Consider the following 71,320-nt stretch of genomic DNA (forward strand, 5'->3'; position numbering starts at 1 on the left):
ACAAGACACCAGCCTTTCGTTTGCCCTGTTGCCGCCCCTTAAATTAACCTCATTCAGTTTGTCAAGCTGTCCGTCAGTCTGCATAACATTCCCGATGCAACGCTCCTGTGAAAATTTCAGTCGATAACTCGCCCTTTCAAGTGGAGACCATGATCTCTGAGCCTCACAGCCACCGTTTGCAGATTGGCCAACAAATGGGAGACAGGGAAATGACGGCTCACCCCCCTGCAGCAACCTCCAAGCAGGAACCAGAGCAGCGGCTTTGGCGCTTTAGAGGACACAAGGCTTGGGTTCAGGGACACGGGGGAATGAAGGATGCCCGTGTCACCCATCAGCTGGGCTAAGGCACAGCGCAGCCTGCTCCGCTCTCAGGTGGACACGTGCGCGTCACCCTGACACCCGACTGCATCCCAGGCTTTATCTCCACAATTATTCAGTCCCCTCTGCTTCCCGTCAAGGAGCTGCCAGGCAGCGTAAGGCAGCCAAGGGCAAAACTTCAACTGGGGCAGCAAAAGAGCGGCAGAGCAGGCAGCTGCTGAGGGCCAGGGCGCAGCTCGGGCACATCTCGCCCACGCCCGCGCTGCTCCCATCAGGCAGCCTCAGCAGCACCGTGCCCGGAGTCTGTCTGAAGAGCCTTTGGTGAAGCGGCTGACGGAGCAGGTTCCCAGGACCTGCCTCCTGGCACGTCTCCATGAGAGCAGCAGCTGCCCTGAAAAGCAGAGATGCGCACCATGGGGGAACTCAGCCCCGTGGAGTCAGCAGGGGGGATCATCACACACACAGAGTCACAGAGCGGCTGGGGCTGGCGAGACCTCTGGAGATCATCTGGTCCAAGCCACTGCTCAAGCAGAGCCCGTCTTTATTGCAGGGAAAGAAACCGTCCCTGAGCCGCCTCGTGTTACTGCTCTAGTGACTGATCAGCCCCAGGACTGGCAGAGATGGCGGTGAAGCACGACAGGCTTTATTGCCCAGTCCCATGGGTTAGGGCCCTGAGGCAACGGAGGGGCAGATGTACCCTGCAAGCCCCCCGGCTACACCGCGAGCTGCCCGGGGAGGAGGGAGGCATTGCACCGGGGCAGCAGGACCCGAACAGCTCTGCGGGTCACTGCCTGCGACAGGCATGCAAACCCATCATTTCAACACCAGTACCAGCCATCCCTGGTGGCTTGCTCTCGCCACAGATGGAAAGCGGGTTTTCATGGTGGATTCAAAGAAAGCTGCCCTGGGAAACCCTCCCCCACTTGGAGGTTACCGTTGTCCCCCAAACAGCTGGAAAAGCAGCAAGGAGGAAATGTGCCCCCCTCCCCCTTGGCCCAGGAGGCTGAGCCTGGCCTCTCGCACGCTGCCTGATGCTTTACCCGCAGACCCAACCAAGCCCACAGAGCCAGGCCTGGGTGAACCAGCTCCACAAATCCAGCCCACCTAGCGTGGAGCAGAACAAACCTCCTCCCAACCCTGTTTTTAAGCCCCTCACAGATCCCACCTCCAGTGAGCGGCACATCCCACCCAGCGTCCGCACAGGAGCCCTCCCTGGCTGCACCAGCCCTGCCCCCCCCTGCCAGGGCAGCGACCCAACCGCCTCCTGCCACCTGCCACGCAGCTTGTCAGCTGCAGCCTCCATCAGTTCAACGGCCTTTCCCTGCGGCTGGCCTCCGGAGATGCCCTGCAACGCGACGGAGCCCACACGCTCTGTAGCTACACAACCCTTACCGTTATATTTTTGTGCAACACCACAGCTGGTTGGGCCCCCAGCAGGTGTGAAACTCACCTCACCACAGGCAGGCTGAGGACAAACTTCACACCCCAGACTCTGTCACAAACAGCAGTCTGACACAAAGCAAACGCAGACCTAATGGGGAAAGCGTCGGGAAATCCATGCCCGTCCAGGAGCAAAGGGCCACAGGGGCCTCTTGATCTCAGAGCTCCAAAGACACGACTCTCCGTTAAATACCACCCAGAAAACAGAGGGAAAACTTGTAAAGATGATCCAGACTCATTTCTGCACAAACATCTATGCAAGCTGTCTATTTTACTGAGGGGTGCCCCAGCTAAAACTGCCCCCAGAGCCAGGCTCCTCTCGCTGCGTTGGGACGGAATATCTTGCTTTCTCTCCGAGACAGCAATATGGGAACGTTGCATGTAAAAATCAGGCCACAGGCTGCTACAGACCAGTCAATTTTCATTGGGAAATAGCCCCACAGATACTTACCATCTCTACACAGAAGGAAGCAGGGATGACAGCCTGATTGGAGAGGTGGAGAGTTTTGGACGCATCTTGTAGAACTTCAATACTGCTGGAATTTATCTCACTCAGATGCACGTAGACAACCCGTCCTTCTCCAATGCTCACTAAACAGATATTCTGCTCCAGGAAGCAGGTAGGAAAGAAAAAAGAAAAGCAGGGGAAGTTAAAAAATATGAGACAGCTCTAAGTGTCCTCCTCGACTGGGCGATAAGTACGGCTGTTGGAAGTTTTCAGTGTTGCAAGGCTGAAACAGAAGGCCTGGGGCAAGTGCAGGCTCGGGAGTGACCCCATCTGAAAGCCACAAGCTCCCGTTCTCAGGGGACAGAGAAACCCTGGGTCCCACGCTCTCCTTTCCAGACCTCCTCCACAGTTAGCTCTCCTTTCTCTGCCTTGTGCCTGCTCCCGCTCCTTCTGCCGCTCAGCCTTGCCCCAAACCTCCCTGACCGCTGCTGCTGCACAGCGACACTTGGACAGTTACTTCTCTGACATTCCCAAAAATGCACCTCTGAAAACCAGCACAAGCCAGAAGCGAAGCAGGCTCTTCAGAGCAGAGATCGTGCAAGTTATGGCCTCTGATGTGTGCTTATGTGTATTCCTGGTATGGCATGAATAACAGGCATTAATTATTCATTACATCATTCAAGTGGTGTTTTTTCTCTTGACAGTCAGAACCAAAAGCTTTCTCCTTGCAGAACTGGCACAGACTACTGGAGGAGGAACACAGATCCCTTTGCTAAACCACCTTCCCACATCATTAAAAACAACGAGAATTTGTGCACTCTTGCGGTGGATTTCACTGGTTCCAAACACCTCAACACTTCAACAGGATCTGAATGCATAGAACTCCCAACACTGACCAGACGCCGTATGATTCACTGGAGGGCACAGAGTACGATTTAACCGAAAAAGAAACCAGCTTCCATGATGTAAAACCTTTAATGATGTCTGGCTCAAGGAAGTGGTATTGACCGCTGTCAGAATCACCAGCCCAACTCAGCCAGAAGCAGCAGCATCCAGAAATGCTCATCCCTTGGCAGGGCACTGCTGCGTGCAACTAAGAGCCAAAAACGTCACCTACCAAGGCTGGGGCCTCCAAAATAAGGAACTGAAGCCATGCACGATGATGCATGTCTGGGCGATGCTGCCCAAAGCTCCCGGGAAGGAGGAGCTGCAGGGAAGAGCTGCGCCTCGCCAGCCAGCTCAGCTTCCCGGTGACAGCGGGACAGCAGCAGCAAAGGCAGGGCAGAGCCCTTTGGGGATGAGCGGAACAACATCTGGAGGATGCCCAGGAGAGCTGCCTTCTGTCAGCCTGTGTACTAACACCACGCATCCTCACCACCAAGGAGAGGGCTTCAAAAACCCCAACCCCTTCATCTACAGGGTTCTAAAAGGGACAAGGAAAATGCCATGCAACAGCGTTACAGGCAACATGGCACAGGGAAAGGCAGCAACAAGCGATGGCAGCTCTGCCACCAGTAACGCCAGCGCTGGGATTTACCAGCTCCTTCATGCAGATGACACACGCCAGACTGGAGCTGGCACGCGTTCACCTGCAAACAAAATACCCGACAACGGAGCTGTGGAGGGACTCTGCACAACCTGGATGAAAGATCTGTACCACGTTCTGCCTGAAACGGTGGTAAAGACCAGGCATCGACACTGGGCACCCCAGCCTAAGGCAAGAACGAGCTTTGAAGTTCTACTGGAACACACTGCAGCGATTCCCAAGGTCAGACTTGCAGCCGTACGGGTAGGATCTGCCACCAGCGCAGGACACGTAACAAGACAGCCAGCTCTTCTGCCAGCCCAGAAAGCTTTGGGTGCGTCAGCTACCAGGGAACTACTGGAACTGCACTGCAACCAGAAGACAGACCTATAGAAAATGCAACGCATCTAGTCCTTTCTTTAGGCACAGCTACGCTTCTCCAGCTGAAATGCTCGCCCTTTGGGCAAAACATTGACACGTTCATGTCCAAACAGAAAAGATTAAGGTAAGGTCAACTTTCAATTTATAAATTGTTAGCCCAAGCGTAAAAGCTTTTCAAGGTACCTGTAGTTCAAAATCCAGCTGACATTTAAACAACTGGTTATTCCAGTGGGGAGAAACCCTCCTCTTTCGGGGAAGCATGCCTTCTGTTTGCAAGCAACTGTTTTGTCAAACGTGAGACTTCCCTGCAAAGCCTGCATTGCCTGGCCTTGCTGTTGACTGGTTTACATGCACATCCCCAGCAGCCAGGGTTGAGATGACCAGTGGCATCCAAGGGATTTGGCATCATCGTTTCAATTCGGTTTATAAAAAGTTTATATCCCTGCAATTGTTTTCAAAATGTCAGCCTTCCTTTCTGTTACAGAAAGCTTCAGGTTCTCGGGAATCCTCTGATATCCCCTTCCGTGCTCAGAGAGAGGACAAGACATTTTAAAACAGCTGCTTCAAAAGTTAGTATCCTTTTAAATTAAAGTTTAATTAACTAAATTTGTTCTCGATTTCAGCCAGTGGAAGCCAGGACACCAGATACAACGTTCTCTTGCCTACACTTTGTTGTTGCTGCTGTATATGCCTGAATGCAAATGTCCTGTAGGAGCCTTTAGTCCAGGAATGCTTTGCCTCACCCCTTTTCAAGCTTGGTAGGGAAAAAAAAAGAAAAGAAAAAAAAGCTTGTGCTCCAGATGCAAGCAGTGTGGAGTCTCATGCGTCTTTGGCTGGGGCTTTTGGCAAAGAGATATGATGGATATTTCTCAGGCGGGATGGACCTGACTTTCAGGAAAGCTTAAATCCAGCTTTACAGAAATCATCATTTCAGCACGGTCTCTTACACCGCTCTTGCTTTAGTGGTATTCAGCGATGTCCCCGTGCGCTCCCGAACAAGAGTTCTAATGAAGCAGCGGTTGCTGCTCATCTCGTAACGCAGGAGAGCGAGAGACCCAGGAATTGCTCTGGGTTTCAGACTGGGCTTGTTATCCCGCCTCACACGTCCGTAATTAAACACCATCTCAGACACTTAGATTTCCACCTAAGAGGACACCACCCTTCTCTAGGCATTAGCTGCTACTTATGCCATGAATCCCTTCTTTCCGTGTCCGCACCAGCCACGTATTGTCACGTTCTCCTTTTCCCTGGCAGAACCCCTGTACACTTTATGCCCACCAAGATGAGTCACACAAAGGCACGCATCTCGCCTAGCACTCACCAGCGGGGATCTTTCATTCCCAAACACTGAGACACTAGCCACAGTGTCCTGCCTTCCTATCGCCTGGGCTTCCAGCATCAACGGGATCTCCACCGAGCTGTGAGGCTGGATAATCCCACACGGCACAGGGCTGGAGTACCACACAGCAGCATCCTCCTTGTGCTCCTATAAGGGACAGAATCAAAGACAACTTCAGAGTGTCCTCTGAGGAAACTTCAAGCTCCTTAACATCTACCACAACGGCAATTCACCCACATTTTTAAAAATCCCTAAGAGAAAGCAGAAAGGCACAACACAAGGAGCAAGATTTGTATGGGCCTAATTAGCATCCTCACAGGGTCCAAAAGCTGCTGCACTCGCAAACGCCCACTCCGGTGCTGGCGGCCTCCTTGCAGCAGCTTTTCACAACCCTCCAAGTTCTCCTGCATGAAAGCACCCCAAAGACTAGAACCGAAACTGCTTTCTGAAGAGTTCAAACCGCTCCTGAAGTTCATATTCAGGTAGCTTCCCGTTCTCTCCAAAACTTTAGGTTTGAATATAAAACAGCAAGGTCTTATCCAAACCCCGTTTTTTTCCTAACAAACCCCTCGATAACGACGTTTGAGGGCAGGAGGCGAACACGACGCCAAGCCTGAGGAAGGACTCCATAGCAGCCTGGAAGATCGCTGTCGTTCACAAGGGTCAGCATCCACTCGCAAGGGAACTTCAGAAAGCACCGTCCAAATGTCAGAACAGGGCTGAGCACGGGCAGTGGAGGAACGACACATCCGGGTGAAGAGATGACCAAAGGGAATTAGAGACACTGAGAGAATGTAGAAGTTGTTTACTCCCCAAACAGCATGAAACAGACACAAGGCATTTGTCTCTGCCAGATAGACATTTCCTACCTCTACGGCAATCGATCACCTCTAACTTCTTCTTACTCAACAGCCTCTTGTAAAGGAGGGGCAGCCCCAGACTCCCGTGGCAGAGGCTGCCCAGTGCCCTGCCCCAGTGCTCTCTCATCAAGCTTTGCCCCTCCCTTGCCCCAGGAGGCCGGCAAGGACCCTCCCACAGTCCCAGCAAGGCACGAGCTCTGCGGGAGCCTTCCCGCTGAGGACCAGCGCTCCCCAAAGCTCAAGGAAAACAAGACTCCCGCATCTCAGTAAAAGCAACTCCCTCCTCTCCCGTACCGCTCTCGCCCTGCCTGAAACCTCAGCCGCTTGCCCCCGCGATGGAGGGCACCAGCACCGCCTGCCTCTCGCAGTGGGTGACCAGCCTCTCCCAGCTCCTGCAGCTGCCTGGGTCCTCCACACACCAGCCCACACACTGACTCTTCCCATTCCCACTCGTTTTACAAAATTGCAGCCCAGGCACCCAGTGGGTGACTCTGCCGGGGAGAGGGAACAGCACCAGCGAACTGCGTCCCTCTCGTCATTAAACTGGCACCCGCTGCGGCGCAACGGCATTGAACGACGCTGCAGCTTTTGGCTTAAGTCTGGGAACGTTCATGCTCAAGAGAACCAGAGAAACCTGAGCTCACCTGCCACACCAAGGACTAGTTTCCCCTCACCACTCCTGCCGTAAGCCCCTTTCCCATTTGCACACGCCTTCATTAACTGAGCCAGACCCCAGCTTTCAGCAGGCTGCTCGCCGCCTTCCAAACAAATGCTGCATTTTGGGCCAACCCAGCACGAGCCCACCGCTTGCAGGGAGAAGCAGGGGCAGTCCTTTGGAGATTCATTACTCCTCAAGTCCCAGACAACAGGCCAATAGTGAATATAATCACTGCTCCCTTAAAAAAATATAAAATAAAAAAAAGACAGAGGCATGGCCCTGAGCACTGAGCACAGGTGCCTCTCAACATGGGCTGCTTTCAAAGCACGGCTGTGCTCACAGCGAGCTGGGCAGAACTAGCTCGTTAAGCAACATTTCTCATTTGGAGCTGAAGCCAGGACACCCCACGCCAGGCAGCGTGCTGGGCATGGGTACGCGGGGAAAGGTGGCCAGCTGCAAGGAAAGCGCCGGTACCTGGCTGTGAGAGGCACGCCAACACCTCCTGGCCAACACCATCCACGCCCACCACCAGCGCCAGCTCGTATCGCCCCACCGTGTTGGAACACAGGGTGACCTGGTAGAGGAGAAGAGCGTCAGATACTTAATCACTGCCAGAAGCCATCAGCCACGCATGGTGTCCTCTGGCTCTCACCCACGGTCAGGAAAGGGAGCGATATTTTGCCTTAGTTCTCCTGCTGGTCCACGTGTAGACCACTGTCTTTCCGAGTAACAAAACTCTTCTGGCGATATCCGATTTATTAAGTACGCCTTGCATACCAGGGCATATGTAAGCTAAATTAAAGCACAATTCATGTTCTACTTGCCACTGGGACCAATTTTTACTCTCGACTACAACAGCATAAATCCAGAGGAAATCTGTTGACTTTCACAGAATGAGTCCAGCTTTACAGTGGGAAGCCGAGGGCAAAACGTGGCCCAGCAGCAGCTGTGCAGCTCATGGCTGCTGGAGCTTTTCCAGTCCTCGTTGCAGTGGATGCAACCATTCTGCTCCACACGAGAGGAAAGATAAGACCGGGAAGAATAGCAAACTGCTTTATGCAATGACATCTTTCTTTTAACAGTCACCTTCTGTCCCCATCCTTCCTCGGCCCACTTTAAATCAAATTGCTCTAAGCAGCTCGGACACGCACGCACGGCTTCTGTGCTTGACCGTAGGGTACATGATCCTTGGCTTACAACTTTGGAAACAAAACGGTGCTCCGCCCCAGAGTACCCCAGCTCACAAAAACCTAACACGAACACCGATCTCTTACTTGCGTTATGCCCAAAGCCAGCAGCACTACAGCTCTCCTGCGCACCAGTGAAGCTTCAGCTCCACCTGCTGAAGCACGTATGGCCGGGCTCGTGCCATACCTGGATACCCAGGGCTCCTTGGGAGCGGACGGTCCCCTTGCAGGGCATTATGGTGAATTCAGTTGGCTTGATGTGATGTTGGGCTCCCTTTCTCCAGGACGGGCAAGTGTTGTCTGATATCTGAGCAAAACTGGTGACGCTGCGCTGTCCTGAGCCTTCGCCAGGGATGCGAAGGTTGAAAGTCATGGGAACCAAGGAGGTGTTAGTGAGGCGACACGGCAGGGTGCGAGGAAAGCCTGGGAAGGTGAGACAAATATCAGTTAAGTCCCCGGCTATCCCGTGATTCCTGGTGTGACTCTCCTGTTAGGATAGACCGGTGCTTGTTGTTTATCTCTTTTCAGTGTGAATGAGAGGTAATGGAGAAGCTCAGGGAGGAGTGAGTTGTGACTGAAGTTGCTTTTTCCATGGATGGCACAGCTTGCTTCCTTGGCAATGGGCAGTGCCGTTGGTGCTGAAGAGCTGTCTCTACCTGTGAGGAGCTCTCTCACCTGCCCCCAAACCAGCCCCAACTCTTTCTCACTGATCAGTGTGCACCCAGACAGAGCATTTATTCTGAAAATTCAGTCTGTAAAATCCCCCATTAACTCCATGAACATTCCCCCAGTTTTCAATATATGAAAGTAGGGCATTGTCATGTAAGGAAAAGAAAGGATGAGACCGGGCACTACAACATGATGCATTGCACTCTAATGCAGTTTCTCTAGGCAGGACCCTTAAGGCATCTCCTGTTTCTGGGCAACCAGACTGAGCACATGACAACTCGGCCCACCTCACTGCAGGCAAACCTGATGCTTCCTTAGAAATGAGCAGGAACTGTGTCTCACCTTACCTAACAAACGGGGACATCACATCCACACTGCCTTTGATTACTGCCCACAAAGCCTGACATCACTTCAGCTCTGACACTTGCTTTCCACAACAGAAAACCAGTGGTACAACCACACTGGGTGAGGGGGTGGCTGTTCTGCAGAGGCAGGACACCAGCCCGCAGCTTGGTCTGGAGCGGACACCAGCTCTGCCAGAAGACACCTCCCATGCCCTGCTTACCAAGTGCTATTTGAATAAAGACAGGGAGGAAAACCACCTGCAGACACAGCAGATAGTTCCTCTGTGCCCAGCAGCAGTGACCATTGCCCACCGCCAGCAATTACTCCGGCAGGGAGGCGGGGGTGGGGCACAGAAAGGACATGCACCGACTGACCCACTGCACAGCCCCAAATGGGACCGAAGTCACCAGATGCAGACAACAGCCAGCAGCACAGTGACAAGAAGCAAAAATACAATAGCTGCCTTCAGCTGAAAAGGCCTTGTTAATGAAATCAGATTAAAGTAGGATGAACCTCCTATTACACAACCGCATTTCTGCCGGTGCGTTTCTTGTGGGTCTATTTATTCAAAAGGAAGCAGAGAAGTGGCCGAGTGGTGATGCAGGGAGAGGGGGAAGTGGCTCAGGGAAAGTATTGAGATTTCCTAGAAAGTCCACGAACCGCATGAAACCACAGAGGCATCCTGGGCACAGAATGATCATGGCCCTTCAATCAATCCCCAACTGATTTCACATGTAAACTTTAGATCATCTCAGTACAAAGCCTTTTCTCTGAGACTCGAGATGGAGAATCAGAATCTGCATTTCAGTGGAGATGCTCTGGGTGCTCAGCCACCGGCTCCGTCAGTGGAGCAGTGCTTCGGCTGGGGAAGGAGAAGGAGCCCACATCTCTGGAGACATCACTGCCCAAACCAATGCCGAGCTACTGCCTGGGCTTATTACCGGGCAGGTGATAACGAGGAGCCCTCACAGCACAAATTAACAGCTCACACTAAAGGTCAAGTGGGTAAGTGGTGTCCTCGCCTTGCAACAGGAACGTTCACCCTGAGCAGCCACAGGCTAGCGTGTGGCTCCAACTCCCTTCTCCTGCAGCCCCATCCCCTGGGCCCTTCTGGGACAAGGGCTTTCACCATCATTCTGCCGCCAAGGATTGGGAGGTTGGGGCTGAGCAGGCTCTGAGGGCACCAGGAAAATCCTGACTTTCTATTCCTTTGGTCCTGTTTGATCTCACGGCAGCAAAATACCACCTGAGCAAGCGGCAGCCCTGGTTCTAACACCCTGAAGGCTGCTGTGGAGGAACACAAGTGACAGACGCTCCCAAAGCGCTTCATTTCAGTAAGGCACAGACCTCCCCACCAGCGGTCCAAGCCCAGGGCACACTCACCAAAGGAGACGTCGCCGAATGGAGGGAAGGTACATGGAAAGGGAAAGTCGGTCCGATGACACAGCCCCTGTAAGGACAAAGGCAGAGGAGGAACTGGCTTGGTTAAAAAGAACTGCAAAGTGTTCGGCTTTCGTTACCACCGGGACGGATAGAAGCTGGTCTCAGCAGCACGGTGGGTTTCAAATCAACCCGTCACCCCTGCGCTCGGCACAGCATCCCTGTGCACAGGAGGCAGCCAAAGCAACGTGGTCAGCAGGTGGCAGCTGCTGAGGTGGCTCAGGGCACCAGGGCAGGCAGGGTACACCCCCAGGTTGCTGCTGGCCCAGTGAAGGACCCTGAACAAGTGATGGCTCTGTGCCTCAGTTTCCCCATCTGTCATGTGACGGGCAGAGCTGTCCATGCAGAAGCAGGTTCATTGTAACTAGCCCTCTCAGCCACAGGTTCCCTGCTTTGGTATCTCTTTGCTGGAACTGGCCTTTCCATGGCCTATATGGACATCTTCCTCAGACCTTATTCCACACTACCATTATGCGTGCAGGATTTTGAGGCACGAATCCACAGGAGCCCCAGACATCTACTGAGAAACGCAGCACAAGCTCTACACAGTGGATGGCGGAATCTTGGTGGAAAGTATCAGCTTGTCACCAGTGCACCGGCTGACACATCCAAGAGCAAGACTATTTGCACCACCAAACATGAGTGTCCTGAAGCCACCACACCAGCCCGCCCATCCCTAAATTCAGAGAGGTTCCAAACTCCCAAACTCACCAACATCCACTGAAATCAGCACTTGAAGCTGCACAACATTCATTAATTTCATGGTTGATGCCAATCAATGCCAGCTCTGCCTCTTGGTGAAAAAAACAAATACAGATCAAGGAGCACAGTGACCCGTGCCTCCTAGTTTTATTCACAGGACTGCCACCGGGTCTCTCGTACACATGAACAGACCCCAGCCTCCCGCAGGAGGGACCTGCACTCACCCGTGGTGTCCCAGTTCCAGCATCCCTTTCTAAAGAGCAAAAGAACAAGCGTTCAGGACCTCGTCAGGTCTGTTTCCAAGCAAAGAGTGATCACCTATGGTTTGGGCATCTTCTGACTGCACAATCAAAAAGCACTCAAAATCTGACTTTCAGGAGTTTCAATCCCATGCTAATTCTCGATTCCTGGAGCTGAATCCGTTCCTGAGAACAAGTTAGGTAGCAAATCCCTTCTGGCAATGAGGTTCCCTCTCCAAGGACCTCACGTAATCAGACTTAACCTGCCAAGCCCCAGCATCCTACTCTGGATGGAGCAAAGGGAGCAGACATGCTTTCCGTAATAGCACTTGCCAAAAGACAATAGAAAACTGCCTCCAAACCAGCCACAACTGGGTCTCACACTGGGAAACTGCCAAGGGTGAGCCTTGCAGCGAGGGGGGAAATAACTGCCGTTTCTGCTGAGCACACAGGAGCTGTGCTCAAGGAAGTCAGACCTGAAGGACTGCCCAGAGGGCTCGGCCAAGCAGCCAGCCCAGAGCCCTGTGCGCTACAGCCGGTAACAGCGCAGCTTGCAAGAGAACGGGGGAAGAGGGCAGTCTTTATGGCAACAGCCACATCTTCCAATAGTGCTTCTGAAGGGAGATCGGGGTCCTCGCAGAGCAGGAAGGAGCACAAGGTAGGAGAGGAACCACCTGCACTCCCACCGCTGTTCCTTCCCCTGCAGCCCCGTGTCCCACCAGCCAGCTCATCTCCACTCAAAAGAACTGGGAGTTTTTCCCTCCCTGGAGAACTAAATCCAGTGCACAACCCCCCTGAAGAGGGAGGCTCGGCTTGCCCCGGTGGGTGGGCATCTCAAAAGCATTTGAAACAAACAGCTTGAGTTGTGGGGCTGGAGAATGAGAGATAAGGGCTGGACAGGGGTCCTTGGAACAAAGGCAAGACAGAAAGCAAGGAGGCAGATGCCATCTCGAGGAGAGGAGTCTGCAGTGGGAATTACTGTGGAGGCACCCCCCAGGCTCCTGTAACCCTCCTCACCTGACGGTCAAGGTCACGGGCTCAGGGGACCCATCCACACTGAACCGGAATCCTTCTGTGAACTGCCCCAGGGCGGTGGAACTGAAGGAGATCTGGATGACTTGGAGGACATCTGGTAAAACGATGCCCTCCTGGGGGAGAAAGGAGAAGCAGGAGCCCAGAGCGGTCGCCGGAAGGACCAACTTGGAGGGGGCATCAATGACTCCTTTGTTAAACAGGATCACCTGCAGCAGCAAGAAAGCAAAATGGAAATACATGAGGAATCTTCTTTCCTTACAGAAGGCTGATTTGTTTTCTAATTAAACTTCTACAAAAGGCAGAAGATGCTGTGTGCTGCTGCTTGGCTGAAGCCAAAGAAAACACAACAGGACAGTTTCTGCCTTTGGGTTTTTGCATGCAAAAAACCCCAGTGATAACTTCACATAAACAAAGTCACTCTGGGTTTATTCCACTGACACAGAGCAGTCCGCTTGGACTTGCAGGGCTGAGGATGTGCTCAGCATCACCAAGGCGATGCAGACCTGCCCCAAAGAGCAGCAAAGGGCGGTCGCAGCATTACAGCGAATCGTCACCTAACTGCTCCCGCTCCAGATGAGCCCAGTCCTGCCAAGGGCAAAACACATTCAGCTCCCGTTACAGCCAGCAAGTTTACTGGATGTAGAAAATACCTTGGGACAGCCCCATAACCAGCTTCAGCAGCACTCCCCGACTCTGCTAGGGTACGTCAGTGAGGCGCATTTTGTTCTTTTCTTTGATCTGAGAGTCTCTTTGTCTTTGCTCAACCAGACATGTCAAGAAAGGATGAGAGTGAGGGGCATAGCAGCTCCACCTGCTCTAAAGAATCTCTTTCATAAATATTCACAGCCATCATCTACTAATTTACCATTATTTACTGTTCCAACAAGCTACACAATCCTGCAGCATTTGCTGAGATTCAGCAAGAAATGCCCACACCTGCCTGTGAGTATCAGCACACTGGTGGTCACCAAACCTACCCAAAGCAAAGCTCTACAGTTTCCGAAGGCTGCAGGTGAAATCCGGCCATTTCTGTGGACTTATCTACCTGCTTGGCAGTTATTTTCCCTAAGTTTTGTCCTCGCAAAACCTGTCAGAAAAACTGAGACAGAAGCAGAGGTACAGCCCTTATTTTTTTAATTTTGCAGCTGCTGTTGAAAACATTCCTGTATTCAAATTCTGCACTGGTAACTTGGAAACTACTCATATGTTTTACACCTTAATTACAAATTGCACTTAGGGATCCTACACTGAAGTTTACCTCCAGTCTGGCTACTTAATACAGCACTTGGAGTATCATCTACTTATTCACATTTTCTCCAGTAATGAAACCAACACATTGATATATATAGAATCAATAAAGAATCAGCATTAAAAAATGCATACATACAGTGCACAATATTTTGGCAAGAAAACACCTTAACGTGTCCTTCCCTGCAACAGTCAAGCTTTTGAAAGTGTCTGGCACCATGTACTGCCTCATTTTCTACCGCCTCCAGTTGCTGTATCTTGGGGGTTTTTTTGGTTGGTTTTTTTTTGAGAAAACTTGCCACCATCGGCGGGGGGAGGCAAATACCCAGAAAGCTCCTTTGCTTCATTTCCAGAACTGCCCTGCTCTGTTCATAGAGCCAGAGGGGCACCAGGTCTGAAGGGTGGCAGGAGGCTGCTCAGCAGGGACAGCGCTCCCGGTGCCTGCGCGGGCAGCTCTGCGCGGGGAGGCTGCCCGGCTTCCCTCCGGCGCCAGGAGCCAGCAAGTTGCGCTTCACTGAAAGGTGTTTGCAACGGACTCGAGTCGGAACACAACACCTTTGTTCCAGCTGCTTTTTAACCGCCAGGGTACCAGGGCGCAGTGCATCTAGGGCTGAAACAAAAGCCTCTGGATCCTGACCTTTTTGACCCGGTGTTGCTATCATGTGTCAAGGGCTGGATTTTCTGCATGAAGCCTCCCAGCTGGTCTCAAAGGGAGGTTGCCAAAACGCAGGGATCGGGGCTTTGTGGACAACATACACACCTTTCAGACCCCATCAAAACTATCCAGATTCTGCAAAAACTCCCACATTTAACTTACATCAAATAATGCGTGCACATAACTGCCTGTGTTGCCAGAAATCCAGCAGGTGCACAAAGCTCACTGCTGCCCCAGGGGCCATCAGGATCCACCCCAACCCCAGCAAGCCCCACTGCTCACCTCGTAGCTGGGGGCTGACGCAACAAAAACCTTCCCGATGTCCAGCTGGTCAAAGCTGAAGCGCAGCTGGGGCCCTATGCCGCTCCCTTTGATGCGCAGGGGCAGCCTGGTCTCACGGCCTGGGGAGAGGTTGCCATGTCAGTACAGAATTCCTTCGGTTCGCCTGGATTTTCCAGGCAGCCTCAGAGCCAGTCCCCGACTCCGGGCTGGGTGGCACCAGCACTAGATGCTCCGCGAGAAGATACGGGACCCTTCTCTTCCCTCAGCAGATCAACTTTGTGGCTGGTTTCTAACTTCTGACGGAGCCCTTGGGCTGGTTTGTAACTTAGCAATCAGTTTGCACCCTCAGAAAGTGATGCTGCGTATAAAACATGATTTCTGAATTCCTTCCCATGCACTTAAACGAGCTTTGAAATCCATTCAGAGAAGGCACAAAGCTCACAAAACAGAGCCGGAGAGAAAAATCTGCTGTCTGTATCGCTGCAATCGGAGACGACCGCACGGGAGCTGAGAAGTATGAGCCCAAGCAAGGCAGAGCAGCCTGCTGACAGCGATACCCCAGCAGCCTGCTGACAGCGACACGCGCACCCGAGCGCTGCCTCAAGCAGGCAGAGCATCTCAGCCACCACCTGCGCCTAACGTAGGGCTCCGTACCGGGGTGCTCCAGGGCTCACCGCCTGCAGCAGCGCCTTGTTAAGACGGGGCTTTACGGTCTCCAGAGAGCAGCACTCACCTGTTCCCACCATCAAACCAAGAGCTCAGCTTTGTAAAGACGCCCCACCTGAAGCATACTGAGCAGTTACGGAAAACCAGCCTCCTCGCTACTGAAACCAGATAAGCTCTAAGTGTACTGCTAACACACATATCCCTTGCTGCAAAGGCAACTGAGACCACAAGGCTTACAGCTGAACTCCAGGATGCTGAGTTTCTTCCTTAAGTCTGCTAAGATGGCATAGTGCAGGATCTTTCAGTCTGAAGCCTTTCTTGAACCACTGGAGCAGCCTAAAGTGCCTGAATTCTAGCTCAGATTTTGGCTTAGGTCCCCCTGCTGTTATAGATTTGCTAATAAGTTAAGATTGATTGACTTTATTTGATTGATTATTTGATTTTATAAAATCAATCATGTAATAGAAATATAAGAGGATAAGAAAATATATTTTAATGAAACTTATAGTTATAGTAAAAAGCGGCTATAGAAAATCCTCTGTACAGCCCCGTACCAAGGCCGGAGGAATTGGTCAGAATCACCTAGTAGGAATGTTTAGAACTTAGATAACAGACTTAAGATTTGAGATGATTGTTTATATGTAACCTAGGAGGATGTACTAAAATGTCAAAATGAGAATTTATGTGAACTGGGAAGAGTCGAGTGAAGCAACCCATAGTTGCTGGCCAAGAAACAGTTACCTCAAGTGGCAGGTAATTCCGGCAGGGGGAGATTGAGACCACCGACTCACATACCACCTACCCAAATCGTACCCCAGACCCATTTCCGGACCTTTCTAACCTTTACTGCGCAGAATCGGATATGGGAGGAGAGTATGTTAATGATTTATGGGAAATCTTACGATTATGCATGGATATTTAATGAATATGTATGAATGAGTTCTATACAAGGTGTATGATTTTGAACCATGGTGTGCGTCGATCGTGAGGGGACTCACTCACGCACCCGGCCGTCCATAAAGAAATGTCTGCTTATCTACATCACATTGGTGTCGATAAGTTCTTCATTCCGAGATTTCGGTAACACTGCCATCCCATTCTACTCTTGTACGGAAAGCGAGTAGCACAAGGAGCAGAAGATAGCCCCAGAAGTTGTACACAACCGTCACTGTGGCTTTTGTGCAAAACTATTCCTCTATCCTTTGAGGTCCTTTTGTGTGACACCCACCATTAACTAAAGCTTAGGGACTGAAAGTTGATTCCTTTTTTTATAAAAGTCTGCTGCTTAGTCATTCCAGAATGTCCAAACCAACTTCTTATTGCAAAGAGCAGCCCACGTGTGACTAGATCACAACTCGGAAAAAACCCTCCTGGAACAGCCTTTTCAGTGATCCCTGACTTTGGGCTTGCAACCGTGGCACGGGGATGTTTGATCACATCCAAAGCCAGAAAGGAAGAGCTAGGGAGCTTTTGCTGAATTCAGTGGTTTTTCAGCGGATCCAGCCGCAGCCCAGCTGACAGCAGAGATGAGTTACACTTCACAGCTCAGGCACGCATCAGAGGGCTGTGTACTTCTATTGCACAGACACCCGAAAAGAGGCAGTACTGGGTGCTCGCTGTTCAGAAGATTTTTCCATCTTGCATCACATGTGGCCTAATTTTCATTAAAAACTTGATGTTCTAAACCATCAAAGCTCTTAGGAAATGACAAAGATTTCCAAGGGACAAGTTTTGCCCATAATCATGGGTGAGGCATGCCCCACGGCCACTATCATCAAAAAAAATCAGTGGCCATTCTTTCCCTTCTGCAGCAGGCCCTCAGCCTCTCCTGGAAGGTCTGCGGAAGCTATCCTTTCTTCTGCCCCACCATTGATGCTGGAACTTTAGGAAACCCTGGGAGTTTTACGCTCTCTCCTTCCAGGTGAACCTCAGAGAGTGCTCTCCTGAAAGGAGGAGGAGCAGAGTAAAATACAGACCATTCAGGACAGCCGAGAGAAAAAGAAAGAAAAAAGAGAGTATGTCCCGCTCCTCGCTAGCAGCTGGGGCTTCCAGGAGCACCCAGCCGCTGGCCAAGGCCTGGGTACCCCGGGCTGGGACCGTGTGATGCCCCCACCACAGCATGTCTCAGAGCACATGGACCAGGGCATGGAGGGGCCGCAGCCTCCTTGTCCTCAGTCCCAAAGCCACACCTGGTTCTGTGGAGTGAGAATTCGGATCTCAGTCGGGTTAACACCTTGGCACATCATGGAGGGATTACAACTCGGCATTCAAAGAAACAGGGGTGTGGGTGGCCCAACAGCACAGAACTGTTTCCCAAGTCCCTAACTTCTGCTGCTTTCTGGCACTCATTTTTTTGCCCACGGAACGTCCCCAGGTTTTGAGGTTGGTTTTGAACGTGATTCTCAACCAACCACATGAACACAGAGATCCAGCTTTACACGATGTAGGACACGGCAAGTGAAGGAGGGATCAGCACTTAGGATTTTGCTTCTCCCTGCAAAAGCGGCTTAGAAATGGGTTTTGGAAGAAATCAGATGTAACCCAGTACATTTCCATATCCAGAAAAAAACAACAAAAAAAGAATTTTAGGTGATTGAGCCCCCCCACCACGGGCTTCCTTCCAGCACTCAAGAGCCATGGCTTTATTTGCATGAATAACTAAGAAAGTTCATTTTGAGCTTAAACAAAACAAATTTCAAACCACTTCTTAACCGCTGGCTTTGCAAGTTGCACAGTGCTGATGAGTTCTGTAAATCACCTGATCCAGAAGCGTTCGGCTAAGCAATTTATGGAGGCAACTGCAAAAACACACATGGAGGCCAGCCACTTCCCCGTGGGGCTCGAGATCCAACTGCAATTTCACAGTGCTGCACTAGGGCAAAGCTTCTAAATATTCCCTGCAAGGGGCACACGCTGTCTGCAAATCGTCCTCCAAAGGGATCTGTGACTGGCATGCAAATGCACGAGGAAGGCTGTCACACTGCTCAGAGTCGTCAAGAAGCAAAATTAATGACTCCCTAGTTAAAGATCACGGGTTTCTTCTTTAAACTCTTTTTGCACCCTGGGACAGTCTCCACCCTGACGATGTGGAGCGGCTCAGCTCTGTTTTGTGAGGGATGGTGACCTCCTTGAGGTCCTCTCCCAAGGGGCCCATGGAAGAGTTCAGATCTCCTGAGGGACCACGAGGGTTTTTCCAGAGCAGGCTCCTCTTTCTAAACACCGATCGCTTGCCCAGCTCTGTTTCCTGTAACTCCCAGGTTGCATGTAAGTAATTTTCCTATTTCTCTGCCACAACAACAACAAAAGCTCTCCAGGCACAACCCCTGGAGATCCCTGCAGCAAAGTGATGGACAGCCCCACCACCACAGCAAAAATCCCAGGGCCAGGAGCACAGCGCTGAGCCAGGATTCCCTTGGGAGCAACTTTTTAAATCAAGCCTTTCCTTCCACAGCTCTAACAACTGCAGCTGGCGGCCAGGAAGGCGGTTCGTTAACACGAGCCCTGGTTAATTACTGTAGGTGGCATTTGCCAAGTAAACCCTGCGCAATTACCGTATCAATAAAAAGCTGTTTCATGGCCTTTGTATCTGTCAGCTTGGAGCAGTAAGGAATGGCTCGAAGCAGCTGGGTTAGTGATCTCAGCACCCTCCAGAACGGGAGCCTGGCTGCTGGGGACCACGGGCCTCGCACCTCCTTCCTCTTAGATGGGGAAAACCAGAGCGTTCCCTGGATGGAAATCTGACAGGGACCTCCCACTCCTGAAAAACACCTCAAGCAGCACCACACGGACGGAGAGGAAGGACAAGGTAACCTGAACCACGGAGCTTGCTGCAAGCACTCCCTGCCCCATGCCAGCACAGCAAGGCCATCACCTCTGTAAGGGCAAAGGCGGCATAACTCGGTGGGTCAGTGATAACCGCTCCCAGAAAAAGACCTGACAGCACTTCTGTCAGCCGGGAGGAGCATAAAGCTTGTCTAGCAGGCTGCTCGCACTCTGACTTCTGGGGAGGGTGCTCACCCTGCTGAGGACAGCGAGCCCTGTAACACGCGACCCAGATGAAGCATAGACTTGAGCCACGAGGTGACGATTCCCACGCAGGGACAGCAGCACACGTGTGGCACGTTCACAGACACCCTGCGCTCAGCAGGGCTCAGCCACTACGGTCTGGCAGCGCCTGGAGAGCGGGAGGTGACCCAGGGGCAGGGAGCACGATTCACTCAGCTCCTACCGCCTCAGGAGCCCGATGGTGCATCCACGTAATAAAGGCTCATCCTGGAGGTCTACAGGGGCTTAGTGCTCGTCCACCAAAGCTCTTCTGCTGTGTACCTCTCTGCCTTTAGAAACACCTTGCAGCACAACGAATGCATGGTATGAAAGCTCGCTGCTTTGGCTGCTCTGGGATCAGCGGTCGGAGCCAGGCGCGCTAAGCCCTGGCTCTGCACAGACCAGCTGGGAGCCACAGGGACAGCAGGAAGGTGCTGGCACTGCCCTGCTGACCACCGGCTCTTCCTAGGAATTCCGTGGGAACCAACTGGGCTGGAAGAGTATTTGTGCCTCGCCTTTGCTGTGGGTAGCAGGAGGAGGAGAAAGGAGCTGTACCTGAGATGTCGCAGCAGACTGTTGATACACTCTGGCTTCTCGGGGTTTGAAGATCACGTAAATTTCAACTGAAGAATTTGGCCAGACATCTCCCTCCTAAGACAGGAGACAACAAACCATTTACCTTCAAACGTTACATTTCTTGTTTTCAACCACAGCCCTGTAAGCCTTTATTTAGAGCATCAATGACGAGCAAGGAGCAAACAACACTTACAAAATGTGTAAGACTTTGGAAGCAGCTGTGAAAAAAATTAAGTCCCTTACCTTTACTAGCACCCGGTAAAGGCTTGCCTTTTTTTTTTTTTTTTTTTTTTTTTTAATTAGGGCTATAATAAAGGAACTAAACTGGCTGGCTTCGGCATATCAAGGATCTCTTCAGAAGTGCCAGCTGACCTAAAGAAAAGATACGGTTTCCCTCCAAACCTTCCCTTATATCCCTGTGTCACTACAGCCATGTGAACACGTCTTCTCAGATCAGAAGAGATTTAGCAAGTCAAATGGATTTTTCCATTCTTAGTTACAAAGACAGAAAGAAAGAAAACCATGCCTGCCTTCATCATTGCAGAAGAGATCTGTAAACCAGCTCACAAACAAAGGCAAGGTCCCGTCAGGGCTGGCTACCCCGGCCAGGGCTCACTGTCCAAGCCTCCCTCTGCTTGCAGGCAACAACTGGCAGAAGAGGAATATCAGGGCTTTGCAATCTGCTCCAGCTGCCTGCAGGTCTCCACAGGGGGTATGAGACATTGCCCATGACACAAAGCCCTAGTTGTCCTGGCCTCCTCCCGTTCCTGCATCACCGCTGCTGTCGGAAGCGGAACCGGAGCTGGGTCAGTGCCCACGTGGCATTTCTCTGACACTAGAATGTGATCCTGGCTCAAAATAACCCAAACCGAACACCAAAATGGTGAACTTCCGCTGCACAAAAAAAATCCAGCTTCAGCAAGAACCTGGGAGAACCCTGCAAGCGTAAATCTTCAAACAGCGAGGGAGTGGCGATGGGTCCCTGCAGGTGTTATTCCCAGCGGCCGAGGCCCCAGCGGGATGATTTGCCCAACACCACCGAGACCACGGTGATTGCTGCAGTGTTGCTGGCATCTCTCTGTACGCTGTATAACTCACCAGATGTCCTGCCATGCTCCAGGAAGCCAGTCAGTGGTGCAGTAAGATCCTGGTAAGGGACATATCTCCCTACATCCAGGGTGCTGCTGGATCCCAAGGCACAGTCAGATGAGACTGCTCTAAGGCATCAGAGGAGACAAGCCTACGGACGAGCAACACAACCCATCCATTCATATGCACCCGCACAGCTCTCTGCAACAATCCTAACGCAGCATTATTGATGGAGCCTTGCACTCATATCCTCACTCCCAAGAAAACCTGCACCAGCAGTTAACAGACTCAAACCTCTTGAGCTTCTGGCATGAAATCACCATTCTCCAGGATTCAACGTATTTGGACAGAAACTTCAGGCAGTACGGCCACAATCAGCTTCCCTGTATTGTCAGTGAAGCTGCACGCCAGACTGTTTGACTCAAAGGGAGAGGGCAAGAAGAAATCATCAGTTACACATTATTCTACTATTCTGTGGCTAAAAAAAAATTGTGAAGGACATGACTGTTTTGGGAAACCTTTGTCATTTCTCCCTTCATTACTGCTGTATGTCAGACCATAAAACTGGAAAATATTGTGACCTATTTCTCCTGGGAAATGAAAATAGGCTGTTGGAAAGGTTCCTCACATTCCTGCTACCCCACGGGGAAGAAAGAATTGCTGGTTAAAAGGATACACTTCACTACTCACCCTTGCGGGCTACTGCTACATAGGCGTACCAGCCCTAGGACACGGCAGGAGCCAGCGGTCTGCCGCGGCTAGCATATTCTCCGTAAGATGGCAGTTGAGTCAGATCATGGAAAACTACCGTGGATGCTTGCCAGGACAGAAATGCAACTATGCAGTGCTGTGAACACGATATTGCAACACTTCTGGCTTAATGTCAGCCTCAGGCAGGCTGCAGCTGGCAGGTGGCATAAAATACAGACGGTGGATGTATGATGATCCAGCACAAAAACTCCTGCTGTTGTGCCCTGGCTTTGCTACAGCATATGCCAACGTGATACCCGAGGGGACGGCACACCATGACTCACCGCTACAGAAGTGACCTCAATAAGGAGACCAACCATAAATAGATGCAGATCCTATTTCCCCTCCCTCAGCCCCTAAATAATGCGAATCTCCTCAACCTCCACCAGCCTGAAAAGGAAAAAGCTGGTCTTGGAAAGTGGGGCACCACCAACTGTCGGCCTGCTTTGTTTGGTGGAGGGAGAAGGTGATCCATGGAAAGGAAATCACTGCTCAAAGCACACCAAAACCCCCAAAGGCAGAGCTGGCAACACAAGTACTGAAGTGACTCCCCAAAGTGCATCCTGTTAGTTCAGGGCACTCAGGGAAAAGGCAGCGCCAAAGCCAGTATCTGCCCCTTCCCATCAATAACCGAACCCACAGCGAGCGGAGGGATGGACCATAGCTCCCACTGGAGATGGCGCCTTCTGCCAAAAACCAAAGTGCTCTGCAGTCCCCTCTCATTTGGATGGGGACCAGCTGGGCACCTCAGCTGAGGTGGACGTTTGCAGGAACAAATATCGCTGTTATCTCCTGGCCCAACCTCTGCACCAACAGCAGTAGCACTTGCGTAACCTGCACATCTTGAAGACCACCTCCATCGGCTCAGAGCTGACACGTGGCACTGAGGAGTCGCTACCAGGCAATGACAAGACAGTGATGACTTGTCAAGGTAAGAGCAATGATTACAAATCCTTTTCCTCCCTTTCCTCTGGTTTCCATTTCCAAGGAGTCAGCTCCCACGTGTCTGTACTGTGACTTACAGCTAAGCTGTGGTGGGGAAGGTGCAGCAAAAAGCAAGGACTTTGTCCTTTGAGAGCCACCTGGGCTTCTACCACAGATGCTTCTGCTGACATACCATGCGTCTTTGCAAAAATAAATCAACTTCGAGATGCACTCAGGAAGTCAGAGTTACAGAACAGCTTGTTTCCCACAGGCTTGGACGGCTGCTCAAAACGTTCACGGTCACAGGCTGACTGCAAAACCACTCCTCCTCTTTTCTCTTATTATTTTCATCAGCAAGTTAACCTTATACAGGCCGAAATAGCCTGCTGCAGCTTCCACTGAGAGCAACCCCTGGCAGCTAACGGCCCGCTTACACAGCAAAGCTGCTGCACAAACCCTGCAAAGCCACCCTGCCCAGAGAGCCTTTCCAAGGCTATCGTCCCTCCAGCGGCCTCCTAACCTCTGGGAACCTCCAGCCACTTGTTCCAAGGGTTTGATTCTTTCTATAGGGTGCTCCCAGGCACCACAGGTGATAGGTGAGAAGAGCAGCCGCCGCTTTTGGCCAGAAGGTCCGAGGCAGCAAGGTCCCAGCTCTGGTGGGGCCCCTCCAGCAGATTTACACGGCGCTGCAAGAAGGGTCTCTGTCCACGCTACAAGTTACGGGACTCTCACCGGGAAGAAGGTTGTGGAAGTCAGCAGCAGTGGATTTTTAGATTTTACATTTGATAGGAAAAAAGACTAACATTTGATGTGAAGACACCCGTACGCCAGGGGGGAAGACAGACATCAGCAAAACTATGAATGTGAAACCCATTGGTCCATAAATCATGGAATTAATGGAAATCTAAAGACTGATAATGCTGAACCAGCCAGGAGGGGAACGACTCCTGTAGTATCCCACTTACACCCAGTCCTAAGCAAACTGTAACATCAACACAGCCATTCAGGAAAGGTTTCCACTCAAGACTTGAGGCCAGGCTACACTCTGGGTCCGTACAGTGCTACACGGAGCACCAGGACTCAGCGGGCAGCCAGGCTGCTGGACCTCACCCTAATGCACTTCAGGAGCCCAAGAGCAGGTTAAGCTCGTTATGGAGACCTAGCCCAGTTGTAATGAAGCAGGAGCCCTGCGACATGCTCCAAAACCAGCTGGCACAGCTCAGGCGATCGGCTCCCGCTCTCTGCAATACCCCTGCTGCTCTGACACAGGCTCTTGGTCCCATCATGCTGCTCTCAGCTGCAGTGGTGTGAAACTGCAGCTGTGCTCACATGGGGGGCTCTCAGCCTCATTCGGGCTATAGGAGTAACCAAGAAGAGAACAAGATCCCCTTCCTTAAAAAAAAAAAATAATAGTTTCACCTACTATAAAAGAAAGAAGAGGCTCGGATTATTCTAGCGTTTGCAACAGGATGAGAAGGGATTTTGCATTGCTCAGGCAGCAGGCATTCTTCATCTCAGACCATGCAAATACTCAGAGTCAGGGCTCTGTTTCGTTGAAGGACATGAGGTTTTGATTGCGTAAACACAAAAGCAAAAAGTTTTCTCCAAGTCTGCAATGAAACTCAGAAAGTTCATTTAAAGCTGCCAGCCTTGCGTGCAGGCTCACAGACGATGCTGGGAGGGAGAGTCACACATGGTATAAATCCAGATTATATGAAGGGATTGGTCTTTCCGTGATTAAACGGGCTGAACTTGGCCTCCTTTCCATAGAGGACCTTTTCATTCTTCAATAGGTGAACTAATGCCCATGGTTAATCCCCATACGCTACGTGTAAGGCCTGCCCTTATATATAATAATCAGTACCCCTGAACACTGTAAGGACACTTATGAAGTGCCCTTAATTTATAGCCCTTGCAGCAGAGCTCAGCTTTAGGCAGGCTCTCGCCGCCTGCCAGGAGCTCGCTGTTTAGAAACGCTTTTTGCAACAACCTCTCCCAGCCTCACTAGAAACCTCATGTCTTCCCTCTCGGCACATCAAGACGCTGACGCGGGTATCTGACAAGTGACCTCATTCAGGGAGGAGGAGGAGGAGGAAGAGAGGTTCTCAGCTATTGCTTACCACCGGCTCAATGGCAAAAATATCACTGGAGAAAAGCATAGAGTCTTCTCGCACCTTTGCCCTCTGGTTCTGGAAGGCACGGGAGAGAAGGGAAAGGCGTTCTTGGAGCGTGGGGTCCATTGCGCGCTGCTTGAGAAAAGAATCCCTCTCATTCTCCTCCTGCTTCTGCAGCCTGAGACAGCCCCTGCAGCCATGGGGAGACACAAACCAAGCAGATCATTTAATAAACAACATATCTGCAGAGACTGTCGCGTAAGCGCAGGAGCAGCCACGCACTGGGGGAGGAACAGCAGGAGCAGCTCAGCAAGGGGCTGACCCCAAGCCACGGGGTCCCAAGCAGATCAGGTTATCACTTGTTCGCTGGCATGGCAGGTAGTTTTACGCCACACTCACGAGCTAAGAGGAGGTTTTTGAAAGCTAGCAGCCCTCAGGAGAGCCTCCTGGCTCAAAGCTACTGCCACGACTAATGGACAACCCACCAACACCCTCAGATGGCTTTTCCTCCCGTAGAGGTGCTCTGGGGAGATGGATGAAGATGAAGGAGCACACACTGCAGTGCTTCGCTGGCAAGGGGAGAGCAGCTGGGATTCAGCTGCAGGTTACCAGCATCACTCTTTTTTACCTTCCCTTTTGGACTGGCAGGGATAAGCAAACTAGATCTGCTCCACTGCCTACACTGCCATCCAGCAGAGGATCCCAGAGCATTTGAAAAGCCAACTCACGGACTTTCAGGCATTGCATCACTTCAGTGAAATTAATGGGTTTATATGCATGAAGACAGAGGCCCCGAGAGGTGAAGGGACTTTGCCTAGCATCACCCAATAACGAAGGCAGGACCAGCATCTCTGAATGCAAACCCTTACATCCAGCCTTGAACCACTTCAACATTTTTCTCTTTTTGGCCTTCTCCACAGAGCTTTGACACAGGTCACCTCTCCCTCACTCGGTAGTTGTAGCAGCAATCATTCTAGTGTTTAAAGCTCGCAACCGAGAGGTGAGAAGGGAGCACTGCTGCAGAGCACTTGCTTCCCAGCTGGCACGTGGATGTGCCCCCTTCACGCTCCAGTCCCCTGGCCACCAAGGACCAGCAGGTGACTACTCGAGGGGGATGAGGGGAAGGCTCCATACACAGCACATCAGGGCAACGTGGTATAAACAGGACCGCAATCACCACCCAGCTAAATTCCAATGCATTTAGAAAGGAAACACAGCCATGGACATTACTAGCAGCACGCAGACAGAACCTCGGGCAAATGCTGTCACCAGTGCCAAAAATACTTTCTTTGGCTTGCTCCCTGTGGAGTGTCATGAGAAATGTTTTTCCACGGCTGACCTACAGCGCTGTGCATGAAGGGGGCTTCCAGGCACCGAGATGAGCAACCCTCAACTAAGCCTTCATCAACAGACAATAATTCCATTGTTGAATCCCAGAAAGTCCTGCAGGAGGGAGACAGAGCAAACCCCTGGGTAGACCTTGTGATGATCCAGGTCTTTTGGGGTGACAGCCAAGCGCAGGGTGCTGAACTGCCTCCTCCCATTGGAAAGGTCCTCTCTGCTCTGACATCTCAAAAGCTTCTGCTACAGCAGCACAGAGGCCTCGGAGCTATGACCACCCCTAAGACTGCAAGTAAGGAAGAACAAAGCACTCTGCTCAGAGTATAGAACACGAGCTGGCATAAGATCAAGTGCCATTGGAAAAAAATGGGTTGAAGTTAACTGTGGGGAAACCTGGTTGCTTCTGAGGGGAGAGAGGATCACTCAGGGTCCCATCTGAGATAGGCAGGTGGGAAGAGATGCTAAAAGAATGGCGCAGGGACGTACTAAGAGAAGGTCATGAGACTTTTTCTGTTAACACACTGATCTTGCACAGAAGTCACACACTGCGCAATTAAAAACAGAGAAGAGTGGAAAACTAGTTTTGGCCTTCAAGGCATTTCTGACCTAATTACACTGAACTTTATTTGCTCAGAAGCCCTCAAAAAGTTCTCCAGCTGAAGGCAGTTTCCTGACCAGCTCTGGGTTCAGACTAACTCCTATACACCTACAGCCATTCAGCTCTGAGAAGGCACACAAGGACTCCCTAAATCACCCCAGCTTTTAAGTGTCTTTTCCAGTGCATCCCCTTGGGCTAGAAGTGTTTCCCTGCTGCCCCAAACGGAATTTCAAAGCTTCAGAGACACCCTGTGGAGAGCCTGCCCCACCTCTCAGCACCACGAAGACACAGGTGCTGACGCCCAAAGGCACTTCCAAGTCCTGTGCTGCCCTGCCTTCCCCGCAGAACCCTCCACCTCCGAACTCTCCGAGCCCCGGAGGAGGGGCAGGGATACCTCACTGTGCTGGAAGCCGGGACAGCGCAAGGCAATTCAGCATCCTACAGCCGGATGGCCTCAACGTTCGGGGCCAGCAAAGCACCCTGCCCTGCGCACTACTGGACAAGAAGGCTGAAGAAGGTTGCCATCTTATCAAAGCTGGAGGGGAAGAAACTGCAGTGAATATCACAGCAGGTACGCTGCCTGCAGCTGTTAGGGGCTACCGCTCAACGCAGTCCCAGGTAAGGAGTGCCAACACTTTCCTCAGCCTCACAGACCCCCTGCGAGCCCAGGGACCTGGCCTCACTGACTTAGGGCTCCCACAGATGGCAATTTGCTCTCCGAGGAAATGCAGCCTTTCCTCCCCAAAACATGAGCTGGAACATGGATGGAACCGGAATGGGAAGCACTGAGCTCCATTACCCTGAAGCCCAGGGGGGGACACCCTGGTGTCGTGGATGGTTTACTTGTCCTACGCCATTCAAAAAAGCACCAACATCCCTCTGAGGCCGTACGTTAGTTTTACCCTTGGGCAGCCTGTCTTACTGAAATGAATCTTCCCAACGAACCTCAGGTTCTCCTGATCCTCCCCTTCTTGACTAACAAAAGCCTTCCACTGGAGTGGGCTATGACTTTACTCCGATTGTGGATGACCACGGATCTGTGGTTTGACAGCGTGATGTAGGTCTTCTCAGCTGTCAAGGAGTTCCTGTCTAGCCTGATGTTGACATCTTCAACTACTGCAAAATGAACTCCACGAAAACTATCATGATCTCGCTGTCTAAACCCACGGCCAGGTGGGTCTTGAAATAATGGGTATAGTTCTGATCTTAAAAACCAACCTGAAGCCTTTGAAATTTCTGCCCTTCTCCGAAGTACAGAGCAGCTTCTATACGAAGACTGAACAGGATTCCTCAACCTAGAAACAACACAGGAGATAGGTAGGTTTGTAGAAGTATGAATGGCCTGGGAAAAAGTGAACAAGGAAAAAATTGTCACAATTTGTTGTAAAACAGGAACCCGAGGGCCTGAAATGGTATTAGTTAAAATGAGAGAAAAGTAGTTCTAGTACTTTTCCTAGGAATATTCCTTCCTTTGGAACGTACTGCCATAGGTGCCTACAGACGCTCATCGCTATAAATCCACAAAGCAACTGGACAAAGGCTTGGAAGGTAAAACCATCAGAAGCGATTAAACAAAGACGTGAATAAAGCCTCCAGCACAGAAAAATGCTGCCTCCAAGGCCCACGAGGGAGAAAGCATATGCACTGCCTGCTTCTACACGCTTTGCTAAGCATCCCCTACCGCTGCTCTCCTGGAGAGCACTTACACTCCCGGCTGCAGGCACCGAGGACGCTTCTGAAGGCTGGAGGGCTTTTCCGGAGCACCTTCTACCACAGAGAGAAGGATCTGGCATCGTGCTGACTGTGTAAACCCACAAACCTCCCAGTACAGACGAGAGCGTGCAGACGCCAGCGAGTCAGGAGGGAGCAGCAGGTCTTTCTGCCAGGCAGATAAACTGACACAGCAGAGCTGTCAGGGTTGGCCCAGGGCAGCTGCAGGCTTCATGGCCTGGGTGCCAAATTGGATGTGACATTTATTTAAGACTCTTGATGGTTTAATATATAAGTCTGGAGGAAAAGAAAAAAACAACAACAAAACAATCTCTGTACTGTACCAGCAATGTAGCCCTAGGTATTTCACCTGATGGGGTAATGTCCGTGGGTCTGTGCTTTGGGACGCTTTGCTGCCATGAAAGCACATTTACTGAATCCAGACGTACCTGCCCTATCGTTACTTACACAACACGATGATCTTATTACAGGCTGTCAGCTCTCTCATTCTTACATGCTTTTGACGTATTTCCCAGAGACAGCAGGACACAGCTCACTCTGCAACCTGAACAAAGCAACACCTGAACTTGAAATTAAAAGAGAGGCTTCTTACACAGCAGTAGAGCAGGTGCTTTGGGCTGTGCACTCCTGAGCGATGCTCTCTGAGACAGCGGGAACACCACCGTGTTTTATTCCAGCATCCATCTGCATGGCTATGGCCACCGGTATCTCAGCACATCATGGTAACTTTTAACTATCTGAAAGTAAGAAACCCAGCACTGGGTCGTCCTCTGGGGGGCCTGTTGTGCAGGAGGAGAGGGAATTTACAGAAGAGCTAAAATATCTTTCCGAATATTAAGCAAACCCTTGAACAAGATTTCAAAACAAATTTCAGGTTTTATGAAGAATGCGTTCCCAGCATTCAACAGCCAGTACCTTCCTCCATCGATTACTGCTCTAAATATTAGGAAGCTGGTAGCCAGATGGATTAGACTGAAGAGAAACAAAACAGCACTCTGCTGCCTTTCGTCCTCACCGTAATATTCTCCCTCTATCCCTGTAACTCCCTCCTCGCTGAATTTGGATTTTAAACCTTTTTAGGAGTGCATGACAGTCAGGTTCAGAATATTTGGGTAACAGGGAAAGCAAGTTTAAGTTAATTTGCCCAGTTTGTCAGAAAACTATGCCTGGCTCTCACCTCTTCTAAAAGAGACAGGTCCTGCTGCTTTTTCACTGAAAATACAAGCAAGCAACGAAAGCCGAGCTCTTCACTCAGAAGTGTCATTGTACCTCCACATCGACCCTTTGAGTAGTTCTTTTGCTCCTGCTACTATCACGATACCCAACTGCCTCACCATCGCCAGCATATTCTGGGTTTTCAAACAGCATGCAAAGGTCTGCTGGTACCACATCACCACCGGAGAAGGGAGTCACTTCACCAGGCTAACGATCTCTGGAAAGCGAGAGGAGTCCCCTGCGGCGGGATCCAGCCCTCCCCACCATATGCTTTTGGCTGCACCTCCCACAGAGCTACCTCGGTCAGAGCCAGGAGCGCTGCTCTGAGCTGTTTTGCTGTCAGGAAGCTAATGGCATCACCTACAAAGTGTGCTGGGTCTCTGACAAAGGCCACCTGTCAGTCCCCACGCTCGTATTTCCAGCACTAGAGCAAAACACAGGGCAGCGACAGTCATTTTTAAGTGCTTCTCTGAGGCAGTGCTCATGAGCTACCTTCAGACATCATTAAAACCATCGTGCTAGTTACTCCAGCCCTAGGAGCAGCTTGTTTATAAACCTCACCATTAAATAACTGCTGCCAGCACAGGGGTTTCTACAGGACCATTGCCCAGGCTACAACAAAGCTCAGGGCACCCTAATCATCACTGCTGCCACAGCTGATGCTGTCAACAGCTAAAGCCCCCAGCAAAGCCCCCTCTGAGCCCATGCAGCCCATCGCAAGGAAAGGATCTGCTACCCCAGAGCACTGCAAGCCACCGTGAGACAACAGATGGGCAGGAAAAGGCAGATGGAGAGCAATGACCAGCCACAGCGTCTACGGGACAGGTCGCAGGCTCTTCAGACGGCTCTCCTGCACTTAGGAGTCACCTTGCTTTCCACCAGGCTCCTTGTTGTGCATCCTCCTGTAATGGAGCACCCAAAGGATTCCCCATTACCTCCTCCGCACCGTGCTTAGGAAGGGCTGTTGGCTTTCTTACGGGATGAAATACTCCAGCGCAGGAATATCTGGGAGCCAGCACAGAGCCTTTGTGCTGCCTAGCGTGAAGGAGCCTCGCAGAATGGACTGAAAGGACAATGAAACTGTTGGATAACACAAGACAGCGCTGCCGCATATCCAGGATGCCGTGGGCTATATATAATCATTATTGGTACTACAGCCATGATACGCTGGGGTTGCTGATCACTGAAACACTGCTTTTGGCCCACGGGGAAAGACAGGGCAGGAACCTTCATCCTGATTGCCTGGCAAAGACATGCTTAATACGCCACTTCATATATCAATCACCCTTCAAGCTACTCTTCTGCTTCTCAGCAGACGTTGATTGATCCACCAGGAAAGGAGAATAATGAATGGTCAGTTCTGCCCCGAAACGCATCCAGGGTTCATGGCACCTAAGAACATACTAGTGATTTCCACTGATGATAGAAGAGACAAGCTGCACTCCAGGATGCCCTGCAAAGAGATGAAAACTACATTCTCCAGAAATCCTTCACAGGCTAAGAATGGGATAGGCGGCGTCACATGGAAGTCTGCTTCTGGGGATGAACAAAAGAGCCAAAAGGAGACTTTTAACTCCAAATAACCCTCCGAGCACCCACCCCCAAGCCGTGCTCATGCAGTCAACGCCACGGGTTGCTTTAGCAGCATTTTTGTCAGAAGGGGTGTTACATAGTTTGGGAGATATAAAGCCATGACTAACAAAAAAAAAAACGATCAAGCAAATGAAGCACAAACTTAATTCCTCTTCTTCTACCCTCAAAGCGACAGACCATCGGCTTTGAAACAGAAGGCCCTAGAGAGGGGCGAAGGCCATACTCTGTTTGCAAGAAATTTAACAACCTTATCTAAAACAGTATATATAAAGAAAAATCATTGTTACAGGCAGTTGTGGAAAAGGGGAACAAAGACAGGAAACAGTTGTTAACTGTTAGCTGATCTGACATAAAGGAACACTTTGGAGAGCAATTATACTCACCCATCAATCTAATTGATTTGAACCATAAAAGCCTATATAACCAATTATTTGTATAACGTATTAGTTACCAATCCTCAGTCCGTTGCAGCACTGCTACGATTAAGATGCAAAGTCAACATATAATTGCACAAACTCCTATTTACACCTTTTTTTGCCTACAGTATATGCCACCCTGCACTCGCTTTGAAGCAGACGTACAAGAACATAAAAGTCCAACAGAAACTAGCCAATCCTGCTGGGAATTCTCACAAGTGAAGGAAGAAAAGCACAACATGCACCCACGACCTGAGGCAAGCAGAAAGGAAAATCCCTTTGCAAAGTTCTTAAATGCCTGGCAGTCCAAGGAAAAGCTGGAGCAGCCTCTTGTAATAACCACGGCGTCAGAGCCTGGCTTACACCTTAGGATAACACAGGAAACAAGACCTTTAAAAACTCACCAAACAAAACAAGTTTGTCTGCATCTGCTAGCACTAAACACAAACGGAAATAATTACATCAGTTCACGCACTACAGTAAAGCTTTGGAGCCAAGAGAGGCTGCTGCTTAGGGAAGCAGAAGGTTTCCCCACCTCCCAGCACTGGTAAGAAGCCACTACCAGCCTGCCTGGTGTTGAAGGATCGGAGAATTGCGCGGCGATGAAGAGCTACAGACCTGACCAGCAGTGGCACACAGCGGTGGCCACCAGAAGCTATGGGGCTGTTGCCGTGAATTTAGCTCGATAGGAACCGAACACACTGCGACATCAGAGCCGCTGCGAACGCTCACACCAGACCAAGGTTAAAACCAGAAATGGTTTTGGCATTCCCACCCTGGCACCCTGCACGACACAGGCACAGCTCAGGTCAAGATGCAGCGAGGCAGAGGGTTTGCTCAGGCAAGTCCTGAGCCTCCTCCGCTCCGGCTGGAGTCAGCACAAACCGCGAGGGCTCAGCAACCTGAGTGATCTCAGGAACGTGAAAAGCAACACAGCAAGGGCTGAACCTCAGCTAAACCCTGCTGCCTATCCACATCCATCCGTGGGTTTGCAGAGAGAAAAGACAAAGAAAAAGGCTTGATCTAGAGGCTAAGTCAATAGGATTTTCATTTTGTTTTCAAACAAGTTCCTGGAAGCTACTGATGGTAGTGCCAGCCTGGCAAGATGACAAGACCTTCGGTACAAAGGGGGTTCTTAAAGGAAAGAGAAGAGAGGCATGCAGAGGTGGTTGTCTTCTCCAAAGTCTGCACAAAACCACAGACTAATATCACAGCGAGGTAATGTTTTACTCTTGCGAGTAGCTGAGATGCCCAGAGGTGATGGCACATCCGTGCTGCCGTTACTCGTTCAGCCTCAAACATCAATAAACACGTAGGGCTGGGATTTAATGAGCTTCCTGCGTGTGTACAGTGGCCACTAACACACCGCCAAGCCCTTGCAGAGGTGGCCTCATTTACCAACGTAAGCTGATCCAGCTAAGCCCAGCATCAATTTCAGCTGAAGAAAGGGATTCAGCACCCCAACACACCGACATTCCCGGCTGGGAACCCCATGCTGATCTGTGCAGGAGCTGAGCAGTCAGCAACGCCCCTGACAGTTCCCCTCGGCCCATTTGCAACGCAATGCAGCCCCTACCACAGTTTCCCACCGCGGCCGAGATGCACAGGCTGTGCTTGCCCTGCTGCCAGCCGAGCACACCCGGTTCTGTAGTTACCGTCATCTTCACCAAACCCAAATGGCTCTAACACACCACACCAAACTCTCTGTCGTGCCACAGGTGACTGAAGAGCTCCACATCAGCTCCCTAATTAATCGTGTTTCATATGCCTTGATTTTTCCTGTGATCTCATGCCTCATTTTCCCCCATTTGTGATGAAACCTCGGTGCTTTCTCAAGCTGGCGGTTATCACTCACAGCTCCAGAGGCTGCTGCAGCACAGAGAAGCTGCCTGTGGTTAGACCGAGAAGGGCAGAGGCACCTCAGGGCAGTGGCTCAGGCCGTCCTGCGTAGGGCAGAAGACCCAGATCCTCTTCTGACATCCCCTGCCACCCTGAGCATTGCTGCCGCACTAAATACAGTGATCCCCAGCCAGTTCTTCCAGATCTACCCAAGAAATTCTTTTGTTATTATTTTTTATGCTTACGTTGCCCTAAGGAGATCTTGTCTATCGTGCAAGTGTTGGTGCTGGCTTAGAGGAAGGGGAAGATCTGAGGCCAGCTCATCACGCTTACTGACCAACCCAAACCACACATCCCAGTAGCTCTCCGGTGCTCAGTACCAAACCCCCCTGCAGCAGCCCCCCGCGTGCGGGCAGCCTAAGCAGCAGCTGCTGGCCAGCCTTCGGGACTGGGGGGCTGGCGGGAGCCTGCCAGGGAGGAGACGGCTCCGGCAGGGCTTGCTTCTCCACGCTGCAGGCTGGAATCACCACCCCTGATGTGTTTGACAAACACACAGATGTGGTGCTTCGGGACACAGTTTAGTGGTGGGCTTGGCAATCCGGGGTGAAGTTGGACTTGGTCATCTTCAAGGTCTTTTCCAACCTCCATCATTCTATGATTCTACGAGGCTGCTGGCATTTGCCCCACGCCTAGCAAGCAGCAATGGGGAGGAAACGGTGCTGGGGACCCCCTGCTTCCAGGGCCAGGCAGCAAAGCTCAGCAGCGGGGGAACAAGGCAGCCAGACCCCTCCCTGACCCAGGGCAAGGCAAGCTCTGCTCCACATCCAGCTCCCAGCGTGCTGCACTGAAGAAGTCTGTTTAGCTGCTCTCTCCTGCCATATAGGAATAACCTGAATCTGGCACAGAGCAAGTTTTGCTGCCCAGGGCTCAGGAGGGGAGACATGACTTCACCCACTTCCTACGGGGACAGGAACTGAGCCAGCGCAGGAAAACTCACTCTGATTAACAACCACGGAGCCAGAATCAGACCCTGCTCGCACTTTCTACCTGCCCTTGAAGTAAGCAATTGAGGAGCCGAGGCTGAACTCCCCCATCTGTGCCCTGGGCGTGCAGAACCACAAAGGATGCTCTGAGCCTGGGTCTGCCATCCACAGCAAACAAGCCAAGATTTGCTTTAGCACAGCTCCTGCTCAGCAGCTGTCAGCCCTCCTGCAAGCTGTGTGGGAAGTTGAGGGAAAACAGGGTATTCATCTGCCAAACACCTAGACGGTTCCTCAGCAGGCTTTTAGCACAAGGCTGGAGGCTTCCAGCAGGACTAAAACCACCGAGAACTACTCCTGAGCCACACACGTTACCTCTCTTCTGGGGAAACCGCTTTTTGGGGCTCTGAACCAAGGGGAGACAGAAGAGTAATGGAATAGGCAGTTCTGCTTGAGGGCTGCCTCCTCTTGGGTGTGCTGTCTCCTAAAATACTCCTATGGGTATGGGTTCTGATCCTCCCCTCAAAGAGGATGAGATCCTGCCCCAGGCTTTTGCTTCTGCATTAGACTCACAGAGCTACTGAAAGAGAGCCATCCGCATCACTACTTTTATTACTGACAGCAATAAAAGCATCTCAATACATAGCGTCCGTCGGCCACGCACAAGCTCTGTGGTGCTTTGCTAATTACTGAAGTTTTCTGTGCTGACAAAGAGATGCCAAGGGATGCAGCAACCGATGGGGAAAAACTGCACAGAGGAATTTCAATACCGCACCACAGATCCCCTGGGCTAGAAGCGTGTTGTAGCGCCTTGCCACAAGGGCCAGTGGGCACTGGAGGCACCCACATACAGGCACAGGATCTGGTCCTACACCTTGAAGACCACCCATCATACTATACTAGTACTCGCTGGAGACAGGAGCCTAATGTGAGTCAGCATTTAGGGAGCTCTGAGTAGAGAAGCAATTCTCCTTCCACAACTCCAAGCATCTCGCCGGCACCTCCTGTCTCTGGCAGCCTTCTTCACCTGCATGGAGCACCTGCCGTAGACGTTATTGTTTTGGATGGCATTGGACTGGTGGATTTGCTTTGCACCTCTGGCACACCTCTGGGAACCCGTCATGTGTCTCCTCAGCCACGTGTCCCTGAGCAAAGCTCACCTTCCCACACCAAGCTGGTGCTACGCTGCCAGGTTGCAATAAATGTTGTTACTGCAGCAAACTGGGTTTGGTGTACAATCAGCAGCACTCAGGGCAAGCAGCTTGGGCATCATCTCACTTGAGCAGGACTTGACAGCTGAAAGAATATCGAAACTTTATGAATACTGGATTGGTTGAGACTAGGACTTACCTCCATAAACTTATTTTCCCACATCCACACGGTCCACACAGGGTGGGCTGAATGTCATCTGGGAAAGGCCAAGTGACCGACAGGACTTTCAGTGGTATTGAAACCTTTTCCAAAGCTGTACGAGTGCTTCGCACGCAGGTTTCAGAAACCCTTTCAAGTACCATAATCTGATGTTAAGGTGCTGGACAGGGATATGCTGGAGCCCAGAACATCCCAAGTCACCCTCATTTCAGTACGAGCTGGGATTTTTCACACCCAGACACATGTACACAGGCGAAAAGGAGGAGTTTAGGCATGTAAAGCACTGAAGGACAAGTTTTCATTGTAAATCATTACGCTCATAGCAGCAAACATTTTCTCCACACTCATCCATAAATTTGTAGCAACAGAACCGCCACCACACACACAGTCTATCCAGGGGACAGTACCTGTGCTCCTAACCAGCCCAAAAGACACACAATTTAAATCAACCAAATCATACGCTAAGGGAAAAATTGTGACTTGTTCACATGGAAGAGCTCCATGCTTGCTTAAGCAATGCTAGGGACAGATCTGACCCAGCTTCAGCAGAAATTTAAGCAATGTTCACCTGATCCTGCGTAAGTCACCCTAAGAAGGGTGTGATCCATTGAGAACGACTGCTGCCTGCGAGCAAGTCAGTACTGATACACAGCCAAGCGAGGGAAACGCCTCCCAACACCTTAAACTGCTGTTTTGCTCTTAGCACTTCTGTTTCTTAATAAACACTCTGTTGGTGGCTCTGAAAGAGCAACCCGGCTGCTTTCTGTACGCGCGTCACAGGGAGCCTGCCGTGGTGCCGGACACATTAGCCAGGGCTCGCCACGCGAGGTCAGGGAACGCTGTCTGGTGCTCTGCACTACTCCTGCAATAAACTCTGCACCACACCTCGAAAGACTGATTGATTACACGTTTCTGCTTCACTTTAGCAATTCATCTCAGCAGCCTTTCACTTACCTGTACGCTTCAAAGCTAGAGAGATAATCCCTTCATTATCCCCTTGCTCTCCTTTGCAATTCGTAGTTTATTTCAAAATAACTGCAACATTGTACTGGCAGGCAGGAATGAAATCCTGGGTTCATCTCCCAGGGAGCTGCACGTGTTCCTGGGAAAACACCCATCTCAGAGCCAGCAGAGAGTTTATCCCCGTGGCCTACCCACACAAATCACTTTTGCAAAGATTGACTATGGGGGAACCAGCTGTTTCAGTAAGAACAAGACTCTCAGGTTTTTCAAAGCAAGCCACGAAGATCCTGGCCCTAATTATTCGCTCACTCTGTTCCGTCATAAAGTATAAACCCTACGGCCCTAATCTCCACTGTCACTGCTCATCTGCCCCAGAGAAATTCTAGCCCTCTGAATTTTATCCTATAGATTCTGTATAGGCATACAAATAAGGCACGTTTTTGTGCTTCCCTAGCTGATATTTCAGTCACCCGTCCTAGAAACTGTTACCCAAAACAATAAGCTCCTCTGAGTGAGCATCAACCATTCTCCGTGAATATGTCAATAACTGGAAAACATTAGACAAAGCTGAAATAAGTCGTGAGGCTACATAAGTGTTTGGAAGATACAGGAGCATTTGTAACTTCCACAAACCCAAGACAACTAAAATGCTCTTTGCCGGGCTAAAGCAGCACACAGTATCCCCTCGGTTAGGACACCACACTTCCAAGGACCAACGCTGAGGAACAGGGACAAACCAAACCTCCCTCTCAGGCGAGAGGAAACACACGCCAAGTGCCTTCACGCAACTGAGGAAGCGCCTCGTTCGGCACCACAACATCCCCCTGCTGAGCCAAGGCCGACAGAAGCATTCTAACATGGCGCCTTTTCCTAAAGATATTCCCCGCTTACTCTTCAGTGAAGCGTAAAGCTGATGGTGTTTCTGTGGCCTGACCTCAGCTTCTCCTAGCCTAATATAAATGTTACACCTATCTCAGGAGGCAGCGAGCTCTTCCTGCCAAATCCCAAGAGCCCTCAAGTCCTGGCTGCATTAGTCCTGATGTCGTGAGCTGTGGGAGAAGGCAAACAGAAAGAACAAGGCTCTGCGGCAAAACAACGTAGAAGCAGTGCAGGGGACAGATGTGTAAGAGACAGCGGCATTGGAGCGAGTCTGACAGAGGCACGCATTCCCACGTCGCGCTTCAAACAGAGCACCGCCAAGGAATGAAGCTTCACACGTGCATATGCACACCGTAACGGAGAATCAAGGTTCCTCCCGCCTCCGACTCAGCAACTCCCAGCAAAACCCGATTCCAAAAAACCTCATTCCTGCTTGAGGGGATGCACTTTAAAAGCCCCCTAAACACCAACTATTTGTCACTTTTCTTTGAGGCAAAGCCGGGACAGGGGAGATACACCTGGAGAGGCAATTAAGGTGACCGGGACAACAGGGAATGATGGCAGATGGCAGTCATGGGGGGTGCTGGGTGGAGAGCACCCAGCCGACACCAGCATCCCCCAGGGAGAGACCGGCGCACAGCCACACAGAACGAGGGCACACGCAGCCTTTGCCCCTTACCTGCTCACTTAAGCACCGAAACATACAGAGGTTTTGAAAGAAAAGGTTTTAGAAGTAGTCTGCAAAGCAAGCTTAACATTTTTCTGCTTTGAAAGGTCTCTGTTTTGAAGGACGCAGAGACTGGGCACCATGCAGTGCCCAGACCTTACCTGTGTCATAGTGAACTGTCAGGGGCCTGGAATAATCACCAGTCTTCTCTGGGTGGAAGTCCACCGTTACTTGCATGGCATCGCCAATCCCAAGAGTCCCAGCAGAGGCATCAACAGAGAAAGGGCTGCAACACGGAGAGGCACATCAGGATTATTGTGGGACCTTTGGGGACTACGTTCCTTCTGCCGTCCAGCTCACTCCAGCTCACCTGTATTAGCAAGGGGCCAAGAAACCACAGTCAGCAGCAGAAAAAGAGAACATACAGGGCCAGGAACTGAGCCACCGACCCAACTCCTGAAGAGCTCCAGCCCTCAGAAGATCCTAAGCGATAAAATGACCTCGTCTCCCCCATACCCTGCATCCAGTTTTCTGCAGCAAGGCTCAAGAGTCTGACTGCTAGCGATACGATCGGAGGAGGGTTTTTGAAGGGCACGGAGATGGCAAGAGTTATTTGCATGCACAACTTGACACTGAGTTCCTCAGGAATCCGTCTTTTCCTGCCACCTATAAACCTCAAGAGATGCAAATGTCAAGGCAATACCTGTCCCAGTGAGATTACAGCCTGGAAATCAGACAGGGAGAACAGAAGTTTATTCTTGAATGACCAGAGAATAATTAGACTTTAATGGCAGAATTAATCTATCTTTCTTTTTTTTTTTTTTTACCTTGAAAGCATCCTGGGTTTGCCTCAGAAAGGGCACATTTTATCAGCATTTCAATGAAAGCTGTTCTAAGCAAAGAAAAATCTGTACGAGTGCAAAGGCAGATTAGAGTGATACAGAAACAAGAAAACAAGACACAAAAGGAGTATCCCATTTACAGCCTGAACAATTAAATCTCTAGCTAAATGAAGCACCGCTAGCAGGAGCATATCAAGGCACCTTCAACAGGAGGTTTTCTGCGTATTCACAAGCAATGCAGTCTGGGGCTCTGGGTTGTAATCCAGGCTTGGTAACTGTTTGCTTGGCCTACTAGAGAAATTCTGTGCAATGTGTGGGAAATAGTATGAAAATGTGTCGGTGTACTTTAGATTTAACAAGAGCAATTATGATTTGTCGCCAGGTAAACAGCTCTCAGCTGACAGACACATAATTCAGTCCTTTAATGCTCAGGGAAAAGTCAGATGCAACATGTTTCTGCACAACAGCAGCTGGGCTTTGCGGCTCTTGTACAGCCTCACTTAGAAAGCAAAAGTTATTGGATTTAGTGCTTTGCTGGTGGTCAATTTGTCACCTTAAAAATATTTTCTGCAGAGTTTTACAGTGATTGGGGAGTGCAGCCCACAGAAATAATGACAAAAAATGGAGCCATGCGCAAGCTTCGCTTCGCTCATGGAAGCAGTGACAGCTGATGAAATTGCTGGAGTTCCTGCTCATTAAGGAGACACTGATGCAATTGGGGGCCTGACCTGCTCCCATCACGACTAGCAAGAACATCGCCAGTGACTAACGGGGAAGCATTGGGCCCGCAATGTTCACGTGCTGGACCTGAGGCTTTTGAGAGGGAGGAGGAAAGCCAAGGCGCCGCCAGCCTCAGAACCGGGCTGCTCTACATGGCCCTGCACCTGCGCTGGGGGTTGTGCCTGGTTATACTGGGCAGGACTCTGCTGGTGCTTGGCGGGGATCACTGCCTGCTGTGGGAAAGGCACAGAAAAATTCCCCCCCACCTCTTTTAGTTTGTTGTTTTTACCAGAAACATTGCCAGAACAGAAAAGCTGCCGGTTAAGGGCCACACTTCAGCACTACCTCCCATCCCATGCCCTTCCTACTCCATCCCCATGTCTGCATACCCCTGCCCTCAGATAGCTGGGATGGGAATGACACTCCTGAGGATGACTTCAGGGGATGCCCGAGAAAGTAGATACCTTCACATCTTCAAATTACCAGAGAAGAGGATCCCACCGAGGTCAGGACTCATTCTCAGGACTGAGAAACAGAGCACAAGTCAGACGCCGCACCTCCTGCCTCCCACCCCACGCTGTACCCACAGGACAACTTGGTTCCTGCTGTAGCAGGAGCTTGGTATCCCTCACGTAGACCTGCTTCTCCAAGACCCAGAGGGATGTAAGGTCCATGCTTCACCTGAACTCTGAACTTCAGTCCACATCACTAAGCTGTTCCCTGCAGCCTACAGATAAGAGATGCTAAGGAAACGTCCCTGACACACTAATAGCCACATGGAAACCACTGCCAACAGATGAAGCTGGCAGGCTAAACTTTGGCCTTTTAGCCATTAATTGTGAGCTGTTCTTTACGGTAATTCTTGTCCTGTTAGATCTACCCTTGTAATGAATAACTACTGCTCCTGACAAAACAGGAAAGATAAGGTTTGGAGGTTTATTAATAGCTCTTCTTCTGACATGCTTTTCAACTACGTCCATTTGTACGTTTGCTTTGTTGTACAACATCTAAACTTTCACAGGTCCAGATCTCCCAGCGGTGCCTTGCAATCCCCAGCTTGTATAAACTCATCTAGCCGCACCAATCTGAGGGAGACCTTCCCAGCAGAACCTGCTGAGATCTTGCCCGTAATTGCCCTTCAGAAAGGGAACAACACCAGATTAGTAAGCAATTTCATTGTGATCTGCCTTGGCGTTTACATCTTGCTTGCTTTCACCAGGCATCAGCTCCCCAAGCTGGGCAAAAGTTAAATCCCATGAGGATACCACGGGCAAAATACTCCTGACAATTTAGCAACCAACTGACAAGTGAACAACGCTGACAGTTCTGTGGCTCAGCTTTCCCGACTACCGCGCTGCCTTTCCTCCTGGAACCATACGTTTAGTCAGTGCAGCGTGCAACGAGGCTGCAACATACTTCGTCCCATGGTATGTTTCTCTTCTACAACCAAAACCCCTTTACTCCTCTGGTGCCTTAATTTGCATTATAAAATCATCTGAGTTTGTGAGAATTGACTTCATTAAAAGCTGCCTCCAACCCCAAGACCGACGGTAAAATTACTGGTGATTGAATTGCCCCCTCTGTCAACTAAGACCTATTGCAGGAAAAAAACCCCAAAGATCACTTAATCTTGGCATACATAATGTTTTGGTAATGGTATAAAAGCCAAAGTCGAGCACTGTAACCACTCCAGTAAACACAGTCTGTTAGGTCAAAGCATCCAAGACTCCATCTCCATACTGAAAAAATCCTGCACAGAGCCAGCATCTCACAAGCTCTCTCTTTCCCTCTTTCCCTGCACGTAGGCTCTGTTGTCACATCCCTGTACATCCCATGGTAACTCTCCAGCCCCACACCTCCATGTAGTATAATGGGTACTGCAGGGAGGGATGCAAGGCGACTCCTGGCACTGTGCCATGTAGGATCATTTCCTGAGCTTCCAGAGCTTGGTGGGACATTCCTAAATGGACCTTCTCAGACAGATCCTCTCTAACCCATAGCACAGCACAGCACAGTGTAACGTCAGGAAAAGGCAGTGCTGCACTGAGATCTGCTTCCAGGCACCATTTTCAACTGAAATGTACTGGAATGACATTTATCTCCGTGAATGCCGTGGAGAAGAAACTCACTATCCAGCCTTAACAATGAGAACGGCAGGAAAAGACTTTCTATATTTATACTATTATTATTTTTTTTATTACTACACTATGCAGTGAACAGCTGGGTATGGGCATGCAGGGGGAGGACAGGCACAGAGCCAAGCTGCATAATGGGGAGTGCTTTGGTGTCAGGGTTCCCACACACACACACACACCCACCCTTTACGAAAGAGGAGTCAAAACGTGTCCATGTTTTCTGGTAGATACCACGGCAAGGGAGAGTTCTGAACAAGCAACAGCAGAAGGATGCTGAATTGGCTCCGTGGATTCATTTGAGAGTTCTGCCGTGGAGTAAAATACACCACACAAGTCCTTAGATAAAGTTGTAAGAGGCAAGGAATGTCCTTATGAAGTGACCCGCTGCAAGAGCAGAGCTCGCAGTACTGACCGAGAGGAAAGGTTAGCATTGGAGATGGGCTGAAAAATGCACTGAAGGTGAAAGCTGGTAGGTTACGCTTGATGCCAAGGGAATTTTGAGAAAGGAGGCAGAGAGAAGTGATACGAGCGGCGCATTGGACTAGGAAACTGTGGCGCCTGCAGCTGCCTTGCAAAGGGGCAAGAGCCTGAATTCGCCCAGGCCAGAAGACAGAAGTTGCAGCAACTAAGAAGTCTCAGTTGTGCAGAGAGAGAATGAAGGACACAGAGGCCAGCTGATGGTCCACAAACTTTGATCTCTCATTCCCTTCTACCCCACTAAGCCTCCTCCCCCTCTCACGTGCACGCATGCTTACACATAGCGGCACACAAAACTATTATGTGATATTGATGTTGGCTTTAACACAACACTACATCCGTACTCAGCAAAAGTTAAGCACACACTAAAGCTGCTTCAGTTCTCCACTAAATAGGAAGAGACTAAAACAGTCCTGAATGTAAGTCTGTAAGGCTGGCACTCCTACCACCTATGCCATAACTCTTAAATACTGCGTCTCGTATCTACACATTAAGCTCTCCAGGACAGGAAACACCACGCATTAATGTCCAAAGCACAGGTTTAAGTGTTTGTGATGCTGAACAATCATTACGGGAGTCATTCAAAAGAATGCAATGACATTAAACTAAAAACTTCCCCTGTCGTTAATAATGATGCAGCCTTGGTCACAGCCTCTAACGCAGGGAAATTAATCCCCTGACATGAGGAGGAAAACGGTCTCTCCCGCGAAAGCCTCTGTAAGTAGAGTTGTTCAAAGACAATTAACAGCTAATGACCTACTCGCCTGTGGAGCAGTGTATTGGTGAGACTCTCCAGCCAACTTGTCATGCCAGCTGGGAGGCCAGTTCTTTTCTGCTGGGGCTGCTGGAGCCACTGAGCTCACCTGGGACCTCGGGGCAGGCACCTGAGCAACTTCTCACAGCACAAGCAGCAGGGAACCCACTGTCACCCAGCGCAGTCCCCAGCACTGGCTGGAGAAACCACTCCTGGCACACCATGGCCTCATCGCACAGGGAGAACGTGGTTGTTCTGCTCCCAGGCTGCAAGGGGACGTGGTGACCTGGTCAAGAGTGGGGAGCACTCGGATTTTGAGTGGAGGATACAAGCTTGGGGGAGTACAGTCGAGATACTGGAGGGCTGGGCTGCTATTCAGGGGACACAGCAGAACCGCATGCAGCCGAGGGATGGAAAATGCAAAAACCTGTATTTGGGATGGAAGAATCCCTGGCAGTGCAGGCTGGTGGGCACGAAAGCCTTTCTACAGAAGAGGAGCTTAGGGGCTGGAGCACAGCACATACAGGGAGATGCTGGGATAAATGGCTTCGCACAGCCTTGAGAAGGAAAGACGAAGGCTGGTATCACTTGGTCTTACTTTTCGTGTTGAGTGCACACCTGATCAAACTTTGACACTGGTCTTGCTCTGAGCACTGTGTTTGCTCACATGATCTCCAGAGGTCTCTTCCAAAGTTATTCTAGGATTTTATCTTCTCCAGCAGCCCAATTCCATTTCACGTGTTCCCCAAATTTCTCATATTATTTCTTATACATCTGTGCATATATATAGGCAGATGGTAGACAGACAGGCATTAGAGGAACTCAACCTTTAAGAAAGTTCCCGATGAGGAATTCATTATGACATTTCGCTGAACACTTAAAGCAAAAAAAAATAAAAGAGCAGAAAGACAGGAACCTCAGAGTATTTAAAAAAGAAATCTGAATGAAAGTGGGGGCGACCTAATTAGAATAAAACGCTGCTTATATTCAAAGACCATCAGTTTGAAATTTCAGACTGGCTTTCAAAAGGTCATAACGAAATGGAAGAGATGACTGATGCCTTTGGCTGACATGGGAAATCTTACCAGCTTTTGATCTCTGCGCACACGCAATCCAGTTATTCAGAATTGTACTTTCTTGTGTAGTTTGAAATAAAGCTTTCGTAACGCTTCCCATCCCTTTGTTGCAAATCAGGACTGAAACATTCAATTGGTGAAGTTCAGCATAAAATCCATATCAAGCAGGATTCAACGTACGCCGTATCACGCGATAGAACAGTTGGCAAGGACATTGCCAAGAGATGCTACACACGACTGGGTACTTGTTTTGGTGGTGACAAGTAGATCTGGAAATCCCAGAGGGAAGCTGTACAGGGATTTACAAGTTCCTGCCTACGTATTTCCACAGTGAAAAGAAGCAGCCTGCTTGAACAGCATCCTGGAAGCCTGCTTCAACAGCCTTGCCAGGCTTTGGTAGAAGCCTCTTGGACCTTCGCATTTCCCAGGAGAAAGAGCAAAGAGCCTTCTCTTGACCCCTGTTTTCCTGGGGAAGAAACCGAAGCAACTCAGGTGCACTAAGGCAGACGGCACGTCTTTGCTGCATTCTGGACCTCAGCTCCTACACCAAAACCTCTGGGACCAAGCAACACGGAGCTAACTACCAGCCAGCTGAAGTGGTTTCCTTGCAGGTGCAGTTTCCAAAACGCATTACCCTCTCCAGTTCAGCAAACTGGAAAACCAGTGACTGTCTTCTCAGACCAAGAGGAACAGTACAGGCTGTCCACGACACAGCACACATCAGGCGCTTGACCAGGAGACTGCCGAAATGCCACGTGCTTGTGGCCTCCCAGGGAATGGGTATATTTGGTCAATAGGGCCACATAACCATTTCAGAAGGTACTGAAGATCAAGGGGGTTGCTGGTAGCTACTACAGCATGCTAGAGCACTTTCCAGGAGATCTGAGAGAGACAAAGCTCTAGAAAAGGCTCCCAACCCACGCACCAGCCATTTGCTGCACCTTTTGCCTGTGCGCCCATCGGCATTCTGCTTTGGGGCTAAAGTGCAGGTTTGAAGCCGCTGCCAGCTCATCTCCACTTAAGAGCTCATTCTAATGAAGAATAGTGGATCCCAGGGACCAGATCAAACCTACTGGAAAACCAGGTTCTGGACCCCACAGGGTTTTTGTCAGGGTCTCAATACCAGTTGCTTTGATCTATCATCTCTGATTGCACTTGCTACTATAGACAAACTGCTGGTAAAGCTGATGATAAATTCTTAAATGTCTCTTCCACCAGCTCAGAGCTTGCCCATTTCTTAACACTGCCTTTGGTCTTCAGGAACTGAGCTCCTAGAGCTGTCGTCTGCCACGCAGGATCTTACACAGCCCGAGGGCAGTCCAGCTGCCTTCCTACATTTGCTCGTTCAATCTAACAGAATCAGTCTTGCACGACTGTGCACTGAAGACACCGTTGCACTATAAAACTCCACTCTGCAGCTTGCAGAGTTTTAGCAGAGGCTGCGCCATGCTTCAAACACTATAATCAACAGCAAACCCCACGTGCCCTGCCCATTTCCAGCCACGGCAGTACAGCAGCCCACACGCTCTGGCTCCTTTTTGTTGCTGTTTACCAACTGTATTATCACACAACAGTGTTTTGCACAAAAAGAGATGAGCTCCCTACCTCTGAGGGCTGATGCAGTAGCGGGCCGCCCCGTTACCGATGTTGCGAACCAGCAGTGTTTTCTGGGTGCTGTACTTGACTGGACAGGCTGAGAAGTTCACCTGGTCGGGGAAGTCCAGGATAGCTCGGGCACCTATAGCTCGGAGAGGCACAACAAACTTCTCCCCTTTCTGTGATGCAGATGAGCTCGTGGAAATAATCCTGCGGGGAAAGAAACAATCTCAGCACAATGCTTTTAGTACTTTCCCCACGGCAGAAGGAAAACTGCTGTTTTCTATGGCTGTAGCAGTATCACTCAGTAACGCAACAGTACTTTTTACCTTCATGAGCTTTCATTCCAGTAGCATGACTTGCACAGGGTCGTTAACTTGCAAAGGAGAAACAACCCCATTGATTCACCTGCTTTTGCAGCAAGCTGGCAGCACCACAATTATCTGATGCTTTGATTCCGAGACACCAGAACAGTCTCTTCATGCAAGGGATCACAGCACTAACGCAACCTGCTTCGATCGCCACTGCAGACTATTGGAAGCACCACTGAGAACCCAGCTGTGCCACAGCACTAACTCCAGTGCCAGCAACGCGGCGACCTCGTTGAAGCTTGGCAGGGGATGCTCAGGTACACTTTCAAAAGGACTTCACCACATGCATAGTCAACGGTCAGTCTTCGGTGAAATACTTCACAAGCTGGACACGGTAATTGCGGCAGCGTCAGGGCAGTGCAGGGTACGGCTGTATTTCCTGCCCCTTCTCACAGCGTTATAGGGCCAAGGCTGGGGACACGCACCCTTCAAAAGCCACCTGATCCATCTCCCCACACCAGAGCTGGCTCAGCTCCAGACCCAAACTGTTTTTGCGAGAGGTTTCACAAGTACCTAAAAGCGCTAACAGTTCCACCCCTGCCCTCAGCAGCCTATGCCACCTCTGCGCTAGAATTAAAGGGTGTTAGTTCTTCCTGTGTCTGAACTCCGTTTCCCTTTACATCTCACCCAGCCTCAGGGGGCACAGGAGACAGCTCTGGCTGATGCCGTAATCACACCCCTCTGTAAGGTCTGTTCTAGAGGAGTAAGTGACGGCGTGCCTGGTTAGCACACCCACCCCAGGCAGGCGGCATCGGGAGCTGCACACGGGGGACACTCAGACACCCCACCAGAGCAAAGCCGGCTGTGCAGTCCCAGCCACTGCCTTCTGCAGAACAGAGCCAGGCAATCCCCCCCGCGCCCCGGCTGTCTGGCGTTTAGCAGCAGGAAGGCAAATCAAATTACCAAAATCATGTTACTGTAGAGATGAGCAGAGCAGTCTCCAGATGTATGGCGTGGCATCGCTGCGCTGGAACTATCACCTTGCCCCCACTGAAATCAGTGGTAAATCTGCTGCCATAGGGCCAGGAGCCATTACCCCCAGCAGCGCTCTTATGGATGAGCTGATAAAAACTCTGCTTCTCGTCACTCACTGGCTGCCCTGATTTTTTCCTCAGTGCTTTTAATTAATTTGATATTTTTATCACTGTTGAAGCAGCAAGCGCTTTAGGATTTTAATGATTTAGGAATTGCATACAGCAGCAAACTCCCTTCAGCAGAACCGATCCAGACTCCCCCACAGCTGGGATTTCCTGCTCCTGTCCCCATCCCCTCCTGGAAGGGCCCTAAGGCAGCCAGCCCAGGCACAGACACGCACCTATTGCTCTAACGCAAGCGCTGACAGCCAGCGCCTCACCCACCACCCAGCACCTCGCCTACCACCTGCTCAGCTGGGGTTTAAGCTTGTCAATACAGATGCTGCCCCATCCAAGACAAAAAGAATAATCTCCTTTTCTAGACATCTCAAATATTCACCCTAGAAACTGCAGAAGGGCTTTTGCTTTTCCTATTTGGAAGGTAAAATACTAGGAAGGGAACTGCAGCAAGCAACCTGCATGATTTAATACCGCATTTCAGGAAAGCGTTTCATCTTCAGCAAGTCGTTCTGAGTTAGCAATTTTGTACTCAATCTTGCAGCCTAAGCCCTCTAAAATAAAAGCTATGGGCAGCCCATATGAATTTAAAGCACCTATTACCTGGCTACTTCACGTCCTGCACTGTTTCGATCCTCAGAAACTCATTAGCAAATGAAGAATGTTATTTGCTTTTGTTGTTGTTGTTCTTTTGGCCACACTACTGTAACAAAGGCATTGCAAAGCCAATTGAAAGCTACCTGCCTTATTAAGTCTTGGCATGCCATATTTACTTAGCTCCCTCTTCCAGGTGCCAGGTAGGCAGAGGAGGATGCAAGTTCAGATCAGCAGGAGGATAAAGAAAAAAGGAACTTCAACAACTGGAGCTACTTGGAGCAAGTAAAAGGAAGTAATTGTCAAGGTGTTGTCATTGCTAAGGAGCAAATGGATCAACAGCAATGCAATTAAGAGCCCAAGAAATAAATCCCCCCCCAAAAGCAAGCACAGGCAGCCTTCCCAGCTCCGTTGCTGGTGAGGGGCGCTGGGACCACCTGCACAGCAATGCACAAGGGATTTCTCCAGGGACCTGAGGGCAAGGCTAAAGCAACAAGGATTTGGTTTCACAGAGACAACCACGACCTTGAGAGAGAAAGATGCCTCTCGCCATTCATGCAGATGCACATTATGCTCCAAGCCCCCTCTCCAGGGACACCGTGGGACATGGCATCCCGTGCAAGGCTTGACTCAGCACTTCAGAGCGGGCTGACCCTTCAGCCACGCTCTACCACCCCACCAACGTGGGACCCTGCACCAGGCTGAATGCAGCGCCAGCCCAAACAGGGGGAAACCCAAGGCAAGAGGGGTGCTAGGCAGAAGCTGGCTGTTTGTGCCACTGTGAACCCATGGTCCCTTAAGCTTTTGAAAGCTGAATTGCCCTCCCTTGGGGGCAACAGGTTGCAAAGTCTCTACTGCAGCACTGCCTCGTGTTACCAGGGCACTAACCCTGCTACGCACTTGCTTGCAGCCTAGGGGCACAGTTGAGACCAGTTCAAAATGTTGTTCTGCTTCGCAACTGCAAACCCTTAGCAGACTGTTTAAGACCAGGTTTCTAAATAAACGTGCCTGGATGACAGAGGGGTTGCATCCCATCTATGCTTTAAAGTTTGCTGTGTTTAGACACAGCTTCAGGCTATAGGTTTTCATGAAAACACGACTTCATCCTGCATACAACTCCCCTCTCAGTTTCACGGAAGATACAGACAGTTGTACGATGGCTCCCCTTCTCGTGCTCCCCTGTGACAAGCAGTAAATTACAAGCTCTGGCCTTCCAGGTATCACCACTGGCGTCTGAACTGGCACCCACTGAGACTGAAGCGGCTGCTCGTCTTGGGTGTTGTTTCAGGCTCTTTGTAAACTCAGGCTAACAGTAATTACTGTCGCAGCAATATCAAGCCTAACTGCCCAGAACCCCAAACTCAGATGTCAGTTTCCCTGCATAACCTATCCCAAATGCTTCACTGAATTCCTTGCAGCAGCCAACTTGCACAGAAAAGATCCTTGTAGCATGAGGTAACACAGCAAGCCAAGCAGGGAAAGCTCCTGCTGAAACCCTGATATAAAAAAAGGCTGGAAAATAAGGGCCGTGACAACAGAGGAGAGACCAGAGGATGAAGATCCGTTCGCAGCAGAGGGGGTGCCCCTGCGCCTGCCCCTCTCAGCCGCCGGTTCGCAGGAGTCTTTGAAATGAGTCACTTGGCTTCAGGTTCCTGTGGCGCCGCGCCATTTGCCTTGGTCTTCTGCCCCTTTCCTCCTCACAAGAGTCATCTTAAAAGTATTCTTGGAATAGCTTCTGTGCACAACAAAACATCTAGCAGGGCTGGGCTGAATTTTAAAGGACTTCATTTCAGTCATGCAATAACTCACCATCCTGTCATATTCCAGAGTAATCAATGTGCATTAATTCAGTCTCCACTGAGCATCAGCAATGAATTTCACAAACCTCACAGACTGAACTTGCACTGCCTGAAAACAGTGCACTGCTACAGTGAAAAGAGCAAGAGGACAACACAGAATAAGCTCTGCTATGTTTTTATGTGCTTCTTGCTTCCTTCTTCCTTTACAATAAACTACTAATAAGCCTGAAGGACGCACAAATGGAAGTATTTCTGTCTGTTGTTTATCTGCCGGTCAGTGCCACAATGGTTTCCAGTTCAGCAGAGGCCGTCAGACCATAACGCAAGAACACACGGGAACAGGGGCTGGCACGAGAACACCCACGCTGTACAATGGAGCCATAAAACAGAAACGTGCAAATCAGAAGCAGCAAGAGTAACAAACTGGAAATGTTGCCCAGCAGAAAAATTAGCAGTTCATTTATAACACGAGTGCCAATAAACCAAGAGGCGCGTCAGCTATTCCTTTTCTGACAGTCTGACCACGTGGCACATTCCCAAATGACTGCGAGACAGTAGGAAACTGCTCATTTTCCAAGAAAGGGCTACGTGGCATTTCAGCCACTAACAACTCACATGGCCCTATTACTTAGGGCTGAGGCACAATTTTACTCCTTTCAATCAGGAGTGACTTCACTGAAGTCAGACTTACTCCAGGGAAGAACAGATTCAAAGCAAGAGAATGACACAAACCGGCTCCTCATCAGGAAGACCCAGACCCCACTTCACTGGGTTACCCACAGTCCCTGTGGATCATGCAGTATCAGAGATGTAGGAGTTATTCAAAGGCAGCACTCCTGAGCCTTCCACAACTAACACACAGATACTCTGCAGGCAAGCAACTGCAAGCCCAACACAGGTGGCTTTACAGAACCATCTCCCAAAGCCTGCCTCTTGGCTAAGGGCTTTTCAAGGTGCTCTGCACATCCTGACCATGCTACTGATGCATTTCTAGCTGAGCGACAGCACTCCGGCACTTTCCTGACTCACACTCCATCAAGTACGAGACAAAAAGTTCGATTTATACAACATTCTGGTTCTGCTGTAGAGTCCCCATGTGCTCCTCACCAAGCAGCCCACATCCCTCTTCCAATGCCCTGCAAGGAGCACAAAACCCAGGTCGGCAGAAACCGCCAGGGTGTCGCTCAAGCTGTGCAGAGGACCTCGCTGGCACAGCTCCCTAATGCCACACACTCACCAGTTCAAGGGCAAGACAAGGGACAAAGTACTGGACATGAGTGTTCCTGGGAGTTACCTCACCCTACTTCTATTTGGGGTGATGTTCATGTGTTGCTCTGCTGCTTCTCTGTAGTTGAAGAGCAGCTCTTTGCCCTTCATGGGAACCGATTTACTTCCATCCCAAAAATGAATGCTCATGAATACTAGTCAATCACATTTTAAAGGAAGCAGTGTCCCCTGCAAAGCCTACCTCGGTGAGATTAAGCTCTTATGTCACTTGGGCAGTATGGAGAACTGCCCTAAGCCAACATCATTTTAACCTTCCATACGAATGACGTAAAACAATTTCTCAGTCCCTCCGCAAAGCAACAGATCATTTCACAAGCATGGGGAGCCAGGCACCACAGGGCATTTCCTCTCTAGTTTGCTACAGCCATGCTGTTTGAGGATAGGACAGGGTGTTCAACTACATCTAAGCAGCAAACGGAAGATGAGAGAACAGCTGTGCCCAAAGAGAGCCTGCACCTCTGGCCTGGCACAGAAACACCAGCTGGCTCAGAGCGACCCCCTCACCTTGCATCACCCACAAAGTCACGCAAAGAACTGTGCCAAGAGGCAGCAGAGTGCTGGTGCAAAGAGTCAGCCTGTCTGTCTGTGTTCCCCTGCAGGGCTTCCTCCCTTCCATGCCAGGTACCAAACCCTTTTGCGTTAACAAGCCTCCAGGTAACACCGCCGCCCCTTCACATCACGGCACAGTGCCAGGCTTGCCAGGGCCACAGCACCGACGTTCCAACCTCCGAGCAAAAGCATGGCACACGGGGCAGGGAATAGGTGCCAGCTGACACAGCAACCACAGCCCCATGCACGCAGGCACAGCCACACCAGCGTGACTGCCCAAAGGCTCCAGGCTAACACGCTGCCTGCAGATGCTACCTGCCCCTTCACTCCTGTGTGCGCTCCAGACGCCTCAGTCCTCTGCAGCACACCAGCCTCCTGCTGGTTAAAGACATCTGGAGCTCAGCATGTCTGGGCCAGGCTGGCTCCCTGCCACGAGCACAGCGCATCTTCTCCCCTAGAATCACAGCTGGAGCACAGGTGGGCAAGTATCCTCAGGGGCAGCACAGCGGCAAGGCTGGAACACAGAGGGTATGAAAAAGCATCACCTTCGCTCCAGCCCAGGGTGAGGCAGGGAACTGGTTGCCAGATGGGAAAGGGGAAAGCTCTCTGGATCTAGCCATTCCCCTAGCGTTTTCCATCATAATTAAGCCCCTAACATCGAGTAGAGAGGTGCGATGGCTAAACACCTTATCAGCACCCCTCCCTGCCATTTCCCTACTGTCCCACGTGCGCCTTCCCCTGAAAACGCCCAGGAAAGCACAGGGAGGGAACGCACAGCTCGTCAGTCCCTGCTGCGGTGGCATCGCATGGTGCTGCCAGCCAGGATGTGACCAGCTGCAGGCTGCCTGACCACAGCCTAGAGCAAACCTCGCAGCACGGCATGGGCTATGACCGGTGTGCAAGAAAAGTGCCGGCTTCAGACAGAACGTTCCGCCGTCTCACTACTGCAGCCAACACGATATGCATTCAAGAAGCAACTCCAGTTTTCAAAGGTGGTGGTCCTCACTCTGATCAGGCTCAGCTTTGGGTCCTCCAAACAACAGGTTTGTATTTATGCAAACAGGCTTTTGTATTTATAATTATCAGAGCAAACCCGTAATTATGCAGCAATAGTCAGATACTAGAAACCAACACCATGAGAGGCCACCCCACCACACAGTGCACTCTTATCCCTGAAGCCAACAGACATGGCATTAAACGTTCCAGCACCAAAGGATAATCACAGTCTGAAGCATAGAAGAGCCTCCAGCCTATGACAGCATCATCTTCACCACAGGAAAAGTTTCCCCCAGCTGCAGATCCAGTGCAATGCCACCGAAACCAGGACAGTGCCTCAAAACCCACAGCAGATGCCCTGTTCTGAACCCAGCCCCGCAGGTTCACCTCCCACTGAAGGCACACACCTCTCGGGACCTCCAGTCTCACCTTGTTCTCATCAGGGGAGAAAACGATGCGGAAAGTCGCAAGCATGCCAGGCAGTACCTTGCGGCACACAGCATGGTGGCTGATCAGCTTGAAATAAGGTGAGCTCTCCAAGATGACCTTCACCAGCCCAGGAACCTGCAGAAAAGAGAGGAAAGTATGATCTTGCAGCTTGTGGAAACAGGAGGAGAAGAGGCCTGGTGATACCACCTTCACAAAGCACTTTTAGCTCTGGAGGTACATACACGTAACACATAAGAGTGAACATTAATCCCTTCTGCCTGGGCAAAACAGCTCGAGGCCAGAGGCAGCAGGGCGATGAAGGAAGGGCCAAGCAGGGAAGACACCAGCAGCACGGCGGTATAATATCTGAATCAAGTCACCCGTGTATTCAATAAGCCCAGAGAATCTGCTGGCTTCTGCCCGTACACATCCAGGCAGACATGCCCCTAGAAGGGGCATGTATTATCTGAACGCCAAACAGTACGTGTTAATCCTGGCGGAAGGAAGAAATTCACTTTAACGTGCTGGATTTGAGCGGGGCAGTCAAGCTGCGGTGCTACAGTCATGTAGGCAGACCAGCAAGAGGGGACCACAGATACTGTGGCCTTACTGGGAATAAAAGCAGCAAATGAAGAGCAAAAGGAGGAAACACAGGAAGACAAAGAGACAACCCCAGAAACAGAGAGATGGCTGGGAAAAACCAAAGGGAGCTGGAAAGAAGCAAGGGAGAAGCACAATATGCTACAAGGAGAGGCTGATGCAGAGGATGAGAGCCAGCAACCTGGCCAAGTGATGGAAAGCCAGGCGACCCCCCAGGCTGTGCCTATCAACTAGGGGCTTCAAAGGCATTTTCTGCCCCGAGATACATGACTGGCACTGCCTGGTGGTGGTTTCATTATTAAAAGCCAACCTCTGCTCTCCGGAGGCTCCTGCTGCCTGTGACTGTAGCCAGGCAGCTGCCAGCGCAGGCAAGCCAGATCCCTGGGGACCCCTGCCCACCCCCAGCAGGCCCTGCAGGCACCCTGCTGCACGGTTCTGCCCTCTGGGGCACCACCAGCACACAGACAGCACACAGGCATTTTCCTAGCACATAGAGAGCAACCCCTGAGCGCCAAATCTCAAAGTCTGAAGCAGGTGATTTGGACTGGTGGGCAGCTTCACGGATCAACAACAACCCCACATGAGGCTTGGAAAAAATGGAGGCTCATTCTGCGCCACCCACCCGAGCCTGGTAACCCGTGGCCAAGGCAGTCCTGAACTCTCCAAACGCCCTTGGAACCCAGCAATGTCCTGGGGCGGCGAGTTCCAGGAGCCAACTTCACAGTGCAGACAAGCATTTTGGTCACCATGTCCCTTAGAAGGGGAGCACGTGTGGCTCAGACCCTCAGCAAAAGCCACCCAGAACATCTGAGGGTGCTGAGGAACAGCCTGAAAATAGAAAAGCAATTTTACAACACAGGTAAGAGCAGGAAGTATATAGTACAGCACTTCTGTAGTTGCATGATTACAGAGCCTCTATGCGGAACATATTTTGCTGTCAGCTGGATTTTTATGGGGCAGACAACTTCAGGCTACCATGCAGTGTAACTCAGTATGATTCAGAGGAATGTGGGAAACTGGCACGAAAAACTTGAGACGGAGCACAACGTTGCTTTTCTCCAGGACATCGCCAAAAGCCAACCAATTTAGAATATAACACCCTCGCAGGATTATCCTCTCTGTCTTTCTGTATTTAAAACATACCAAAGATTTTCCTGGAGCTTATCTTACTTTTACACCCATGCTCTCCAGTGGTTGAGCTCTAACTAGCTTCAAAACTACATTGTTTTGGGAAAAAACCCACAGTTCACACATTGCCTCCCCCTTCACAGGGCACGTAAATCCCAAGGTGCAGCTTTACACAGTACAAGTTTATTATCGTTTACTGGGAATGGCAGAAATGTTAATGCAGATGATCTTTTCCACTTGAGGAAGCATGAATAGAGCAAATTAACTGTTTGCCTGTTGGCTGGTACTTGGCAAAGATAAACATTTTGAAGTGCTGCATGGATAATGGAGCAGGTGAAGCCAAAGACTCAGTGGGAATGAAGCAGAGAGTAGGAAGAGAGAAAGTGAGGACTGAGGCACATTTTAATCAGGGACGAGGATACCTACAGCAAAGACTGCCCAAAATTCAGCGCAGATCACACCAGTGGCATCCCCCGGGTGCAGGCACACATGCTGCATCTTATCAATGTTCCCAAGTTAAATGCCAGACCAGGAATGGTGCAGTACTCTCCCGGAATAACTGAGGGAGCACACCCGCATCCTTCCTTGCCAAAGGGTCTTCCATTTTCACCCATATCCCTGTCACAACCTGTTATCTCAGGAGATACTTGGACTTGCTGTTCTTCCACCTGCAATATGCCTCGACAGCTTTTTTTTGTTGTCCACCTGTTTGCCCTCCCCAACAGGGAAATTTGGAAAGGAGGCGAATTCACCGTCTCTTGTGCACACTTCCATCTTCCCATCCCACCCTGCCCTCACGCATACCCCTTCCTCTTCATTACAGAAGAGTATCCTTAATTACACCCCTCTTTCTGACCTGTCTCTACTGCCCGTGCACTTACTGCTATGTATCAAGAGAAACCCCTGCGTGTATGAAAGTGCGCAGGGAGAGAACACCAAGCTCAGCTCCTTTCCTCCCTCCTGCCTTTTCCCACCAGCTTGCCCTTGGCACATGCCTCATTCCAGCAAACGTTTCCCCAGCTGAAGTTCAAAAGGTCCCAATTTCCCTCCTGACAGTGGAACAAAACTGCTGACATTTTTCAACTTTTCCATTCTCAACTTTCTTGGGAAGTCTCAAAATGATCGTTTTTTTCAAGTAAAGGTGGAGACCTTTGAGGGCACTTTACTCCAAACAGGCCGTGGCTCTCCAAAGGGGAAGCAGAGCATCACGTTGTCTCAGGAAAACCTGAGCAGAACCCAATTAAGCTTAGCAGGAGCCTGAAGGGGCACCTAAAGGCCTCCCGCTGCTGCTGCTAAATCAGCCTGCTTCCACTGCTGTTTCAAAACACCTTTCCTGAAGCGCTGTTACCACTAATTATAACTTACCCCAGCATAAAGTGGAGAAGACCCCACCCCGAGCTCTGACAGCCCGTTCAGCTCTCTGTGCAGCTCACCCAGAGGCAGAGGTGCCCTGTGGAAACTGGGATTAACCACGGAGCCACCAGGACGCGGTGCACACTCGAGGGAAAGCACGAGGGCAGGGAAGAACTGTACAGCCCCCAACATTCCCACCCGTGCAGGGCTTCCACGGGGAAAGGTGCTGACCAGAAAAGCTCCTTTCAGCTAGGTACCACCAACACACAGCCAAAACCAGGGGGAGAAACCTCAGCATGGCAAGATTTCCACCGTCTTGCAAAATAAAGGCGGTGAGACGTTTTATTCTGGATGCGCTGTGCTGCAGCAGGCGACTGGCTGTGCTGTGCACCGCGCGGATGACACTGCTCTCCAGTTCCAGCACAGGGTTAAACTTCCACATCCCAGCACTTACCTTGTCCACGTTCCTCAGAATCAGTGGCACTTCATAGACCTCATCGGGGACGTAGCTCTGAAATACCACCTCTGATGGGAAAGGCCGGAACAAGCTCTGTTCCAGGGCAACTGCCGAGAACTGGAGATGCAAAAGAGAGCAGAGAGTTTCAGCCGCGGGGAGAAAGACTCATCTGTGAGAGAATACAACACTGGCCTCCAGCGAAGGACAGTCCCTTGGTGAGTACGCCTGCCCAGCTCACGCTAGGGGAACAGAAGCTCACCCACCTGTGTTCTGAGCAGATCAAAAGTTTCTGGGCCACACTAGAGCAGGCTCAAGCGAGCAGCTCTTTTGGCAGGTGTTTCTCCAGGTCTCCTTCTCCAACAGGCAAGGCAGCACTTACCTCCGGCAGAGCCCTGGGCTAACACGGTCACACAGCTCCAGAGCACTCACTGCAAGAGCTGTAAGCACTCGTGGAGCAAGGGAAAGCCAAGAATTTACAGGAGACCCCATGGGAAACAATTTGGGGATCATCTTTACATTGAGACACAGAGACCGAGCCCAACGCATCCTCAAATCTCTTTTTTGACACACAGCCCAGAAACCAGGAAGAAGAGAAGACAGGCCAGAAAGGAACACCGCCGTTAAGAAAGCGACAGATGAGGTGGTAAGTTCCAGGTACTTTCCCAGCATCACTGGGCAATCTGAGTAAAGCTGGACTTGGCATCTCCTTTTCCCACGAGCTTTAAATGGATGCTTCATTATATTCTATTATTGCCATTTTCTTTAATACCACTACAGAAGCAGGTCTGAAAACATACAGAAACAGCAAATGCTTACAGCGCCGAGGCGTTACTTTGAGAAAACTCCTCCCTGCTCTGCCTCCCCCCTTCCAGCTGAACTCTTCACACTCACAAGACACAGGCACGTCTCCTGCTTCTCCACAGGAGTCAGGGTCGTGCTGAAGCCAGCGGCCACAGCACACGGCCAGTTCTGTCTGTGCTCGTCCGAGGCGTTCCCAACCTCACGCGCTGTCTAGGGCAATCCTTAACCAATTTGCTACAGGTCTCTCGCTGGCAGTTTTCCACTCAACAGCCTACCTCAGTCATCTACCCCTTTGGAACGTGTGTTATACTAAGCAGATCTGTAAGAAAAGCAGCTTTAAACACACGTGTAAATAAACATTGATCCAGATAAAGCACACCCACTCCCCTCTGCCCAGGGCCATTCCCCTGTGTACCTGGCAGCCTGAAAAATCTAACACCCTGTACGGGTCCCACTCGTTGTTCCAACCCAAAGCATTCATGCAATTGCTTTAGCTACACCTTGAGTAGTTACCGTAGGCCCTCAGCCCTCAAAGGCCAACGCTGCCACCACTGAGGGCATCCTATGACCCCAAGTGTTCGACAGAGACTACACCAAACCAAGGGCTGGCTATTTCAGCAGGAAGGTGGGAAATTGCAAGCTTGCATCCTTGTGGCCCGCCCCAGCCTTCCCCCAGTATCATGCTTTAGCCGCAGTAGCTCATCTCCAGCAAAAGCCACCAACTTCAACAGAGGTTGTTTATATGGGCTTAGCACAGGTCAGGACTTCAACATCTCACTGGGGAAAAATGTTTTACCTTTCCCCCAGCAGAAGGAACTCCACACCGGCAGCAGTCTGAAACAACAACAGGACTTAGTCACCAAGGCATTTAGATAAGCTGGAGGCAAGCCTGTCACAAGCACGCGCTCTCTTCAAACGTCACATCAAACAGCAAGGAAAAGGGCAAGAAAAGGCTACCTTACGATGGGAGGCTTCGCTCATGTCTAGAATCTGGATAATCTGGGGTCGCCGCATCTCCCGAGTGCTGGCCAGCCTCTGCTTGGTGGTAAGAGACATCTCCTTCAGGAGGGCAGAGGGAGTCAGCTGAAATGCAAAACACCAGCAAGAGCTACAGAACTGCCTTTATTCAGAAAGGCTTTTCTTCTTCAAGAGCCACCGATGAATAATTTGTGATCATAGCCGCTAGGATAGTCCTGGAAGTCCCATAATTACCTGTTGAAATATTTAACATTAGTAAATTAATGATAGAGAGTGCAATACACATGCTCCAAACAAGTAGCTTTGTCCCGTTAGCTTCTCCTTCGTGATTTGATGTGACATGTTGGGGGTTTTGCTCTTCGGGCATTTGTTTCCTTTCCAGTTTGGCCGGAGTGAGCCAGTGACCTTTGAAAAAGGTTGGGAGGAGTTACCAGAAATCCCTTAACTCCACCCTTGCACAACGCTCACAACCACCACACATGTGGAGATGTCACTGCTGGGTGAGTCAGGAAAGCAGAAAATCAGTGTTGTGCCAAGACTGAGGTGGAGAGGAATGGCTCCAAGTTTTAGTTATCTCTTTTGAATTAGCACTTGTTTTCTCTGTTTGGGCCTCCGAGACCCCTCCACAGAAGTATGCAAAGGTATCTCCTCGACAGAGCTTCAGCACCAGGTCATCTTCAGCCAAGTGAGCTCTGGTCAGCGAAGGGCTGTCTGAGGATGGGGAGGAGGAATTGCCCTGACTCCGCTGCTGTCTGCAGCGCTGGATCTGTGCTCCACACGGGATACGGGACAGAACAACTGTTTTGGAACCCGTTCCATCTGGGACCAGCCATACCTCTCGAAACCTTCAAGCAGAGTTTGAGCAGCCCACCACGTGCCCAGCTGCCTGGAGGGCAGGTATGGTCAGAGCAGCGCTGGCAAGCATCCCGAGGTGACAAAACGTTACTGCCCACACAAAGGGGGCGGAGAGAAGCACACGCTCACGCTTCAGCTATTCCGGTGCAATGCCCGGTACGTTCATTTAAATGGCTCCAGTGGCACATCCAGACACAACTCTGGACTTCCCCTGAAGCAGCACACAGTCCATCCCCTACCGCACCATGGTCACCACCTCCGACAGAAGCATGGCAGCAGAGAGACGGGGAGGTGGTGTCCAGCTTCACAGTGCTGCCAGACAACAGGAGGGGCAGGTAGAGGAAGGACGCGGGGGCAGTTTCCAGCCTTACACAGCTCCTACCTGGCCGCAGCAGGTACTTACAGTTGCAGGCTTCTCTGTCCCTCTGGCTAGCTTCGGCTTACGAGGCACTACCACTTGGCTCGGGAATCTACCAGCCATCCTGGAGGACCCCGTGAACCAGCGGGGCTTTCCAGTGGCCATGCCTCAGTTGACCTGCAAGGAACAGCAACGGGACTTGGAAAATCCAGCATCCCCTTCCATGGCAGACCCAAAGGAGACAGCTGTGTCTCCGGGCTGTGGCTCCTTCATAACTGGAGAGCAGCCGGCATCCCCACCCTGTTTCATAACTAGACCATATTTCAGTGGCAGAGTTAAGACTGATAGAAGTAAAAGCCCAGAACAAACACTCCAAAACAGCCTTTTGCTGTGGGCGCAGTCCCACAAGCCACAAACACACATCAAAGACTGCGGCCACTTCTCATCTTCTCCCCCTCTTCCATGTATTTTGGAACTATTTGCTGGAATTATTATCCAAATCTCTATTAATACCCAAACTGTCCTTTATTACTCTTTAAAAGTTTTTTGGTGGGAACAATGTCACTTCACTGCTTCATTTTGCAAAAGCAGCTGACCCGATGTGACTTTGTGCCTGACCCTACTAAGTGCTCAGACTATTATGAACAACCTTAAACCCAGGGATCGCTGCTGCCCCAAGCATCAAAATCAGACTGCTCTCCTACTTTGCAAACCAAACGCCCATCCTTTGTGCAAGGAGGTTGGTGATGTTTTTAACTAAGGGACCATAGAGTTCAACACTCTGATTAACAACTATGGTTTCTCAAAGCTAATTTGGTTAGGTTACAAAACTTATCCAGCAAATATGACTCCTTCCAGGCATGAAATTACCATGCCCAAGAGCCTTTCTCCATGGAGAATGAGGGCCTTATTTTTTTCACTTACTAACACCCAAACTCTAGGCTCCCTACAGGCATGAAAAGCTGTAGCAGCAGAAATAAAAGCATGAAACCATTAAAGTCGCATGAGCAATTAGCTCAAATAGAAATACAACAGATGTGACAGCTTGGCCACTTCAGGCTATCCTAATGGCAGTTCCTCTCAAGCATCCTTATCCTGCAGGCAGCATGGCTTAACAGGTCCATGGGCCATCCTTCTTCTATCACCAGCCTGCTGACAACCTCCCCATCTGTCTCTCAAAAAGTGGGTGTGCAAGAAAGGGAAAGAAAACACCCCCAGAAAGTGGGTCTCAAGCACCGACAAAAGTCAAAGGTGAGTATGTACAGCATTTACTAAGCACTACTTTGGACGAGAAATCGTTTCCCCTCCCTTTCTGGCTAACTGGACCAAGGAACAGATGGATGTCCCCACCTCTTTTTTTTTCTGGGACTTGAAAGACCAGTGGCCTCAAACCCAGCTCTACCCTAAAATTATTTTACATCCTGACAATAAGTAAAAAATCACAGATCCTACCCCCTCCTGCTTCCTCCTGTTCCACATCATTTTTCTTCATGTGGACTTGCTGTACACAGCTAGACACCATTCTATGCAAAGACCACCATTCCCTTCCCCTCAAGTTTGACCCACATCCTGCAAACGAGGCAATACTTTCAGCTCATTACTCCCGAAACAGCTACAGCATTGCGCATGTTCACGGTACCAGGCCCTTCATAGTTTCAGGGAACAACAGGGTTGCCATTTCCTTTTGTCCTTGCCGGGAACATGAGAGAACAGCACGGTCCTACGGACACAAGGGCATGCTGCAGCTGGAGCTCGGATTGAAAGCCAGAAATAACTATTCGTTAAGAGAGAAATCTAATGGGGATGATACAACACTAATCTGGGTATCAGTGCTTTATTACTGGGTCTTGAGAGTAACTGGATTATTTGTTTCAATTTTCTAACTGTAATTTCACTTCACTTGAAACTAATCCTGCTCATCATGCCCACACCAGTTATTTCCAGAGGGCTTCCAGTCTGCATGCCCCCATACCAGTCCAGCAGCTTCCCCTACCCTCTAGCCCCAGAGTTGGGCACTTCCAGAGCCCCACTTCCCTGGAGCCTGCAGGGACCAGCCTCCTGCATTAGGAGGAAAGCAGCAGAACTAAGAAAGCAGCCACATTCTCCTGCGGGGGCAGGACAAAACAGCAACCGCAACACAGCCCACCTCCAGCCACCACCCCTGGCTGCTGCACGGGGAGCTCCATCTTCCCCACCTCAGAGAGCCCTTCACCCCCCCCAGAAATTAAGGACAGACTGCAACTGCCCCTCTGCTCCAGGCTCAGGGCACAGACGGCTCGGGCACCTCGACTGTGGGTTCAGAGCATGAACGCCCCAACCCTGGGCAGGGGAACCAGCTGCGCCAGGACACAACAGCTCCCATCACCTCAGAAAAGCAATGAGGAAATATACCCAGGGCTGGGGTACAATTCCTGACGTGTCTCAGGAAACCCACATGTGCCAGAGCAGGGTGCCAAGCTCCAGCCCCCTCCCCCACGCTCCCTTTACTCCAGTACCTACTACTATGTACTGCTCTGCTTTTGTGCTGTGCCTCACATGGCTGCCAGGGCAGGGTGAGAAGCAGCAAGAGAATTCCTGCCTGGCACCTTCTCCAGGGGAGCAGCGCTGCACTTTGCCAAGGTGAGGTTTTTTGGCTCTGCATGATTTCAAATGTGAGGGGTCTGTTTTCTCACCACAGAAAGCAGGGAGCAGAAATATTGTGCTGTACCTCACATGGCTGCCAGAGCACGGTGAGAAACAGCAAAACAATTCCTTCCTAGCATCTTCTCCAGGGGAGCAGCGCTGCGCTTTCCCAAGGTGATTTTTTTGTTCTGTGAATGATTCCAAGTATGAGAGGTCAAATTTCTCAGAACAGAATGCATGGAGCAGAACTTTTGTGCTGTTCCTCTCATGGCTGCCAGGGCACGGTGGGAAACAGCAAGAGAATTCCTACCTGGGATCTTCTCACCATGTCCTTGCAGCCACGTCAGGCACAGCAGAAAAGTTCGGCACCCTTCTCTCTGTGGTGAGAAACTGGACGCCTTTACATTGGCAATCATGCAGAGCCCCAAAGAGTCACCTTGGCAAAGTGCTGCACTGTCCCCCTGGAGAAGGTGCCAGGCAGGAATTCTCTTGCTGCTTCTCACCCTGCCCTGGCAGCCATGTGAGGCACAGCACTAAAGTTCTGCTCCCTGCTTTGCGTGGTGATAAAATTGACCCCAAAATTTTGCACTCATGCAGAACCAGAGCTGACCTTGACATAAGTGCAGCACTGTTCCCCCCTGGAGAAGGTGCCGGGAAGGAATTCTTTTGCTGCTTCTCACCCTGCCCTGGCAGCCATGTGAGGCACAGCACAAAAGTTCTGCTCCCTGCTTCCTGTGGTGAGCAAAACTGACCCTTCAAAGCTGCAACCGTTAAGAGCCCAAAAAAGGCACCTTGGGAAAGTGCAGCACTCCTCCCATAAAGAAGGTACCAGGACAAAATTTTCTTGCTGTTCTCACCCTGCCCTGGCAGCCATGCGAGGCACAGCACAAAAGTTCTGCTCCCTGCTTTCTGTGGTGAGAAAATGGAACCAAAGTTTGTGCACTCCTGTAGAGCCAAAAGAAAAAAATACATCTTGGGAAAGTGCAGCACTGTCCCCCTGGAGAAGGTGCCAGGCAGGAATTCTCTTGCTGCTTCTCGCCCTGCCCTGGCAGCCATGTGAGGCACAGCAGAAATGTGCTGCTCCCTGCTTCCTGTGGTGAGAAAACTGACCTCTTTTCAGTGGCAATCATGCACAGAAAAAAAAATAATCACCTTAAAGCGCAGCGCTGCTTACCTGGAGAAGATGCCAGGCAGGAATTCTCTTGCTGCTTCTCACCCTGCCCTGGCAGCCATGTGAGGCACAGCACAAAAGTTCTGATCTCTGCTTTCTGTGGTGATAAAATTGATCCTTCAGAGTTGCAATGGTTAAAAGCCCAAAAAATCACCTTGGGAAAGTACAGCACTCCTCCCATAAAGAAGGTACCAGGAAAAAATTCTCTTGCTGTTCTCTACCCTGCACTTGCAGCCATGTGAGGAACAGCACAAAAGTTCTTCTCCCTGCTTTCTGTGATGAGAAAATGGACCCAAAGTTTTTGCACTCATGCAGAGCCAAAAGAAAAAATATATCTTGGGAAAGTGCAGCACAGCTCCCCTGGAGAAGGTGCCAGGCAGGAATTCTCTTGCTGCTTCTCACCCTGCCCTGGCAGCCATGTGAGGCACAGCACAAAAGTTCTGCTCCCCGCTTTCAGTGGTAAGAAATTTGACCCAAGCATTTTGCACTCATGCAGAACCAGAGCTCACCTCAGCAAAGTGCAGCACGGCTCCCTGGAGAAGGTGCCAGGCAGGAATTCTCTTGCTGCTTCTCACCCTGCCCGGGCAGCCATGTGAGGCACAGCAGAAAAGTGCTGCTCCCTGCTTTCTGTGGTGAGAACATTGACCCTTCAGAGTTGCAGTCGTTAAGAGCCAATAAAAATCATCTTGGGAAAGTGCAGCCCTGCCCCCTGGAGAACATGCCAGAAAGGAATTCTCTTGCTGCTTCTCACCCTGCCCGGGCAGCCATGTGAGTCAGCACTAAAGTTCTGCTCCCTGCTTTCTGTGGTGAGAAAATTGACCAAAACCTTCTGCACTCATGCAGAACCAGGGCTCACCTCGTGAAAGTGCAGCGCTGCTCCCCTGGAGAAGGTGCCATGAAGGAATTATCTTGCTGCTTCTCACCCTGCCCTGGCAGCCATGTGAGGCACAGCACAAAAGTGCTACTCCCTGCTTTCTAAAGTCAGCAAAATTGACTGTCCACAGTTGCACTGATGTAGAGATAAGACTTTCTTACTCAAAAGCAAAACCCAAGAAACCACGTACCCGTGGGAACCCCCTTGTCCTTCCGTGTGGCTGGTGACTTCCCATGGCTCTTCCACAAGGCAGGACAGATAACCACGAATTTGGAAGCCCACGTTAGTTCAAGTACACTTAGTCCTCTGACAGTCACTACTTATGGGCCAGCGGTCCTCTCACCCCTCCACAGATCTGCCTGTTAGTCCTCTAGCAGTCATTCCCCATGGAGGGACCACAAGTCCTCCACACCTACCTACCAGCTCACCCGAAATGAGTCAGACCACGCCAGAAGTGACACTGCCTGACCTGCAGGAGATCTATTAGACCAGTAACGATGGTTTCAAGACAGAAAAAACACCACCATCCACCAGCACAGCAGAAAAACCACCAGAAGAAACTTCGTACACAAACCAAAGGCACCCATCCGTACTGTACAAAGGAAAAAAAAGCTGAAAAAGGCACTCTCCACAAAAAAAAACACCACACAGATCACAAGATAAGATAAAAATGCCATAACCCCAGGAACGCAGGGCCAACAAACACAGATTGTGACCATAACAATAACACACTTTGACACTAACTCGCTTGACCTCTGGCATACCATAACCTTGTTGCCGCCAAACCCCAGCACACTGTAGCCCTAAGGCAACACAAAATGGAACACAAAGTCCCTGGAGATCTCCGCCAGGGCTTTCAGGTGCTCCCTGACCTCAAGTATCACAACCTTCAAGAGAGAACAAGATGGAGGCACCAGGACAACACCGCCATGCGTCTTCACACCCTGGAAAAGGGCCTGAGATAAACGCTCCTGGGCAGAGAGGCTGAGGCACTCGGAGGCTTTGAGCCAGCCCTCCACCACCACAGGGCTTCAGCTCATCATTTCTGTGTCAGAGCCACCAGGCAGGTGGCCCCATCCTCCCTGAGAGACCGCCCAGGGCACCTGTACCCAGCTCCAGGGGGCTGGACACACAGCCTCGGATCCATGGGGGGAGGGGTGCTTTAATCCTGGGAGCAGGATTTCTGACAGTGCCCCTGAGGAGGAAAGCCTCCTCAGGCCTGGAAGCCTGAGAGACATCCGTGCGCTGCTCCACATGTCACCAAAAGCAGGGGCTGAGGAAGGCTGCTTTGGGGCCCGTCGAGGGAACCAGCTCCCCTGGGCTGCTCTGCGGCCACCGGCTGCCGTTGCTGTCGCGCGGGTCTCAGTGCTGCTCTGCAGTCGGCCGTCACCTCCCCGCGGGACACTCCCCAGCGCAGCACACGTCTGCACTGGCTCTCCCTGGGCACAAAGATCACAAGCGAGGGATGGGCTTGGCTTTGCCCCCAGTCCCAGGCTGCCACCAGAGAGACCTGCCACCCCCCGCCCCAGCTGTGCGATGTGGGCACCACGTACAGCTGCAGCTGTGGGTCAGGGCAGCTGTGGGCAGGGGGCAAGCCCCGTGGCGGTGCCCCCGGCGCTGGCAGCAGGCAGAGCTGGGGGAGCGAGGGGCAGCCCAGGGCAGCCGGCAGCCGGCGGCGGGGCCCGGCAGGGTGCAGCACCCTCAGCAATGCCCGGCTCCTTGCGCCTCGGCCCCAGGGCTGCAGCGCAGGGCTGGCCCCAGCCGGGGCTGGGCTGGGAACAGCCAGGCAGGGCCCCTGGCACCCCGGCACGCACCTGCTCCCTGCGTGGGGCGGCCTGGTCCTTTGCAATCGACCCCGTGGCACCCAGAGAAGAGCCCTGCCCTGGGCCTGAGCCATCGCTGCAGGGATGAGGCCTTCCTCGGCGTCCGTCCCTCAAATCCCTCCCTCCGGCCCCCACGGTCCGTCCCTAAAACACTTCCCCTCGCCCCCGGTCCCTGCTGGCCCTGAAGGCTGGCCACAGCACTTGGTTTCAAGCCTGAGCTGGTCATGTCGTGGCTGTTCTGGAATGTGGTACAGTGAAAGGAGAGACTGAAATGGCAAATTTTTCCCCCCAGGGCGATCAAATGCTGGCAGAGGTTGCCCAAGGAGGTTGTGCAGTCTCTGTCCTTGGGGATCTTCAAAGGCCAAGGGCACACAGTTCTCTGCGACCTGCTCGAGGCGAGCGTGCTGGAGCAGAGGGCTTGGCCCAGAGGACCTCCACGGGTCCCTTCCAACCCCCCCTCCTGTGTGGCTCTGTGCTTTGCTTTTCCTCCTAAAGCCCCTCAGCTCAGCCCCGATGCCCGCTGGAAAGGGTGCTGGGGCAAGGGACCATCCCAATCTCCTCCCCGAGGGTCCACCCCAGCACAAGCGCTCCCCACTCCACAAGACCCTATGGCAGACACAGTCAGGAGAGGGAAAAGATTCTTTTATTGTCAACAGCAGCTGCAGGGGCCCAGGAGTCACAGCTGTTCAGCCGGTGGAAATCAGTCGGCACCTGCAACGACAGAGTCAGAAAGCTCTGATAAGCCCCCAGAGGCAGGAAGAGGCAGGATTTGGTTCCCCCCTCTTTGGGGGACGCTGTTTCCGAGGAATTCCTCATGGCCCAGAAGGGACAGCTCTTGCTGGCCTCCACTCGAGGCCGGCTCCGGTGCCTTCTCCCCAGGGGTGATGTCCCTAGGGAGCTGTGCGTGCGCAGGGATGCTGACAGTGCCCCTGTGCCGCGCAGCAGGGCTCGACGGGGAGCCCCCGGGGAGCTGCCGTGGGGCTCATCCCAAACCCTGCTCCGCACCAGCCCTCGCCGGCCCTTGCCAGCCAGCTGGGCTGACTTAGGGCCGTGTTCAGGGCTGGGAAAGATGGGCAGCAGCGCGTGGTACGCACCTGGCCTTCCTGACGTGCTGCAGCTTCCTGCATTTTCTCAGGTTTGGGTCCACAAAATCGCTTCCTCTCTTCTCCGTTTTATTTGTGCTTGGCTGTCCCTCTCCTCTGCCCAGGCTTCTTTTCTCTTCCTTTTCCTTGACTTTTCCTTCTCCTGGTGGGAGCCTGCAAACCTTTCCATCCCACAGCGTGATGAGATGGGGAAAGCCCCAAGCCCCTGCAGCGAGCTCTCAGGTCAGGCAAGGGGAGCTCTTCCTACCTGGTTTCCTGGGGCAGGCTGGTCAGTTGTGGCAGGCGTGCCAGGGACTCTGCCGTGCCCTCGGGGGTGCCTGGAGGCAAATCTGGAGGTGCCTAAACCAGAAACTTGGGAGGTAACGGGTGGCAAGTGACAGCCTGGGGTAGTGAGGGCCTGACTGCCAAATTGCTGTATGAGCTCTACAGAGGAGATGCTGGTTTGCATCGTGCACATTTTGCACAGTCCAGCCAACGCAGCCTAGACTTGATGAAGCTGCGACGGAGTAGGATTTGAGCAAAAGCCCTCTCAAGGTGGCAGCTACTCCTTTCTGTCCTTTTGTGGGTATTTTGTAGCTATGTTTTGTTTGATGAAGCAGATCACACTTAATGAAGTGCATTCCAGAAACAGCCTTTCCAGTTTTCCTTAGCACGCAACACTCTGGGGGGAGAGGAGGAACCCCAAAGGCACAAGAGAGCGGCTGCCAGGAGGAGGCCCAGCGGCTGCTTGGCCTCCTGGGAAATTACTGTCCCACCTGAGACATGTTGCCCCAGCGTCTGTGGAGCTGCCGTACCTCTGCCGCTTTGGGCCCTGCCCCTGTGTCTCCCCCAGCTCCGCTGTCGCTGCCCAGCAGAGAGGCGGCTGCATCCAGAAAGGCTTTTGCCGGATGCTGGGTCTCTGCTGTGCCTGCAGGGCCACTTTGCTCTTCGCACCGCAGCTCTGGAAAGGAAAAGCACGTGCAGCAGCGCGACTTCTTGGAAGTCAAGAACACCTAAGCAAAGCCCAGCCGAGCCCTACACCACTTGTCTCGTCAGCGTTGAGGTTTCTGGCATCCCAAGCCCCAGTGTCTGTGACAAGCCTCAGTCCCGCCTCCTACCTGTGCCCCGGTCCATGGGTGCTGGCACCTCCTCGGCTGATGGAGGGGAGAGGCCGGCCACCTCCTCCCCAAAGATGTCCCCGCAGTTTTCAATGAGGAACTCCACCAGCACGTTCACCTGCAGACATCAAAGCCTTGGTCTCAAGCCAGGTGCCTGCAGACGTGTCAAGCAGCCTTTCCCACTGCTGACCCTTCGCCTGCGCAGGCGGCTGCGGCTGGGGGTTGCTCTTCCAGGCACCCAGCCCACCAGCACTGGCCCAAGGGAGGAGGCAGCCAGGGACCTCGCAACAGCCAAGCTCCGATGGGCCGGGAAGGCAGCACTGGCTGCTGGGTAGGGCGTACCTTCTCGGTCACCGCCAGCATGGCCTGCAGCGGGAGCAGGTCCTCGTTGGGTGGGCTCAGCAGGTTGGGCCCGACGCAGATGGCCAGGTTGCTGCAGCTCATTCTGCTGGTGGCTGTGTTGTGGCCGATGTGCTGCAGCAGGGCCATCAGCCGCTTCAGGAGGAGGAGGTTGGCCGCAGGCAACTTGTCAGCCACCCTGAGGGAAGAGGAAGACAAGGCTGATGAAGCAGAGGGTGCCCACAGCCGTCCCTGCAGCTGGCCCCAGGTGGGTGGGAGCCAGCGGCCGTGTTGCACAGCTTGGCAGCTGCCCGAAAAGACAGCTTTCTGAGGAGCCCGTGCCTTTGCAGGCAGGTCCCAGAACTCTCCCGGTCCCTGCTCACCAGGCAGGCTGCTGCCCACACTTACACTTTCAGCTCCTCCACCTTGGCCTGCTTGCTGGCCCTCTCCATGGCTGCCATCCAGTCCTCGTAGAGGTCGACGACGAGGAGCTTGGTGGGGATGCTTCGCAGGAAGTCCTGCAATGCCAAGGGCTGCAGGTGAGCCTTTGAACGCTGCAGGCCAGCCAGGAGCTCCTCCAGCTGCACGTCAGAAGTGCTCACCTTCAAGATGACGGCCAGCAGCAGCGCAGGCTGGCTTCCTACGTCGATGTCCTTGCCGCGGTCCAGGGCCTCGCGCAGCTGCCGAAGTTCTGTCCCACCGGCAGCTCTGCGGAATATCCCCTCCGTTGCTGGTCCTTGCTGGCGCAGGACAGCCAGCAGCTCCTGCAGGAGAGGCAGCAGGCCACTTGCTTGGCTGAAGAACCAAGCGGTGGCAAGGACCAGAGCACTGCCCCAGACGTGGTTGCCTAAGCGCCACAAAGGGTCTGGGACCAGAAGCAGGTTCTGGGGGTGCAGAGTCCAGTGCCCTGTCCCCGCAGCTGCTGGGGACACGCAGGCCCTCTCCAGAGCAGCCGGAGGGACGGCTGGGGATCCCGTCTGTCCAGGCTGGCTTACCTGGATGGGCCGGGGCAGCGTGTTGTCCTCCCCACAGAGGGCTGCCAGGGGCTGCCCAAAGAGCGCCCTGCTGCAGCTGGAGCCCGCCTGCCCTGGCGCCTGGGCAGCGGCCGGGGTGCGCCGCAGGGCGAAGGGCCAGGGCAGCCCCATCCTCCTCCTGCTGGTGCTGCTCCCGCTGCTGCTCCCTCCTGCTGCAGAGGAAAACAGAGTAAGACACCACCAATGGAGACCCCAGGCCAGCGGTCCCAGCGCCTGCCCTGCCCTGCGCTGCCCTGCCGGCAGCACGGTGCTGTGTGGTGCGGCAGGATGGGCAGGGAGGCAGCAGCTGGAACCGCGGCTGTGGCTCGGAGGTGTTGACTTAGAGGCTCTTGAGAGCCATCGTGCCACGGGGTCAGCCTGTGCCAGCCTTCGCCCTGCCCTCCTGCAAGCTGCGGGCAGCAGCAGAGGCTCCGTGTCCCCGCAGAAGCATATCCAGCAGGCACTGCCCAGCAGTTGTCCTTGTCCGTCCAGGTGACATCCTTCCGTGGGCTGCCCAACCTGCATGGCGACACTCGGGGACAAGTGAGCACAGCATTGCAGGAGGTTGCCTTGCTTTCCCAAACTCACCTGGTGCGGGGCAAAGTCCCCCTGCGTTTGCAGATGGGGCCGTCGCAGGCCCTTGCTTGGGATGAGCCTGCAAGAACCAAGAATCGGGCTGTGCTTGGAGAGCAGCCCCGCAGCAGAAAGGGCCACCAGCAGCCTGAGCGCGGCAGAGCTGGGACCCTCTGCCCTCCCGGGCTCTCTTCCCCATGTGGCAGGGTTCCTCCCAGTGTCACCAGTCAGAACGTGCTGGCGTGCTGCTGGCTTCCCAAAACTCTCTGCTCCCTGAGTGGCACCATCAGACCCTCTGTCCCTCCCGCACAAGCTCACCCCAGTCCCTGCGCACCCCGGCGCAGCCAGAGGCAGGTGCAAGGCAGCCATTCTCACCTCTGCCTGTGCCTCCATCAGCCTCTCCAGGCTCCTGGCGCGCAGTGTCCTCCACTGGGCAGGAGAGAAGGAGGGGAAGAAGGTGAGCAGCCATGGCTCTGCTGCTCGGCTGCAGGAGCAGTGCTTGGGGACAGGGCCCAGAGCAGAGAGACACTCACGGCGTGGCGGCGGCTCAGCTCCCTCTCCAGGAGCTTGATGGATGTCAGATGGGTGACGCGGGCTCCCTTGCGTCCTTCTGGTGTCCTGTGCACCGGGAAGGGAGAGGGAGAGAGCTGGGTGAGCCCCAAGCCGTCTCTTGTCTCTTGTCAGGCAGCTGTGCCCGAGAGCTGCTCGCAGCCACGGGGGCACCTTCCCCAGCTGGGGGCTGTGTTCGCCCGTCCATCCAGCTTCTCCTGGAGCATCCCCCCGGCTTACCCCAGCAGCGTGGCCACCCACAGCTCCTTCAGTGCCTGGGATCTACAGATAGAGAGGAGAGAGAGCGTCAGGCCCTGCTGCCCCCAGCCCTGGGCAAAGGTGGGTGCCTGCACAGCCCTGTGCTGTGGGGCAGGACAGAGGCG

The 71,320-nt window shown here is 51.7% G+C and overlaps 1 protein-coding gene and 1 pseudogene across 1 annotated transcript in view; both read right to left on the bottom strand.

The window, feature by feature from the left end:
* Window positions 1–5,664: 5,664 nt before the first annotated feature.
* Window positions 5,665–59,945, bottom strand: LOC129734811 (hydrocephalus-inducing protein homolog; annotated as a pseudogene).
* Window positions 59,946–66,963: 7,018 nt separating this feature from the next.
* LOC129734812 (T-cell activation Rho GTPase-activating protein-like) overlaps window positions 66,964–71,320 on the bottom strand; it is a 6,017-nt gene continuing 1,660 nt past the window's right edge. Inside the window, exons 3-9 of the mRNA XM_055700038.1 lie at window positions 71,199–71,219; window positions 70,922–71,006; window positions 69,798–69,857; window positions 69,405–69,566; window positions 69,211–69,320; window positions 68,862–69,001; window positions 66,964–66,974 (exon numbers count right to left, since the gene is read on the bottom strand). Of these exons, the coding sequence (XP_055556013.1) occupies window positions 66,964–66,974; window positions 68,862–69,001; window positions 69,211–69,320; window positions 69,405–69,566; window positions 69,798–69,857; window positions 70,922–71,006; window positions 71,199–71,219 (589 nt within the window). The remainder of the gene's footprint in view (window positions 66,975–68,861; window positions 69,002–69,210; window positions 69,321–69,404; window positions 69,567–69,797; window positions 69,858–70,921; window positions 71,007–71,198; window positions 71,220–71,320) is intronic.

This window comes from Falco cherrug, assembly GCF_023634085.1.
Source record: "Falco cherrug isolate bFalChe1 chromosome 17 unlocalized genomic scaffold, bFalChe1.pri SUPER_17_unloc_1, whole genome shotgun sequence".
Classification (NCBI taxonomy): Eukaryota; Metazoa; Chordata; class Aves; order Falconiformes; family Falconidae; genus Falco; species Falco cherrug.